Source organism: Puntigrus tetrazona, chromosome 1, assembly GCF_018831695.1.
Source record: "Puntigrus tetrazona isolate hp1 chromosome 1, ASM1883169v1, whole genome shotgun sequence".
Taxonomy (NCBI): Eukaryota; Metazoa; Chordata; class Actinopteri; order Cypriniformes; family Cyprinidae; genus Puntigrus; species Puntigrus tetrazona.
In genome coordinates, this window is record NC_056699.1 from 5,636,026 (window position 1) to 5,708,114 (window position 72,089).

The 72,089-nt window shown below is 38.3% G+C and overlaps 3 protein-coding genes across 4 annotated transcripts; 1 reads left to right on the plus strand and 2 right to left on the minus strand.

The window, feature by feature from the left end:
- Nucleotides 1-10,120: 10,120 nt before the first annotated feature.
- On the minus strand, nt 10,121-19,060 carry efnb2b (ephrin-B2b). Its single transcript, XM_043242075.1, has 5 exons — nt 18,450-19,060; nt 15,389-15,678; nt 12,154-12,246; nt 11,660-11,773; nt 10,121-10,801 (listed from the first exon to the last, which is right to left on the minus strand). The coding sequence occupies exons 1-5, from the start codon at nt 18,560-18,562 to the stop codon at nt 10,401-10,403; spliced, it is 1,011 nt and encodes a 336-aa protein (XP_043098010.1). The 5' UTR covers nt 18,563-19,060; the 3' UTR covers nt 10,121-10,400.
- A 1,551-nt stretch (nt 19,061-20,611) lies between these two features.
- On the minus strand, nt 20,612-25,737 carry arglu1b (arginine and glutamate rich 1b). Its single transcript, XM_043242159.1, has 4 exons — nt 25,123-25,737; nt 23,623-23,848; nt 22,669-22,752; nt 20,612-21,028 (listed from the first exon to the last, which is right to left on the minus strand). The coding sequence occupies exons 1-4, from the start codon at nt 25,455-25,457 to the stop codon at nt 20,864-20,866; spliced, it is 810 nt and encodes a 269-aa protein (XP_043098094.1). The 5' UTR covers nt 25,458-25,737; the 3' UTR covers nt 20,612-20,863.
- Nucleotides 25,738-32,371: 6,634 nt separating this feature from the next.
- en1b (engrailed homeobox 1b) lies at nt 32,372-36,293 on the plus strand. Of its 2 annotated transcripts, none has more exons than XM_043242135.1 (2): nt 32,372-33,182; nt 35,468-36,293. In XM_043242135.1, exons 1-2 carry the CDS (start codon nt 32,669-32,671, stop codon nt 35,797-35,799), a joined length of 846 nt encoding a protein of 281 aa, XP_043098070.1. In that variant the 5' UTR covers nt 32,372-32,668; the 3' UTR covers nt 35,800-36,293. The 2 variants fall into 2 exon arrangements, with proteins under 2 accessions (XP_043098070.1, XP_043098080.1); XM_043242145.1 differs by having other exon boundaries at nt 32,375-33,182; nt 35,480-36,293.
- The last annotated feature ends 35,796 nt before the right edge of the window (nt 36,294-72,089 follow it).

Consider the following 72,089-nt stretch of genomic DNA (forward strand, 5'->3'; position numbering starts at 1 on the left):
TTGCAGTGTTCCACTGAGTTTCATTCTTTGCTCAGCACGAAAGAATGAAGAATTTTGAAGAATGTTGAAAACCAGACAGTTTATGGTAGCCATTGACTTTCATATTTTGAAAACTATACTGTGGAACTCAATGGCTATCATCAACTGTTCAAATATAAACATTCTTCAAAGCATCTTCCTTCGTGTTTGGTGGATGAGTGCATGATGACGGTTTAGATTTTTGGGTAAACTACCTTTAAGAAAGAATATTAAAAAAAAAATCTTAAATGGAGCATGCAACTGAGAATTGAAGACATATTCTGATTACATATTCAATTCACGGATTTGTTAACTAAAATGCAGCAGTGGTAATTAATAATTAGATACAAAACGAATCTGAATCTCAAGAAGCGAAGCAGAATGTGCATGTACGGTGGGCTATATGTGGCATGGCTGTGGTTTTCTGTGATTCATGGCTTCCATAGACACAACAGTAGTGGTCTCTTTTTCAAAACAAACACAGAAGCTGCAGAGTTTAAACAAAGTAAAGATGGTGGTTGTGGCTAAGCTGGAAAAATACTGTGGCTTTAAATGTTTTCTCAAGCTTGGCCAACAAGGTGACGGATCGAAAGTATTGACAGGGCCAATAGCAATTTTTTGCTTATTTCAAAGTGATTAAATAATGACTTTGATTAATAATGATTGTGAGAGACAAAAACTAAAACAGCTTTTAAAAAGCCCTAGCTCGGTTTGATTTACTGTCTGATGTAGGAGCCAACGTACTTGATTTACTTTTCTGCATGAAATCAAAATTGACTCTATTTACTTTTTTAGTACACATTACTGGTATTATTGTGAATGATTCATCAGCGCATGTTATTCCAAAGGAAAAAAATGTTTGTCTTTGTAATCCTTCATCCTCCAACCACCTGTCATGTGGAGTCAACTTTTTGAAATCTAATCAAATCCCTTTGGAAAAAAATCATGTTCTGCTTTTTTTTTTTTCTTGTTCAGTTTCTTAATGACATTTTATGACTAATAATTAGTTTACTGTAATGTAGCGGTTTCTGATCTGAAGTCTTATAATGTTGAAGGTATACTGGTTCAAGTAAATGTAGATAAATTAACCTAATTTAATTTAATTATTAAAGCCTCAATTAAATAATGCCTATTTATTTCTATGTTTGTTTAATTTTAGTTTATGAAAGAAATGAAAAGTAAACAAAATAATCTAAAGTGAAAAATATTGGGGGTGGGGAGTAGTTTGGTATGATATTTAATAAATAAAAAATTATTAAAACTAAAAATGTAATTAAAATTAACATTTTTATTGAGTTTTATTAAAGAAAACTATTTGTCAAGATATGTTTTTGTTACGTTTTATTGATAGATCCAGTTAAAACTTCATTTAGTGGTTCCTTGAATAAATACGTTTGAAGCCATTTGGAATATTATGGCTAAATTGTGTAGTAGTTTTTTTAATATGGTTACATCACCTGACAGTTAAAGTCATTAAATCAACATATGTTTTTAAAAAATGTGTGAAATCGAAATGAATTATCTAGACGTTTAAAATTCTTTCTTTTCATCATCTCAGACTTGTCATTGATCCATAAACAATAGAATGTCAAAAGCCGATGCCCGAGATCCTCACAGCATACAATAGAATTAGTCTTCTTTTGAATGCCAAAGCTGCTTTTATTTATTTATTTTTATCATGGCTGTAAAGCTAAATATTAAAACTGTAATCCAGACCAGCTAAATCCAAATCCGCCATATTCCGCTGAAACCTTGTAATCCCTCCGTGCGCCAAGTCAGGATGGATTTTGTCGTATGTTTAAATTATTCAGCATCTTTTCTTGCCGTGTTGAATCTCTGGAGATGGTAGGAGCTGGAATGATCGCTCTGGTGTCAAGCAAATGTGGAACGGATGCTCTGATGTTTCCTGGAAGCCGCGTGTGTGTACCGTAGCGTTAACACGCTCTCCTCTCTTCTCTAGCCCGCTTCCCAGGGTGCACACAGAGACTTCGTCAGACTGTAGCGTGTGGCAGATTGGGTGGACTAATTCAGGATTAATTGCATGCTTGTTACAACAGGGCGCCCATATGGCCTCAAGCTCACTGGAGTGGCACTTTTGTGTCAAATCGCACATTTGCTTGAGGAAAGGGAGGATGGGGAAGGTTGTTGGTGAACCGAGTTGCGTTTCCCGATTCTGTCGAATCGGCAGAAACATCCAAAATCCTGCTGGCACGTTACACGGATCTTCCTGAATTGCCAGCGGCAGTTCCGCACGACTGAAAAGGACGTGATTGAACATTATTCTCGGGCAAAGAATCGCTCACAATGGAGAGTGATAGGTTGTATTGTGTATTCAATCAGAAATCGAAGACGTTGGAGATGAGGGAATTCATGAGCATGTGAAAGGCACGGTGGAAGCCATTTAAGCCCGTTTAGAGTCAATGTCACACAGATGTTCAGGATGGGATCTGTTTCTCAGCAGTAGAAAGTTATTAGAATCAAAAGCTCCCTGAATGCTTGTTAACTCCGTAGTCATAAATCCTTGATCCGATTCAAATTTTCAGGAAGAACGCTGTCATGATCTATATTTCACTCAAGAGGCCACTTTTGTATCAAAGTGCCTCAATGATGATCGGTTTTGGCTTTTTGCAAGAGAACAACATTAGAAAATTCACCCTTATTATTGCTTCTCCGTTGCAGTTCCTCTTTCCTTTAAGCAGGTTGCATTCAACTTTTTAAAATTGCCTGCAAATTACCCGAGTTTCATTTTACTTATTCTTTTGGCAATTCTGTACTTGTATGGTGACATTTTTGGACAGTGAATATTGGATGTGACATTTAACCTTGTAGGCTAAATGCACACGCAACTTAGGTTCACCAGCAAAGCCGTCCGTTCTATCCTGTTTTAGCTGTCGCAACAAAGAAACATCAACTCCGAATGGAAACTGGTAAAATACTCACTTGGAAAAATGGTGATCATTTGCAACAGATGTTTTCATAGCGGATTCCACATGCTAGCTTTTATCATCAAGATGCATGGGACAACCTTAGCGGGCTCTCTAATTCAATTACAAAGTGGCAAACAAAAGGTTAGCAGAGTTGTATGAGCAAATGTTCAAAGGTGTCATCTTCTTTTGTGGTCCACATACTACCAATTAGAGCTGCTTCTATCTGGGTGTGAAATCTACTAGCAAGAGCGATTTACCGAGCAAGTGACAGCAGACAAACCAGTTGGCTGTGAGGGTAGAAATGAAGGTGGCAGGCGGACTGTTTGTGCTGTGCCGTAAGGCTCTCACAGCGTGTTTGGCTCTCACCTGTTTCCCTGCAAACATTTCACACTTCTCTACAAAGCTAGTCCCTCTACTGAGGTTTGATCTATGGGCTTTGTTCCTTCTGTCTTAGCTGCTTATATTAAATAAAGGTTTTTTGTCTTTTTTTTCTGAAGAGCTTAAGAAGTGCTTTCTTGTGCAAAGCCCATCTACCATGCTGTTGAAGTTGGCCTGACATCTTTCCCAGTGTTTTCTATTCTCTTGCCAAGGTGTTCTACATGGTTTCCAGAACATTCTGGTGGTTGCTATGTTGTTGCTAAGCTCTTCTGAAGACGTCTCCCAAGCTTACAGTCCAAAGTCAAAAGAGCTACTTGGACCCCTCTTTCAGTGCAATTCTAAGAGATTTTTCAACTGAGGCTCATTGGGGAAAAGGATATTACAAGCAAAATTGTACTGTGTTGTTTCCTGACCATATCACAAAACACTTTAAAAGTGAAATGTCAAGTTAATTTTATTGCATAGGTTATTGTATGTATCTCAGATATTTGAAAATGAAGTGTCTGCTGAGTGTCGTTAAAAGGTTAATGCTATATCGCACTTGAAAATAACATTCTAAGCTTGTGTATCGTAAGTTTTATTTCATAGGGCTATCTATGTGTTAACTGTAGTGCTGTATCGGGTGAGCTATTGAGAAAGTTTGTTATATCAGAAAAGCCATACATATTAAGATGGTTATGTGGCACGAACAGCAACATGTATCTTCAAAATGCATTTGTTTACACATCATGCAAGTTTTTTATAACTTAGTGTTGTGCAAGAAAACACAGTATAATAATTTACCTGGGAAAAGAATAAATGCTGTTGGTCTTCTACTTTCACTACTGTTCATTTTAGCCAAGAACTGCAGACAACTATACCCCTAGGCAGGTTTTTTGAGGTTTGTAAGTAGAGGCACATTTTTTTTCCCAGTAAGACTAGGCTGAGATTTATTTTCTCTTATTTCACTTTAACTCTCACATCCTCCAATAAGTTCTACAACTTGAGATGTTATTCATGTCTGTTGCACAAACGATATATCACAATTTACACAGCAAGTTATGTGCAGTAAATTTGGCTTTTGCAAGCCCCACTAAATGTAGAACAAAGCAATCAGATACAACTCATTTTGTTTTAATCATATGAAAGGTAGAAGACTTTCAAATCAGACAAGCCAATATTTTATTCACAATAGAACATAGAGAACACAACAAATGTTTAAACTGAGAAATATTACACTTTTATCCACGAAATGAGATCATTTTAAATTTCGATGCCTGCTACAGGGCTGAAAAAAGCTAAACATTTTTTGAAAAGATTCAATTGGGAGAACATCCAGCAACTAATTAAGTTAAGTAACATCAGGTTTATAGAATGATTAGCTGTGAAAGGGATGTCATAAAGAGGCAGAGTCTCTCAGAAGTAATATGCATAGCAAAAACATTGAGAGAAACTGGACAAAGAACTTTGTTAGATGCCTATTCTAAATGGGCCCAGGAGTACTTTCAGAAAACGCTGTCGTAAACACAATCCTCCGTTCATATCAGCGTACCCATATCAAGCAAAAATGGGACCAAACACCAAAACTACAATCTAATCCAAATACCCAGAGGTCTTCAAGCTGTTATGAACAGAAGAGGAGATGCTATACCGTGGTAAACATGCCCCCGTCCCAACTATTTTAAGACCTATAGCAGCCATGAAATTGGAAATTGTAAAATTTCTCAGTGTAAACATTTGTTGTGATCTGTGTTCTATTGTGAATAAAACATTGGCTTTTTTTATTTTATTCAAATTCGAAAATTTCCCAACATTTCCGGAATTTAGGTTGTAGATAGATAGATTGATAGATATAGAGGAACATATGTTAGATTGTTTCTTTGGCGATCTGATTAGATATTCATGCCCTCCCGCCTCTCATTCTCCATAATGATCTGTAGCAAAATGCAATCAGATGGCGTTTTAATCCTTTTTTTTGTGAAAGGCCCGCATGGGTTACGAGGTCAAGGTTCAGCTACGAGGGGTTGAACTCCACTAATTGTTTCCCTAGAATGATGTCTACATCTCTTTCAAACTGCGTTCATTGAGTCACGTTTTGAATTCAGTGCTTTGACTAACTTTACAAAGACTAAATTACAGACGCTGTGAATGAAGCGGCAGATACTTAAAATGTAAAAAAAAAAGGCCTCCAGACAGGGATGTCACATCACAGCTTTAACAGAAGGGGAACTCCACACCCTTGGGCCAAAGTCTTTCTAGAGCCAAAAAAACGACAGACAGCACATCTGGCTGTCAATGTGCGTTCCTTTCAGCTGAATGTGGGTTTGCTTTTACTGGGTGGTGGAACAAATGTAGAAGCATTCGCAATTTTAACACTGGTTGCGGTGCTGCTGTATAACCTGCATGCACAAAACTCCTTGAAGGAAGACCGATTTTTTTGACCTTGAGTCCATTGGTATGACGTGCTGGAAAGGCGGCCAGATTTAATCGAGCTTTTAACCCTGTGCCCTGTGCATTAAGTGTAGTCGAGCTGGGAATGGACGTGTTTTTTAAATGTTTTCACACCCTTTATTAAACCTTGAAGTCGCTGGATGCACCAAGCCGTGCCAGCGGTGACACTAGGCGCTAGAAAGTGAGAAATGAGATAAAGGCACAATCAAAAAGGTGACACTGGGGCTCGTGGGACTGTTAGTCATCTGCTTGGGTGAGGATGGTGGGGTGGGGGGGCCATAGACAGAGGAGGCGTTACGCCTTTTCCTTCTCCATTACTTTAATTGTTTCCAAACCATTTGGCCTTGAACGTGCGCTAGTCTATACTCAGCACACATGCTTCAACCACACTTAACATTCCTTGGTGCGCAAGCCCTTAATCTTTCCTCCACTTTCCCTGTCACTTGAATGTAAGGAGGGTGATATATGGAGTTGAGAGACACACTGAAATTTCGGGGTAACTTTGAAGGCTTCATCCGCAGGCAGTTTGTCTGCAGGTCTGAGTGATTGCGTTTTGTCTTTCGTGTCCATCATTTACTCGCAACTTATTGCTTCCAATTTAATATGGGGATATTGCATTTGGAACGGCACTTCATATATATAAAAAGTCTGGATTTGTTTCTCCAGGGAGACCAGCACAAGACGTGCAGAAAAAAGAATAGATATTGTGCCGCGAATTAAGAATTAGTTCCCACGACTTCTTGATACATGGCAATATTTTATTAATTCGTTCCCTAAATCGTGGCCACATTTGACTAATTTGTTCTGTCGTTTTTAGGTCAGCTGTGATCACTTTGTACTAATTTGTTCCATGATCCTAATGTGGCCATGATTTAGCTAAATAAAAACCAAGAATTAGTGCAACGAGGGAATGAATTTCTACAATGCGTCCACCATTTACCTAAAACAAGTACATTTGGGGAATTCATTTAAAATTTGCTGCCTCCATATTATGAATTTTCCAAATTGGCCTAGCTTGCGCACTTTGTGCACTAAATCGATATTAGTTATTGACCAATATTTTTACAAAAACTACATTTAATTGTCACCATTACCTAACATTAAAAAGTGAAAGATGGTTTAACAAAATGTATAATATACTGAACGTCCAGTTGTGGGAAAATTGTGGGAAAAAAATATTTGAAAGTGTGTATCTTCTGAACTCGTGTTTTTCCAAACCTGTATGACATTCTTCAACATTCAGTTTTAGAACTTTTTATAGATTCGCGATGTCTTCCTATAATGAAAATACTAAACAGACATGGTTTTGTAGCCCATTGTTAGGTCAGGTCTGCTAGACATCTTGTGGAGTCTAAGAGAGCGCTCCGATTTAGTCTAATACAGGTCGAGCGACCTCATGTCGTTTAAGGAATTCAAAGCTGTTTACAGTAGTGTATTCAAACAGAGCTTTTGTGACGGCTCCAAAATGATCTATGACTCTCCTTTGGAGTAAAAACATACTTGAGGCCTTTTCCTCCCTTTTCTTTTCTCACCCTGCATGACAGATGTGTCTCCCTTCCCCCTCTACCTCCCCTCCAGCACCCCCATTTTTCCTCACTGGCCCTTTATTTCATCCTACCCGCATTGGTGGGGAGGAAATGTGCCTGCCACATGATGATATCTTGATTTTTTCCCAAAAAGTTTCCCATTTCCTGTGAGTTCTGACTCACAGACGTTAACAAAAAGGCACACAATCAACCACGTTTCCAAAAGTTATTCAGCATGGCATAAAGCATTGTGGTCTCTGAGTAATTGTTCCTGATTTTTAACCAGCTGTAAATGTTTGGGGCAACCAGAAAAGGTCTTTTGTCATTTCTAGTCCAGATGTGTGCTTTCTTCCGGATATGCGAGTTCAGCTCTGCTCTCGCTGATTTAATGATGCATTGTGTGTTGCGGATGATGTATTTCACTCATTGTAAGTAGTTTTTAGGTAAAGAGTGTGGAACAAAAACTCTCAAGTTGTCCATACTTTGGCAGAGGAGCAGATGGCAGAATACTGGGGATTTTAATTTCCTCACAGGTTCTACATAATAAACTCAAGAAACGTTTCTACAAATTTGAGTTTGATTGATATGGCTTAATAAAGGCATAGTAACCCAAAAATGATCCTCAACGTTTCATCATTTATTCACCCTCATGTTGTCTTCTTCTAAACTCATATTTGAACTGTGCGCTATATATTTGCAGTGATGTTTAATAAAAGTTCTTCAGAGCCTTTTCAGAAGAATCTAATTAAACCGTATTTTCCCTTTTACAAGGTCTTTGAAGCGCCCGAGTTTTGGATAAGAGACAGAAATCTGTCAGGTTTTGTTAAAAACACCTCGAAAATAAATGTAACTCATAGGTTTTGAACAACGCAAGGGTGAGCAACCGTTAACTAAATTTTCATTTTTAAGCGAACTAACTCTTTAAACGTCAAATAAACAAATCAGAAATGGTGAATTGTATACATTTTGTTACGCAATATTTACTTATATTTAAAATCAGAAAACATCTAAATGACGCTAAGAAGAACCAAACACACAAATGTCGAATTGGACTAATATTAGCTTATTAATCAGGACATTTTGGCTGGTTGGTAAAGGAAACCAGTATCAGACAAACAAACAGAGACCTTCTGACCAACTTCCAGCTTAGGTTAGCATATTTATAATCCTCAGTGCAAAAAAACGACGTTTGCGTTTCAATAATTGAGCAGATGAGAAAAATCCATTTTGCATTCGCAAAAAACATCAGAAATGAGTACATTCCAGGATACAGGATTTTATAAAATGACAGAAGTGTTTCTTTTGGCCGAATGTGACGGGCAGCTGGCTCGACTTGTAGATTTACCACCCCATTGTTCTGTGCCTCCATAACAAAACACGCCGTTTCCTGTTCTGCTCTACCCATGCTTAGCGTTCAGGGTGGAATATTGTTTGTAACGTTAGAGGGGAGAGGAAGGGTCACAGATAATGTGTTGTGGAAGGTTAGAGGTCCTTATCTGAGTCTGTAAGAAAAAGCGCAAACGCGGTGTGAGAACATGTGTGTAGCCGGGTTTGTGTGAGACGGTTAAGTGTGTCTGAGGTCATGAGGTGTGAGTGCTTCTTTTGAAATGCATCATACTACACTCCCCACCGTGGGAGAGGGATGAGTGTCCTGTGACCCAATGCGTCATTTGGAAATGAAACCAAATGGTATGCGCTTCCTAAGTAGTCATCGGGGACATGAAGAACCTAATGAGTGGACGGTCTTGCTTTTGATTTGTTTTTGATTTTTGGTCCAAAGCTAGTTGAAAGTTGACAGGTTTGATACGTTTGAGGCTAAATCTCACCGAACGCCAGAAATCGAAACAATTACATAGCACCCAAAAAACTCAAATTTCCATAAAATGTGACTGATAATGTAATAAATAAAAACAATAAAATATATATCTGCTTCTATAAACAAACCTTGATTTTTGTGTCGACAAATTATGAAACAGACACATTATCTATCTATCTATCTATCTATCTATCTATCTATCTATCTATCTATCTATCTATCTATCTATCTATCTATCCATCCTCTGATTTTTTTTACAGTAATGTTTTCAGATATTGAGTCAGGATTTGTGATTTGACTTTTGAGGCCACTTGTTTTATTTGAACACTAGAAATCAATTTTGTCAACTTTTCATTCATTCATTCAAACAAAACTAAAAAAAACTAATTATAATAAAGAAAATTTAAGAGAGCAGCACAAGCGACTATAGTGAATCATTTCATTCAACCTTGTCAGCCATCTGGAATGGGAAATTCCCTCAGCACACCATCAGCTAAAATCAACAAACAAGTTTAACAAATGCAAGATTTTTTTCCAAAAAAGTCCACTATATCCAACAAGTCGCTTCACGTCTGCTGAAGTAAAAATCAACCCAACATTCAATGACGAAACGCAATGGATGAGCAATGTCAAGATTCACGCAAAAAGCATCATTTAAATGCCTGGCTATTGTATTTACATTACCACGTCAACAAAGGATCTTTCTGTATGTTGATCTTTAGTTTTGTTTGTTTGCTGTTTGAATAAATGTTTGAAAAGTTATAAGCAAATGGGGATAAAAGAACCACATGCGTTTCGGACCACACCGGCTTGTACGTCGACGGCATAAGGGCTACAAATGTCTGAACTGAAATGTAACATGCATCCACCAGGCCAGCTTTGGGATGCAAAGTTAATATCAGCTCAAACAGCATCGGATGGACTCGGGTACATGGGGAAGCACAGGAACAAAAGGCCTCTTCTCGTGCAGATCTGGGAGTTTAGAAACGTAAAAATAAGCAAAAAAAACAATAAATTAAAAAAGGTAATTTTGTAACAAAATCATGTTTATTCAGCATGACCTTGCAGCAAGTTCATCTGTAAGATTGTTCTAGGCTTTGAAAGCCATCCAGTTTTAAGGTATAAACAGAAGAGCAAATTTCCATGTCCACCAGCAACTAATCCAGAAATCTCAAAACCAAGTTCTCCTGAACTAGACGACACCTCAGCCCTTCTATCATCCAGCTGATAGAGCTAAACCATCTGAGAGGCATCAAAACGCTGATGTCTGTGACCGTTCGGCCTTTCCCTGTTGTCCATTCTCCGTCAAACCTTGTAGTAAATGTTTGCAGGATTTTGCGGCGGCATTTCTTGGACGATATAGACAGGGTGGCCGTAGTCGCCGCTGACCTTCTCGTAGTGCGGGCAGTACATGCTTCCTGAGGTCCTGAGCGGGAAGATGATGTCGCTCGGCTCAGAGCCGTTATTGTTGCTGCCGCCGCTGGCTGCGCTTCCGCGTTTGGGCAGCGTGTTTAAGGGCAGCTGGGCGGAGCACTGCGCAGAGTGTTTCTGGTGACGCCGGTGCAGCAGCGCTACCAGAGCGGCGACGATGATGATGATGAAGATGACGGAACCAGACGCGATGCCAGCGAACAGGGCTACTTCAGATCCAGTCGATCCTACAGACTCTCCGGTATTGTCTCTGGATTCACCGTTCTGCAGGGGGTCTAGGAACGAGAAAGAACGGGGAGTTTATGATTAGACTTAGTTTATTATTTATTGGGCTATAACACAATGATTGCAAAAGTAAAATATCCAGCTTTGTACATGCAAATCATTAAAAATATATATTTTTTTATTAATTGTGTATGTAAACCTGTGATACATTTAAAAAAAAAAAAAATTCACACACACACACGTTTGTTTGTGTGAATTGTGGGGACTTTCCATAGATTTCTATTACTTTTATACTGATATCTCCTAACATGACCCAACCCTAAACCTAGAAAACCTGTTTGCATTCATTCATTTACTATTTTTAACATTTAAACGTCAAAAAAATCCAATGTCAAAAATCTCAGGTTTTGTTATCCTTGTAGGTAGCATAAACAATTAGACACACACCTTAAATCCTTAAAAACCTGTCATCTATTCTAACACAAAAAAACACTTTTCAAGGTTTTCAAACCATATTTAAGACACATTTAACATTTAAAGTATAGATCAAAAAAAGGCCAGGAACCCATTTTGGTTTTAGGGTTTAAGAAATGTTCTAGTATATAATAAACATGCTTTGTAAAAATGAGCAAAATTTATATTTGTATATTTAATTGATTTACAGTACTTAAAATGGTACTTAATATTATAACACATTTAATTTTATATCATATTTATTTATTATTCTATTTTCTTTAGTTTTGGGGTGAACATTTATTTTTATAGTTTAATAATTTATTAATTATTGCATTTTATGGTCTAATTGCACTGTATATTATAATCTAAAATATAGTTTACTATATTAAATGTATTTTTAATCAAGTTTAATAATTATTTATCATTTCAGTGAGATTCACAATAATACTTACCAACTCTGTTGACAGCATCGTTTTCTTTGCTGAAGGTGTTTTTTTCCTTACTTTCAGGGTATTTTGGAGGATATCTAGTTGGATAGTTTTTAGCTGGGAACGAATCTGTAGGACCTAAAAAAAAACAAACAGAGAGAATTAAACATTAACAGAAAGCAACAAAAATTACTAGCGGAGCAAAGCAGTACAAAATGTTCAGCGAACTGAAAAACTGATCATAATATCGGACCACCCTTACATCTTTTTGGCTTCTAGGCATTATGCCCCAGGTTTTGAGAGAGAATTTAATGAATTGGCGTAAAGCTGCAAGTATCTCCGCACAAGCCCAAAGAAGGGACAGCTGGCATCGCCACAGGAAACAAGCTCACATGACATTTCAATTACACGCTGAGGCACACTAGCATGGACACCCACTACAAGACCACTGACGTGAAAGACTGTTATGGAAGCAGTGATCTTCATCGATTCAGGTGTGGGTATGGGGAGGTACTCACTCTGTCCAACTCGCAGGACCAGCTTCATAGATTTGGTCTTACAGACACCGCCGTCGTGGTTGTCCAAACCCTCAAAAGTGCTGTTTGATGTGGCTGAAAGAGGGAAGAAGAAATGACATGAGTTACCAAATGTACATCATTTTGTAAAAAAAAATAAATACAAATAAAAATAACGAAGCAAAAAAATTGCATTAATATAATGCGTTTAGTCATTTTTATTTTGCATCAGCATTATGCTGATTGTTATAAAATAATATGAATCAACTTTCTCTCTCTCTCTCTCTATATATATATATATATAACATTTCAGAATTTTTAAAGCAGTGTAATTCTGTAATTTTTAATTTTTTATGAGATTCATCCATCCAGCATTTGGTAGTCCACATTTCTGTTGCTGAACATTTCAAGCCCATCATCCATCTTAAAAACTTTACCATGCCACCGAATGATTCTTTCCTCTCGAGGCCCATTCCTCTTCCAGTCCTGTGTATGTATTTGGCCGTATAAGGTTTAGCAGCACTAAGTGAGCTAGTTTATGACTGGGTCAGCTTTCTGGTTGCGTCCTCACAGGTGCTTTAAAACCTTTCAAGTGTCCCTTGCGGACATTTGAGTCATGTGTTCATCAGTCACCCTGCGTTTGGACGCGGGGGCTAAAGGTTCAGCTCGCGCGCGCAAAGAAAAAAATCTCAGTTTTGCGGCGCGCCAAAGCTTCTTAAAAGCTTGTTTGTTTGCCAGTAAATCCTTACGAGGGGGGCGCGCACGCTCACGTGCACGCTAATTTAGAAACCCCTCACACTGTGCGCATTAACCGCACTGTAATCACACAGGTTCGAACTTTACAGAAACTAAGCATAATACACCAAAGCCTTTTCACGTCATTATCACAAAATATCAAGGATTTGCTTTGGCCGTCAATCCACAGCTAGTGGAGTGGCTTGGTCGAACGATTTAAATGCCATTGTGCCCGCGCACCCATGCTGTGTCCTCTGATAGCAGAGCTAAAGAATTCCATTGGGCCGTAATCTCTCTTTCAGTGCGAGGATTAAGACCAATCCCGCATGAACAAATGGACTTCCCCTTCAAACTGCTTAGGGCACAGAAAGAACCGAGTGACCAGAGAGTGAAAGGGCAAAAGAATGGGGGGTGGGCAGAGAAAGCCAACCAAAGAGCTAAGGAGAGAAAAACAGAGGGGGAGAAGAGAGCGAGAGAGAGAGAGAGAGAGAGAGAGTGCTTTTACCCAACATGTCCCAGTTCCCTACAACCGTTCCCACATTCATCTGCAGCGGCCGCTCTAGATGTGACCCGACTCTTCGCCTTGAATGAAGCCCGCTCATTTCCTAACCACAACAAGCACATTCAGCGCCTCGGGCCAGCGCAGCTCAGCCAGTCACGAAGCCAGCGACCGAGCAACAAAGTGGAGGTGGAAAACTGAAGTTGCACGCATACAATAAAGCAAGTGTATCCAAGCAGATGTTATGGTTTCTGCAGGTTATTTTTAGATTTTTGCAGACGTTAAGAGACCTAACTATCCTAGCGATCGTATTTTAACCACATAGAAACGTATCCTGTCTTTATGTCTAGAGGAAATGCTAAGTATTTGCAGTTGAGCAAGACATGATGATGCCTCGTACTGATTGCGCGGGTACTGAATGGTCGCTCATAATTGTGTCCTTTTTATTGGCTGAAACACTCAGTGTGTTTATGTGTCACACACACCCTGCTTAAAGTATAAGTGCAATTAGCCAATTTATTATATTTCCAATTTCCTCTAGTTAAATCTTTACAGTGCATGTTAGATGTTATTTTAAATATTATTACCTTTTTGTCATTAGTTTTATTAACTTATTGTGTCAAAATCAATGTTGTAAAACTTCAATGTCTCTCTATGAACTGAAAATGTAGTACTTTAAGGAGCAAAAAAATAAGAATATCTTACAGTAAAAACTACAGTAAAAATACAGTAAAAACTGTGATATTTTAAAAAATTGTTACAATTTAAAATAACCGTTTTTATTTTTAGTGTATTTCTAAATGTCATATATTCCTGTGATGCGAATCTGAATTTTTAGCATCATTATTCTAGTTGTCAGTGTCACAGAAATCATTCAATATGCTGATTTATTGCTGAAGAAACATTAATTATTATTATTATTATCAGTGTTGATAACTTGCTGCGGTTGGGTAAATTGTGATAATTTTTTATGATTCTGTAAATATAGAAGTTAGAATACAATGGAAAGTTCATAAGAATTTATTTGAAATAGAAATCTTGTGTAACATGGTAAACGTCTTCTAATCAACGTCTACTGTCTTCAATCTGTAAAACGCAGCCTTAAATAAAAAGCATTTGTAAAAAAAAAAAATCTAACTGAGCCCAAACTTTTGAACGGTATTGTACATCGAGTCTTTCTAACATGCCTAAAAAAAGATCTCTTCCTCTCGTTTTGTCAACTCTCACACACTTCACAGTTACACGCACACGTTGTGACATTTGCATGCACACAAGGAGCACACACACGCGCGCAGACACAGAGGTAAGTCTCTTTAGAATCATTTAGGTCAGATATCCATGTCCCTCGGGCTGCGGGCCAAGCTGCCCTGAAAAATCACATCAAACCGATCCGTCTCATACTGGCAAAGGATTGAGGGATTTGGAGCGTGTAAATCTTAAAATCACATAAACAGCCATTAAGGAATGTGCCAACTGAATAGGGGCTGAGATCAACACACGCTAAACTGAACGATAACCCCTTTTTCGAAGTGGTCGAATGATACTAATGACATCCGTGTAAAGGGCCATCAACAAGTCTTCCTTCCCTGAGAACACTGAACACTCGAGACGTTTCCATGCCCCGGAGGGGAATGGGACAAAAATAGGCTTGGGAAAAAAGGACATTTTTAAAAAATGAAACGCAAGCTAAACAATATCTCTAACAATGTCTATAACAAAGACATCTTGTGTGGTAAACACACTCGCTAATGGGTTTAACACATTAACTATAAACTTGATTTGTACACTATTTTTGGAGGGCTAGACTAAGTCAGTCGCCTTCCCAGACGAAAACACGGAAAAGATATCTTGGGAGACAATGCCGGAGGCTGAAATTCCCACGGGTGGGATCAGTTCTGCATTTGGCTTCTTCTACGCAGTGTTAGAGCTGCCAACGGAGGTGAAAAATGATCATGAATCAGCACCTTGAGGTAAATTCTTGAGTAAGCATGGCAATAAACTTACAGATGATGTGATAGTCCTTTCCTTTGTAGAACTCCAGGCCCCACAGGTTGGGGCTGAACTCTTGAAACTTGAAGGTGAACTTCACGTCCTGGTCCGGCTTGTCACAGTTGAGCAGTAACATGTCGCTCTTAATGACTCGGCAGGTCTCAAGTTGTTCTTTGGGAACAAGATAGACCCGGAAGTATTCAATGTTCGTCTGCTCAGTGGAGCCTGGCTTGATTCTTGGACACACAATGTCCATTTTGTCTCCGATCTGAGGGTATAGTACTACACCCCTTCCTGGGATAAACCTGTAGGGAACACGGCGATGTTAAACATCTTATAGAGTTACAGAAATGGGAGAAACACAGCATAATAATGAATCCGTTTTCTATCGTTTATTCACTAGGCATTAGAACCTTAAACGTTGATGTAAAATGCATTATGTTCGGATATCTGATCAGTTTATTCTCACAGCAAAACACAGCTCGCCGTTTGTTCTGGTAAATTAATTAATCAATTCATCACTGGCTTCATTGGGCTTTTAAGAGTCGATTTTAGATCCAAGGAAAACAAAAGATGACATTTTGAATGTTTTTTTTTTGGCCCCACTGACTTTCATTATAAAAAAAAAGAGACATTCTTTAAAATAGATTCGACCCATGGTTGCCACCCTCCATTTATTCTAAAACAAGCAACTCAACGCAATGGATTGAGACAAGCAATTTCCTTTGGATAATTTTCAGAGTTCTGTCATGAAGCAGAATGCAAATGCATCTAAAGCATTTGGGACCTTGGCTTACTTAGACATTTTTTGACTAATGTATGCAACTTTGCAGTCTTATGTTTTTCCCCATTACATACTTCTCAACTCTGTAATGCATTTGCACAATTAACAATCGCTCACTCCTGACCGCTTGCTGGCAGTCCTTTCCTGCCCTTGATGTTTATCGCGACCTCACTATATCACCTATTACAACGTTCACTTGCTGTAAAAGCGTTGCGATATTGACCTTTCAATTATTCGCCGATTCTCAGATTAGGCCGATTTCTCATTAAACGCACAAATTCCATTGCAAACAGGCCATTGTGCGCACTGGATCCGTCCTTTATTTTCTAAATCTGCCGTGACAAAGTTAGACATGGTCTTATTCTCTCACATGCTTCCCTAAACACCGTAAGGCAGAATAAAAGAGTCACTTTCTAAGGCTAGCTTCCATCCTCATAAAGTCATTAAGAGCTGGAAAGAAAGGGACCCTCGAGCTTCTGCCGGGGGTCCTAAGAAGACAGGAAGCTTTAGTGCCCCTCCTCCGCCCCCTGCAGTACCAACCTCTGTGTGGCTCAAACCGGGATGGGGGTTGAACTGTGCCTTCATCCCTGCGCACCTTTTGTCTCCAAAGCTCTGGGACAAAGATGACCCACTGAGCTACTGGAACTCATGAAAACCGATTACAACCTGCGGCAAAGCCCCACTACACCACAGCTTAGCATCTTAAAAGAATGTTATCCTGCATCTAAACAAAACAGATCTATTCGAATTCGGGTTCACCGCTGTGAAGAAACAGCCGCCAAATTGTGGAATAAAACACAAAATGGGAAATTTAAATGCATTTCGAAACTGCTTGGTAAATATTACTTACGTTCACCAAATGGCAAGACCACAGTATGGCAGGAAGAGAGTGTGCATTACTTTGACACAGCTGAGAAAACAACAGACTAGGTGTTTCGATCTCAAAAGGTAGCACTTACTCTAGTTTAGCAACTATTTGTCCCGACACAGAAAGGTGTGGTGAGGAACAGATGTATAGACCTTGGAGACACACTTCACAGTGGAAAAAAGGAGCTCAGGCAACAGATATGGCAATCAGCGAGAGGCTGTAATCCACTCTTCAATTTAACATTTCTCAGCTTATAATCAGTCCTAAATTTAGGCTGTGGCTCGGGACTCTTACACGATATTAACTATGATGTAAGGTCTCCGCAAGTTTGATTGCTCTAATTGCAGATTCATTCTGCAGCTTTTCCTCAGCAAATACCAGGGTACGTGGATTTTGCAAGACACGTCAACATCACCGTGTACTTTTTTACAAAACATTGCATTTACCTGCCGTTTTTAACAGGGCACACGCAGGGTAATCGCTTTACAAATAGTGGGAAAAGCTATGAGGTGGAAGTTCGTTTTGTAAAAGGTTTATGCAGTGGTCGCCGTTCAGCTTCATTCTGCAAATTAATGTACTTGCATCTCAATGTTGCTGCCAATAAAGCATCATTGTAACTAATACCCCGCAGTCCGGGAAGGTGGGTGGTCCTCCAACAAAGTGCCATGGATTACGAATATGTTTAGTGGGCTGTCTTGTGTTTAAATGACTATGACAGGGTAATAAAATCAATAGAAAAATCTGCTAATTAAAACTGTAAAAGTGAAATTACACATATGAATGGTTTTTGGGGCTGGACCTTCAACGTTCAAGTAGCCTATTGTTTTTGGTCCTGCTACTTTAAAAATTATAAAAATCATTGCATTATAGGGTTATTTCTACCAATCACCATAATGGTTTAATAGTCCTTGTACATATTTTTTGCCTTTGATTTCTATATTTGGATCTGTGGTTCAGATATGAACCTATGACTATGTTGTTAAGTACGATAACTTATTCCCAAATTGCATTATAGTTATAATGTGTATTCTGTACCAGTAACATTTTACTTTTACTAGTACGAATGATTATTAAAGCCATTCCAACTAGCCATTACATATGACAAGAAAAAAAAACAGCTGGAAACCAGTGGACAGACTGGAATAGAGACCAGTGTCGGGGGAAAAAAGATATTAGTAAAGTACAACTGGAACACATGCAGTTCAATGGCAACACATTTTCAGTTTGTTATCAGTTACATATCACTACAGTAAAGGCTATAAAAGTAGGCTATTGAATGAAGATTTATAGATCAGTCACTTTACGTATTCACTGTATAGAAAATAATAATAATTAAAATTAACAAGTAGTAAAGAATAAATGTTAAAGCTGCTTGCCATACAACGCTTATTCGTCAAGCTATCTTTAATTTTAAGTGTACTTACTTGGTGTTCGAAGTATTCCAATATATTGACTCTAAAACTGTTGATCGAGCCAGTTTTACTCGACAAGCAACCATGAAAAGACCTAAAATATAGCTCCACATAGTTGTATCCATCGCGATGCAAAACAGCTCACCGGTCCGAATTAGATTATAACGGCGACGGGTCCTCGGGCACTAATACGAGAACAATCCGACTCGCTATCATCTGCTGGAAAAGCGTCTGATTTCGAAACGAAAAAAAAAAACAAACAAAAAAAAAATCTATTCGCCAAGACCTCCTAAAATAACAGCTCCTTCGCAACCGGCACTCTAAGGGGCAAATTTAACAAAAAGATGTGCGATAATCCATCAGGTTCTTTAAAATGTTTTAATGCGCATCCTTTGGGAAACAGCGCCTGTGGACATTCTTACGACCGCAGAGAGACGAGTCAGACAGCGCGGAATGGCAGCATAGCTCTGAAAGTCAGATGTTGCTGGGGTCTAATCTAAAGGCGGTATCAGTGCTTCTCCTGTTCTTCGTCTTTGCATTCAACTCTGCCAGTCTTGGAGTGCCCTCAAGACGTGCTCAGAGACTTCTCAGGACAACCCAGTGTTGCCGTTAGGCCCCGCCCACATAACTCTCGATTGGATGACGCTGAATGAGTGACAGCTAGTCGAATTGAAGAAGACTAAACAGGAGTCTGGAAACGGTGCTGCTTTATTAAACAATAGGCTACCGCCGGAGTTTACCTGAGGCGAAAACGGAGTCTAAATTATTTTAATACAGTCGTTTTAACCCGGGAGGCGGTGAACCACTAGGGGGCATCAGTGAACGGTATTTAAAACAAGGTGTATTAAATTATCCTACCGTCAACAGACATGGAAAATTAATACGGTAAAAAAAAATATATATATATATATATATATATATATATATATATATATATATATATATATATATATATATATATATATATATCAGTACATACAGGCTAGATAATCTTTACGTGTGTTTGAAATCAAATGACTAATCTTTCATTTTAATCTAAAACCGCATGGAAGCATGTTATAAACGCGTTTCCCACGAGATTAATCCGCTTACTCAAGTAAAGCTCAAGAAGTATTAACAATCTGTATTAATCACACGGGCGCGGGCTATTTTTGTCGGCCGTTTAAAAAGCTTTTTCGAAATTATAGCCATTACCTCACAGGACGCACGCAGGCGAGTCCATTTGTTCGACGGCCCGGGCAACTTTTGTTTATTGTCCGTCGCGTGTTTGGACAACAACCAAAAGGAAAAACTAACAGGTAAGAGATAATTGAATGTCGATCCGTGGTGAGGTGTGATGTGTTTGCGCTTCCATCGTCTGGTCTGCCTTGAATCCTTTGTGTATTTGCGCTCTGGGCTTGTGCCAGCCTTAACAGAGGTGTCAAACAAACCATTAATTAGGCCCAGGGTTTAAAGCATTAGGCGAGGATGACATCCTGACCTCAACACTTCAACCCACTTTGAATCGTTTCTCCCACGTTTTCTAGATTCTCACAGCTGGCTTTTGCGACACACAGAGCGCGTCGGATGTGTATTATTCCCATTTGATTCCAAATACCTGTTTTCGTGCGTAGCTTCGTCCTAAAACTACACAAGTTCACACACACACACACGTGGAAGCAAAAGTCAGAAACAAGACACATTCATGGATTTATTGGAGATTCTTGACATGTTCTTGATAAGCGGGTCAAATATTCAACCACAAACACAAATTCTGGCCGATCAGCAACCTTTCACTCGATCACCTCTAAAAGCATCTCATCACTAACATATACGCAGCTCACTGACATGCAACGGCCAGGTACCCTTTATTACAGCATCACTTTACCTCTCGGATGTTCAATAATTAACGTGTAAGTAAAAATGATAAAAAGGAGGTTATTCTCGTTTTACGATGCTTCTCGTTTGGACCGGTTACCATTCAGATCATAGAGGTCTGTGCTACTTAAAACGGAGGGATGGAATTCCAGTTCGAGCAATTTCCCTGTCAATCTTTCCTTCTAATTGTTTTATACTATGAATAAACTATTAAAAAAATAAAAATAATTCAATCAAATCAGCCAGGAAAGTCTGTTGAGGCCTTGAAATTAGTGAAACCGGAAACCGTGTGGATGAAGGTCCTTTTTTTTTTTTACCCTACTCGTACAACGCATCGTTTGCAGAGATTACATGGAGGACAGGTGGAGGTTATCTATACAAGAGTCAGTAATACAAAACAGACAGGTAAAACGGGAAAACTGAAGGGTATCTGACAAATCTGATTGCTCCCGTTGTTCGGAGAATTTGAAACACACCTATGAAGAAGACCTTGCACTGCAGCACAACGTCTCACGCGGAGAGAGGCGGTCTGAAGAAAGTCTGGACAAATCCTGGCCACGTTGTTTTCATCACTCAGTGGCCTTTAAAGAGAAAGAAAGTTTGGGCCTCGACTTCCCTTTCCCCAAAATGATCTTCTGTTCTTCTTTCTGCTGTTTCTGTCGCTCTTGCTCCAACTTCATACGCTCCTCGTGTATTTTCCTCTGCTCTTCAACTATTCGTAGCTGTTCCTCTGCCTGTAGGACAGAAAAAGTGGAGTTAATTAGGAGCTGGACGTTAACATGTGAACAGAAGCATCGCTATCTTGGAACGGTTTGGAATCTTTTGGGTTATGTTACATGAATTAAATTTAACTTAAAACAAGTAATATAAAGCACAAATAATTTAAGACTTATTATTAGTATAGTGGTGTCAGTTGATTTGAGAATTGTTGTAATTACTGACATTAGCTGGTAAGTTTTACTAACTTTTGGCTGATGTTTCTGTTGACTTTTATTTTGACAGTAAGTGAGACTTTTATTGTGATAACTCTCAGAATACCAGTTCCTGAGCACACATCCCGAGTCCTCATTCTACATCCCATTCACATGCTCACAAGATCACTGTTGTTTACAGAGCTCTCTAACACCATTTTTGTTTGCTTTAAAAGGAACACTGCCATTTTTGAATATATGCTCGTTTTCCAACTCTCCTAAAGTTAAAGGGTTTTTCCGTTTTCAAATCCATTCAGCCGATCTCTGGATCTAGAAGCACTTTTAGCATAGCTTAGCATAGACCATTAAAACTGATTAGACCAGTAGCATCTCGCTCAAAAATGATCAGAGTTTCGATATTTCTCCTATTTAAAACTTTAGCTCTCCTGCACGTAGTGTACCAAAACCTGGCGGAAAAAGAAAAGTTGCGGCTTTCTAAGCTGATACGAGTAGGAACTATACTTTCATTCCTGAGTAACAATCAAGGAATCCGGTGCAATGATATTACGTACCACCTCTAAAGTTAGCGGTCCCACTGTAATTGTTCTTTTGATTTCTCCTAATGTCAGATGTTTCGTCATTTTTTTGTGATGGGCATAATGTGAATAAAGGCTTAATTAATTCAAGTTTTTTTAGACTAGAAGCACCATATGGGATTTCTTCATGAGGTCATTCCAGCAAGTAGAGCTTTAAGATGGTCTTCTACAATCTTATTTTTTTTCCCCACATTTATTAATTTTCTAATTATTATTACATGAATATGGAAAACAAACAGGCATTATGCATTTGCATAAATAGTGTGGTATTTTATGAGTAAATACATATTGGTCAGCCACTATGTATGCATTTAAGTAAAGTGCTTTTAATAGTTAGTCCCACACTTTAACTAAATCCTGTAAGCTGTCGTCCTGTGCTGATGTTTAATATCGCACAACAGTCCGTTTAATTCTGCATCCGCAACATGTAGTACAGTCTGATGTTTACAAGAACCAAATTTTTGAATCTTGACCTTTAATAGCTTGGAGTTGAGAGGATCCCTTATATAAAAGTCGTTTTGTAACCGGATTCATCAGGACCAGAACTAAACTGCGGTCTCTTTTTCTTCTAAATGCTTCTCTACCGAGAAAAGAAATATCCATAATACAAAACATGTCAAGTAGCACTTATGCAACATTAATGTTCCACATGGCCACAGACAGTGCAAGGGGACGTTCATTCTGTATGAGAAGACAGCAAGGCCATTGCTTGTTGGAAAACAAGAGCAAAACAGAAATGTTTGCCGTTAAGCATTTTCTTGGCTCCTTCACATTTCCTACTGTTCAAAAGTTTCCGTGGGAAAAATGTTTTGAATGTTTACGTATGTATGCACATATACTCACACACACACACATATATAAACATACCAGTTTAGCTTGAGCATCAGCTATCTTACGATTGTTCTCCACCAGAATCTTCTCCAGTTCTTCACGCTTTGATTTCTCCTCCTCCTGTAAAGGCAAAGCGCTTCAGTGGAACAGTAGTGACAAATGCATCATTATTCCCAAAAATAAGCGACTCAGCTTTAACAAATAACATGTATGAGTAGATAATGAAGATGCATTCAGCTCACCAGACATGGATAAACCTACAGTAAACTTGTCCTTCAAACAGTTCCTAAAGGAGTCAGGGTCAAATTGGGCATGTGTGGTGTTTCGGTTTTTTGTTTTTTGCACCGACCAGCAAGGGAGGCTCTTTCAAACCACTGACCTGTGTTCTCGGTACTCCTCTACTTACATCTCACTCTCAGAAAAAAGCCACACAGTGAAGTGCCGTCTGAGGAGCAGTCAGCTCAATTGGTGTATAGGAGGAACAGAAGCGTGAACAACTTTCATCGCTTCTAACCGTAAGCAACTCAGAGATAGTGAAGTTCAGGCGAAGCGCAAAACAAAGGCTCATGGAATTCACGGCATGAGCTGTTTTGTTAAGAAAACTGTCAAAGGTGAAATGTGAAATTTAAGGATAGCAGAACGGTAGCACTGAGTCATACACAAAAGATACTATGATTGAGTGAAGGCTACAGTTAAAATTTGGGGGGGAAAAAACTATTTCACTTTTAATTTTGAGAGAATAAAGGCTATTTAACACCACATACCACCAAGTCTTTTCACATCTGTAACTCTCCAGCAAATATGCAGCACCTCCAAACTCAGAATAATTACATTTTCTGGGTTGCTATACTGAATATTTCATTCGCTTCTATTAAACTTGGACTGTAAGATGCGTGTATGTGGTGTGAAACAGGCCCACTTCCAACAAAACTACAGGAAATCCTAAAAAAAAGATCTTTATTCCGTTTCGCTCGTTCACGTGCAAGTTACCTCCCGAGCTTTCTGAGCGGCCAGCTCCGCTTGTCTCTGTTTTTCCAGCTCCTCTAGCAACTGTTTCTCCATGATGCGTTTGGCCTCCTCCACCCGCCGCAACACTTCTCTTTCAATCTCGTCCTTTCGTTTTTCCAGTTCCTCCTCCACACGTTTGGCAACAAGTTCTTCTACGCGCCGAGCAGTCTCTTCCTCAATCAGACGCTCTTCTATCTCCTGCTGTCGACTAAGAAAAGATCAAAAAGTCAGCGGTTTCATTGAGTACGACACGTTTAAAACATACTTGATGCCAGTTATGAAATGATACGAGCGAACAACGCAGATGCTGTGTGTCTTTGGGCAAAGAAAAGGAATCGACTACAAAGCATCACCTTATCAGCAGTGCTTCACTTGTACATTCTTTTAAAAGGGATATTCACATCAATCTTGAACAGTAATGTAATTATTGGAAATAATTTTTTCCTTTTTACTTCAGGCATCATTTTTGTTTCTCTCTTTGTCACTCTAGTTAGTACTTATTGTTTTTAGGAAGGTGGTTGTTTTTAGAAATGTATTATTTGTTAATGCTTACTTCCCTAAAAGACAAAACTAAATGTAGGCATAATCTGTTTATTTGCCAAATTTAGAAAAAATTATATATATATATATATATATATATATATATATATATATATATATATATATATATATATATATATATATATATATATATATATATATACACACACACACACACACACAACACCTAACACTTTTTGTCTCAATTTAATTTCATAATGTTTATGAATAATGCAGATGGTTGGCCTAAGAACAACTAACCACAAATGAAGTGAGTTTTTTTCCTATTATCCACTTTTAACTTTAATATTTTGTATGTCCAACTTTTGCAACTTATGCAACTCAAAAATATGGTGCAAGGATAACATCATTGTTTACAATGCCATTTATATTTGTACTAAACAAAAGTGTGTGTGTATGTATATATATATATATATATATATATATATATATATATATATATATATATATATATATAGCAAAACCCTAAGCACAAAACCAGTCATATGTAACAGGTATATTTGCAGGTATAATAAAATCATTAGGATATATTTAGATATTTTGTACTTTTCCAGCCATAAACCTTACATTTACTTAGTAAATGCAAAGCATTTGATTTAGGCAACATTAAAAGGACACATACTCAATTTTTTTTTTTTTTTGGCAAACACAGATTCCAGATTTTTAAATATTTGTATGTCGGACAAATATCGTCCTATCCTAGCTTATTTATTCAGCTTTCGGATGATGCATTTCCAAACATGTACCCTTTATTCTAGCTTCGCGGCGCAGGGTCACATGTATTTATAAGCACTGCTGCAGTGAATCTCATGTGTTTGCACGGCATCTCGACAGTCCCCCGGTACTTTCTCAAGGGTCCTCGTTGTGCCTCACTTGCGCGGGCGAGGATGTTTACACCTGTGACACACGTTTGGTACTCACATTCTCCTCTGCCTTTCCATCTCGGCTTTCTTCTCTTCCTCCTCCTTCTTCTGCTTTTCATCCACGGCGCTCCTTTTACTCAACGCCCTGCCGAAAATGTCGATTCTCTCCGGCGGAGAGGCGGCTCTGTCCCGTTCCCGGCGAGACGTGGCCGTGTTAGACCTGGACCGAGAGCGAGACTCTCTCCTTCGATTCCGCTTGGACTCCCGGGACTTCGAGCGCCTCTTCCTGTCTTTGTCCCGGGACCGTGACCGAGAGCGGCTCCGCTTTTTACTGTGCTTGCTGCTTTTGGAGTGCTTGGAGCGAGAAGAGCTGCGGCTCCGCGAACGACCCATTATAAACGCCGGTAGAGTTCAGTAGCAGTAACCAGGAGACCGAACGCCTCTAAAGCATCGGACAGACGAGTGCGAGCACCTGAACGTCTTTCCAAACAAGCCCCGAAACGCACACTTAAGGAACCTGCCCAGACTGCATGACAGTAACCCTGAGATCGAAACCCTTGCTTTTAAACGAGTTCTTTAATAACAACGTGACCATTGAACTGCACGGTTCCACTTATCTTGTACGGTTAAAAAAGCAAGATGGAGGACGATGATCTCAGATCCCAGAATGCAATTTCTTATGTTTTGTCTTACGCTGTGAGGATCGTTACTTAGTTGCAGCGATTACCGCCATCGACTGGCGTGGAGCGGAAACGTTTCGGTGAATCGTTTGGACGGTTCGATCACTGAACCGATTCTTAACTCTTGGCATTTTATGATTTTTTTATGATTTTTTTTGCAATTACGTTGTTCATTGTCATTATGTTATAACAAACAAATAATTATACAAACATTAGCCTAAATGTTATCATCCACATATCTAATTATTATTATTATTATTATTATTATTATTATTAAATCATATTTATATAGTAACCTGGACATAAAGAAAACATTTAAAAATATGATCAGTAAGAACAAAAAAAAAATGCTTTTAATTGATCCTTTATGATAAAAAAGACAGTAAATGTATGTGATAACTGCTAATTAGAAGGAATGTGTCCTATATCAACACACTGCAATGATTTACGATGAATCACGTGACACTGAAGACGGTATAATGATGGTGTAACATAGCATTTTGAAATGCATTACATTAGAAAACAAATACTCGCTACTGTATTTTTCAAAAACGTTCTGTCGGCATATTTTGAATCTTCTTTTAAAATATAAACTAAACTAAACTGAAATATGCGTTGTTCTTATTAATAAGAAGCCTAGCTGATTGATGGAAGTGCATTAGAGATCTTGATGTAACCTGATGCGTGTCTTGTCTGCATTAGACATGTCCATCAATTATGAATGCTCAGTCTACTCAAGTGCCAATATAAAAAGGCTAAAGCAGCATCTTGCAGAAGAAAGGTGATATTATGGGGATATGAAAGGAGGAAGGTATAATGATATTCTTCTTTAATACAAATATATATATATATATATATATATATATATATATATATATATACACACACACACACATATATATATATATATATATATATATATATATATTGTATTCATATTATTTTAGTTTTTTTAATTAATACTAGGAAGTATTATGATCATTATTTATCATGATTATTGTTTTAGTTATATTTACTTGAGTTTTGCTTGCTTTTTTTATCACAGCTACAACTTTTTTAACAATTCGTGTAAAAACTGAAGGCTGTGACGATAATTAAATTTGACAATCAAGAAATTATGTTCCCCATTCATGAGCTAATATTAGGCTAATTTCTCACTCTTAACTAAATACATGTCAAAATGTATTTTTAAAGCTCAAATTATTATTATAAGTACCTTAACGTGTTACAAATTAAATCATTATTTCCATTCTTACACGTTTCCTTATAAATACAGGGAAATCTAAAAAAAATTAATATTGTGAAAAACTTTTACTTTTATAATAAAAATAAAATACCAGTATCTTTAATGACCATCCCTGCAACAGAAATTCATCTTGTACTACAACAGAAATGTCTCTTGATCTTTGATGCCACAATAGTGGGTATGATGGCAGAAGATAGATCATTGATAGATCAGAAGATAATCACTGACACCCTCCACAAGAAGGGCATTGCTGAAAGGACTGGCTGTACGCAGAGCGCTGTATCAAAGCATTTTTAAATGCAAAGTTTACTGGAAGGAAGATACTGAATGGGAAACAGGGATGACCACAAGCTTCAGAATACTACCAAGCAAAGTCGATTCAAACACGCCAGAAGAAGCAACGCCAGAAGCATCTCAAGTGGGCTAAGGAGAAAAATATTTGAACCGTTACTCCAAGGTCCTCTTTTCAAATAAAAGTACATTTTGCATTTCATTTGGAAATCAAGATCTTGAGTCCGGCGGAAGACTGAAGAGGCCCAGATCCCAAGCCGCTTGAAGTCCAGTCGGAGGTTTCTGAAGGTCTGGGGTGCTGTGACGTATGCTAGTGTTTGACCGTTGTGCTTCATCAAGTCGAAGCTCAATGCAGCCTTCTGTAAGGTGGTTTCGGAGCGCTTTACGCTTTATGAAGATGCTGCTCTCCTCTTCCAGCAGGACGAGGCCACTTCCAAGCGCTTTCCTGACCGTGACGTTACTTTTTCCCCTTTTGATCAGCCAGCATGCCTGAAGCTCGCGCGAAACCTATGGTATATTTTCAAGAGAAAGGTGAGAAACGGTGAATCCAACAACACAGACGAGCTGGAGCTGAAGCCTCAATGGCGCGGATCTCTTCCATGCGCCCCTCGCCGATGCTGGAGTTTGTGCTAAAGGAGCCACGACCTACGCGTTGATTGCAGAAATGAACATACTCAGAAGAACTTGAACTTTTCTGCTTTTGCGAATACGTTTTAGATTAAAACAAACGATTAAAACAAAACAGACTTTTTAAATATTTTACTTTATATGTGATGACATACGTATGAAAATTTCACTTGTTGAAATAAGTTACAAAAGGTTTGGTCCGTCGAAACCCTACAGCACTAGGCTGACACCTGCTGGTCAAACACAGCTACTGCAAGACGAGAGTCAATTCGATCAGTTCTACATCATTTTTTTTTTTAAATAAACTCCTCCCAAAAGTCAATACGTCAGCAGGGTACCCACGAGAAGCAACTGCTAATTTAATTTTCTTGAATTTTGTTGGGTTTTATCTCATCACACCGACGCCCTTTTTATGTTTGTTTGTTCTGTCAGTTTATCTGTAACTATTATTAATTAGTTTCGTACGCTCGTTTCTTCTGTTAATTAGGCCATGTTTCATTTATCCGTCGTGCATAAATGTTTTACGTATTTGCTCGCAATCCTTCGATAATGTTATTTCTGTAATAATTGTTCAAGCACAAAACGTTGCATGCCTAGGCTAACTAAGTAGGCAATAAAGAAATAAAATAAACAATTGCTCCCAGATATTCGGTGCTCGTTTAAAAGATTTAACTAGGAGAACTTTTACGTTTAAAATACGCATTCGTTAATTACACAAGCTATGGTGTTTTAAATACACGTTTGCAATGATTGAACAATTAAAGTTTAACACGCTTACTTTAGCAACGAAACAAATGTTGCGTTTGTCTGAAGTGACTTTTGCTGATTATTATGGTTGTGTTGCATCGTTGAGCAAATGCAAGTGTTTAAATGCGAGGATGCTTGTGTTATTTAACGCTTAATTAATGCAGGCTTGGTGGAAGTTACTCCCTTGACCACGAGATGGCAGCCAAGGTTCGCCAAAATGCCATTATCTTTTCGATATCGCGGATATATAAATATTTATATAATATAAAATACTTTTGTTTTTGTGTATGGCACTAGCTACATCTCAGCCCGCTAAAAAAAAAAAGAAGAAAAAGAAAAGAGAAAGTGTTTTTCTAAAGTTGTACCGTACTCAGATAAATTAGCAAACCTACCGACTTTTGCTGTTCTTTGGTAGTTGTGTTGTACTTATTTATATATGCACATATTTGCATATTTATATAAGCACATATATATCTTTACAAGACTTTAGAAACCCCTGAAACGGTCTTTTTCCCCTCAGCTCTCTCCCGTTGTGCGCAGGACGTCCATTGGGAGGCGTTCACGTAATTGCAGAAAACCTTTAGATGAAAAACACGACACCTCTTGACACGCAGCAGGCCTTCGTTCAACGGGCTTCCTCTGTTTCGCGTATTCACAGTGTGGACTGCCATGAATTCATTAGCGTGCGAAAAACATTTCAGAAACATTAAAAAAAAGTGGCAAAACGCATTTAGATACGGCTAAGGACGTCGCTTCACAAACAGCCCAACTTTATAAAGACGGCAGGTTTACGTCACTTTGCGGCAGGTCGCTTTTGATGCAAAACTTATGTTTAAAATCGGTCTAGACGTTTCAGATAAAAGGGCACGTTCACCTGTAATCACGTTTAACATTAACAAGAGACATGTTTGCCGGTGTGAGCCGAAGAATAAATGAATAAACTAAAATAATTAGGTAAATAAATTTAACGTGCTTACATTTTTTTTCGTTTTGCATCGTTACTGTGAACCACTGCAAACTTTGCCTTTTATTTTTACGCGATACCTGTATTACAAAAAAGCACGACTAAACGTAAGATCAAGCTGCGCGTGATAAGCAAATATCTAACAACGCAACCCGAGGCACCTGACAACTTTCTTCAAGGAACTCCCATATATCTCGTATGTGAAAATGATATCAAACAGAATCATTGAGAACTAATTAGGCCTAACTCTGATAAGACGACACTGGACAATTATCTGCGGCAGCCTCCAATTGGTGGACGTGATCCGAACCGCCGTAGAGCCCTGCTGTTATCCCTTAGATTTGACGACAGGTGTAAAAGTTGCTGGTTAAACCACGACAGGCAAAAAAATAAATAAATAAATAAATAAAACCGAAATCATCATCTGACTTTTATCTGTTTGAGCTACATGTCTCATTAAGTCTCCAAAACATCCACCTTGGCAGTTCCCGCGCGCGCTAATTGAAACAGTTAATGCAGTTGGCGGGATTGATTTATTTTGCACGACAAGGCGTAGTTATTCTTTTAGGCAGAGGCGGATTTTTCATACTTTGAATGAAGGCAATTGTGCTATTGGCTAATTGGCTGAAACAATTGCGAAAAGCACACCTGGGATGAAAATGCGTTAAAACTGACCGACGACTTAACGCGAACGGCTGAGCAGATTTGTATTTTTTTTTTTTTTTTTTTTGGCGCTTTCAGGTGAGTTTTGATAATCATCGGTGCCGCGCGCGCTCCCAGTTTTTATACACCGGACGTGATTGTTCGTCCACGAACATCCCATTGTGTTGTCAGGTCCTCGCCGCGAGCGCCTGCTTTGCGCGGAGTAATTAAATATCCCGCGAGCTATCGTTGCAACAGAGCTATCCGCGACCGGACGATATTTCAAGCTGTCCATAATGAAATTAAAATAGTTGCAACTTCGATTTTTACATGATTTTCGAGACATTTAGAGAAGGGCGTGTGCGTTGCATTCAATAACGCGAGGTGCGGCCCGCTGGCGCATTCATCATCCCATTACTGTACCCAATCCAGGTCCGATACGTGAAGGGTAAAATGAATTACCGACGTTAAGTCGTCAATAAAGTCATTTCAGTAAATGGTGTCTCGGATGACTCCGGCATTATTCAACGGGCTTTATCAGCACTGGGGAAATTACGTCGCCTCTACACCTCGTGTAATACGGCCCTGCTTACCTTGATAAAGCGCCCTGCCAGCGGGTAGTGACAGTGCTTTTGACCGGCTTTTATTCACTCGCTAGTGATGAACGCCAAGCTGATCAGGCGGAATGGGCGCTAATTAAAACCTATAAATTATCTTTTGCAGCCCCTCTCAAGACGTCGCATGCAGCCGAGATAAGAGCCGGAGTGCTAATTTACCGCCTGAAAAGGAGCGTGCCTCACAATGGCTACTTGGCTCAAATAGCATATTGATAGTGTCCTAATTAGAAATTTATTAAGTACCCACTCGAGCTCTTCGAATAAAGATTTCAACCCGGCCCGTTTTATATGAATAAATGCCGCGCGCAGGCTGCTAAAATTCCGCGTTTGCGCTAATTGTTATTCTGAATGTTTCGCGCCTTCTTCGTTTCTTCGGCTCGCGTTTTAAAGCCGCGCGCTTATTAACGCGTCCGCGTCGAGATGCTGTGATTTGCAGCCGCCGTTTGCCGCCACATTTTCTTGTTTTGCGCTGACGTGGTCGTCCGTGTTGTGTGGATCTGTTTTTAAGGACAAAGCTGGAAGCCGTCCGACGTTTTGTACGCTGCGAAAATGCGACCTGAACGTGATTCCCTTGCTTTTATTCAAAACAAAATATGAATGTGGCTTTAATTACGTGACCAGCAACAGTGGGTTTAATTAAGACTTGGATCAGATAGAAATAATAGCTTGCACTTAAGGTGACAATTACATACTTTTACAATTAGCCTACCACTTTTGACACACACACACATTACATATATTTTATATATATATATATATATATATATATATATATATATATATATATATATATATACACACACACACACACTGCGGTTAAAACATCTGGATTGCTGAGAATAATCAAAATGCGGTCTAGTCTGTATTTTATTGCAATTATTAGGTATATTATAGTTACACCATACATGCTATTATACAATATCCCGAGACATTTAATAATGCATGTACTAAATTAATTGAAACATAAGGCTATTATTATTATTATTATTATTACGTATCGTCTCATTGTGGTAGATTCAGTCCCTCGGCTTTAATTTCATCGTTTGCTAACCTTGTCCCCTAGAATAATAATTCAATATAGTTACGATGAAGGCTCGTCCTATAGCTCCGTCGCCTATTACCTACCTAAAGGTCTCAGAAAAAGAGCTATTGGCATTGTTATTAGTGTCTAGTTTTGGCACAAATTAAATAAATAAATAAATATAATCAGAATAATACGAGCAACCGAAATAATGAATTATCCGCCTGCGCTATCGGATCATTTTTTTCTGTCAAAAGCCAATGCTGATCCAGAAACATCCAGTCCTCATTAGACTGGATTTGACGCTCGCCAGCTTATTTGGTCTTGGAAATCCATCGGTTCTTTATTTGCATAAGATCGTAAAATTCTATTGGACATTCTCCGCTTGTGACACCAAGGATGTTGGCGCCTCATTGGTCCATTGCACGTGTGTCTCGCTCACGTGCTTCCGGTTAAGGGAAAAAAGTATGCGAGGGGCACCGTGGTTTTAGAAAGAGTTTGTTAAGCGCGAGCTGTCACACGGGGCAGCGAGTCAGGGACTGCGGAGCATCGCGCGATGCATTGTCTGACACGAATAACGGGTGCGTTTTGACACTTGAGACGCCTTGATCGCGGAAAGCGTTCCGATGCTATGACAGTCGCTTCTCTTAAGGTATTTCGTATACCTTTATTTTAACGCTAAAGACCGCGCGTCCTCGTCTGCCGTTACCCGGATACTGCTCTTTGCAACAAGTGGGGATTTTGGTGCGCAGACCGCGATCCAGCTGTCATGGAGGAGCAAAAGGATCAAAACAGCCGTGATTCGACCGAGTCCGAGAGCGTCTCGCTCTCCCCCAACATACCGTCTCCTCCGATTTTACCTCACCAGGCTGCGCAGCAAGCCCACAGAACCACGAACTTTTTCATCGACAACATCCTAAGGCCAGATTTCGGCTGCAAGAAAGACCTCGGGAGCAGGGACCGGGCGCAGACCTCGGGCAGGGAGAACGTTAACCCCATGGTGATAAGGCCGTCGCACAACAGCAGCCTCTGCCAGGATTCGAACTGCAGCAGCGACAGCACTTCTTCGTCCTCGTCTTCTTCTTCTTCCTCGCCGTCCTCGAAGCAGAGCTCCGCGAAGCTCGTCGAGGGAAACGGAACTACCGCGGCAAGGTACGGGGAGAATACGACGTCGATAATGGTGGTGAACACTAACGGGGGAACTCAGCAAGCGAAAGAATCACAGCCTTTACTATGGCCTGCGTGGGTGTACTGCACCAGGTACTCGGACAGACCTTCATCTGGTAAGGCGCTAGTTTCTTAATTGCACGGTACGCCGCGCGCGTCAAACTTTTTTTTTTGAGGACGCGTCGTTGGTTGTTTTTTTTGTTTTTGTTTGTTTGTTTGTTTTTAAACCCCGTTTACGCCGGCTTGTATTTAATCGCACTCGTTTTACGCAGCGTCTGAAGCGGTCGTTAATATCCATCGGTCCTGGGGCTGTTTTTGAGCCGCGAGCGAAAGATTGTCACTTAGGCCGCGATCCAAAGGAGACACGTATTTTGTTCTCTTAACCCGTTTCTGGAGAAAAATAGAAATGCAAAGTACGTTCATTTTGGCTTCAAAATTACATTTTTTTTTCCTCTAAACCTCTAGACTAAATAATTAATGCAGCCTGCTATAACATCAACAGAAAACTGTGCAGGCTGCGTTACAGATAATATTATATTTACATAATGGTAATGTTTAAAACGTATTGTTATTGGTGTTATTTTGAATCGTTTTATGCGTTTCATTTATAATCATAATAGTCTTTGACCATGGGTTGCATGTGTTCATCTAAAAGTATTTGCGCTCGTGATGTCAATGCAAATATCTTAATAAAGGAAAGAAAAGAAGTGCCTTAATATAATCAACCTTGTTTTGAACCATTCTTCTTTAGATTTACTATATGATCCACTGCTGCTAGCTTCAGGCTATTTGTAGTGAAATGATTTTAGGATATTCGATAGATATGTTTTGAGACAAACCAGTTAAGGGTCAGCGGAAACGGTTTATTGGATGTTATTAATCTCCTTTTAATATTTTAATCGCATCGTGGGCAGCTCCTACCTCCAGGGATTATTTCTACCTGCTCAGACCCGCAAACGCAATACAATCGTTTTGATTTCAATGATTTAAAATAATTTGCTCGTCTTAAATAAAGCTGGTTCGTTTGGATAAAGTAGCCTACGTTTTTAGTATTTTACAGTGCGTACCTCACACAAAGTCAGCTGGGCTGTTGGAAAAGATGCTTTGATTGACCTCACTGATTGACTTACTGATTGAGCTATCAGACACTGGACTTTCACGGACGGCAAGCAGAATTTCGATCATCCGAGTGCAGTTTCCTGAAGGAAACACTTAGGGTTCTGTTCAGTTGTTGGTTGGTAATGCAGAAAATAGTTTTCTTGACGTGCGTGCGACACCACACGCTTGGCGATGAGCTCGCTTTGCATAATATGCTGTTAGCAGGTCTTTTTAATTATTATTTTTTTTTGTAAATTGCACCTACTTTGCATGAATGGGTTTGCATATATGAGCTGCATTATTTACGGACATGTTAAAGGTAAATAAATAATACAGTTATTCGCAGAACAACAACAGACCGGATGTTCAAAACGAAGGCCCGCGCGTGAGATTATTAAAATCGACGTGTAAAAATGCAACAAAATAATCTGGGCTCGTTTTCAGCAAACGCACTTTTGCAGTGAACTGTTCACGTGCAGAGGTCGATACGTTGCAGAATCGTTTATGCGCTGTCTTTCAGTGATGTGACACGCCGGTTTGCATTTTTAAAACCTAAATCAAAACTATTGCATATCGCCTGCATGTTTTATAAAGCGCGAGGCCACGGAACGACGAAATCTGATTAACCCCTCGGTTTTCCTTTTTGTGTGATTTGACGATAAAGCGAACTTAAAAACTCCATATGGCATTGTTGTGGATTTTGTCTATGCTTGCGATACATGCCAACCCCCAAAAAAACTAACGCGCGGAGGCCATCGTTGCAGATAATGTCGGATTAAATGCTTCCCGCTTTCGGTGCGAAATTATTAATGGCGTTAGTGAGAACGAGCAGACTCGCGCGAAGCTTCGTTCGGCTTTCCCGCTGTTTTCGCCGGATGGCAATCGAGGACCGAGGCCTACTCCCAAGCTTGCGTTGCAGGTCTGCCTATGATTTCCTCGTGATCGCATGTCTCACGCGTTTTCAAGCTCGCAGCTATTTGCCGTTTAGGCCTAATATTTTAGCAGCATTCCGTCCCTCGGCCTCCTCGCCCGTTACGCACGCGCACGTCTGCCGAGGTCGTTCGTTTTGCACGGATCGCTGTGCATTAAACACCTACTGATTAATGCAACACGAAAGAGGCAGCGCTGTCGGGTAACGAACTGCGGTTAAAACGGCTTTCCCCGACGCGGAAGTGCCAGGTAGGCCCCCCGGTTTTTCCCGCCGCGTCGATCGCTTCGCTCACCTGCCGAGGCATTCTCCGTCGGATGCGGGTATGCGGTGCTCCTGCTGCTTTGTGATATTTATGTCTTCGTTTTATTGTTGTTTCTACACTAGGCCCAAGGACACGAAAATTGAAAAAGAAGAAAAGCGAGAAGGAAGACAAGCGACCGAGAACCGCTTTCACGGCTGAACAGCTGCAGAGACTTAAAGCCGAGTTTCAGGCGAATCGGTACATCACGGAGCAGCGGAGACAGTCGCTGGCCCAGGAACTCAACCTCAATGAGTCGCAAATAAAAATCTGGTTCCAGAATAAGAGGGCCAAAATCAAAAAGGCCTCCGGCTATAAGAACGGCCTCGCTCTTCAGCTCATGGCTCAAGGACTCTACAACCATTCCACAACAACAGTTCAAGAAGAAAAAGAAGATAGCGAATAAAAGTGGCCCGGCTTTCTCTCCTAACAACAACAAGAACAAAAAAAAAGGCCATGGACGCTGTCGCCGGCGAAAGTGATTTTTCATATTTTTTATGAATCAAAGGAAACGTCTTCGACTTCTGCGAAACGAAGATGCGATATTTAAGCAAATTTCTGTTTTATCATACAGTATATGGACATGCATCTAAATACGAACACTATGAAAATTTATATATAGCCAAAACTGTAAGATGTGTATATTTAATTCCAGGTAAGGGGACGTCTATATTGCTCCTTACTTGCTGAATATTTCTAACGTTTCTCCTCCTTTCCCGATGTGGTTGCTCTCCGTTCCAGTAGGCCTAAGTGTCAGGCTTGTTAGAGTTTTTTGTGATAGCCCTGTCTCTTAAATCCCTTATCTCCCAGTTCTTCAAATGCGTGACTGAACCAACGCTTCAAGCCAAAGATTTTAATATGTTCAGATTATGTTGTCTGAAATAAAAAAGGTAGAATGTGCCATTGTTTTTTATTTTTATTTTATTTTTTAATTTTCTTTATTTTTTTTTCTAGCCTACAAAATCTCAACAACAATCCCCCCGATCTGTGGCTATTTAAACGCTCACGATGGCCTGTCGATCTCCCAAGCCCCTGAGAGATTTTTTGTTTTAATAAATATATCCCAAAACGACGCTTTTCTACGCTACTGTAATTTTCTAACCGAAACAGTGGGGTTGTGGTACATTGTAATAATGAGATGTTATATAACGCAGTTGTTATGATGGAAGAAATTATAATATTGACAGAATTCGAGATCAGCCTGTTTTAAGGTTTAGGCCTACGTTATGTAATTTTACTATATATATATATATATATATATATAATATATATTTTTTATAAGGGCATTTTAATTTAGCTAATAATATACGGCTTGCAGTGTTGTATGAAAACGTTATTATTCCCAATAGAAAATATCGTGGATTTTTTTTCTTGCTTTTCTAATTTTATGATTGCATTGCTGATGTCAGATATTGACCTACAGTTCTTCTCTCGACAATACCAGAATAGTGCACATCAAATTAATGGTGCTCTGCAGATCCGCCAGACTTTATTAAATGTAGACGATAACTGATTAATCCTCCCTAAGCATCTACATTTTAAGACGCATTCAGGTATTTTTTTTTCCATGCAAAGCCTAACGATTCCACGCCTTAAAGTCGGCATCCGCAGGTCTCGCTGATCAACACCGGCCCCGATGCGTCGCACGTGTTTGACCACGGGTTGTTTTAACGAACTGTTTGAATGTCGTTTACCAGCCATAAAAATAGTTTTCTCGTGTTTCCGTCACACGTCTGACTCCGTGCGCAGGAAAGCTCTCGGGAGTCTGTCTGGGGATCAAAGAACAGATTCGAGAAACTTCTCCCTCCGGGGTTAAAAGGTCAAGCTAAGCAGTCAAAACAAAGCCGTGGATATTTCCAAACACGGCATTCTCTCTGAACGAAGAGAACGGCATGCGTTGCGTTCAAAGTATTAGAGGATATCTTAACTGAGAGCATTATTAGAAAACGATTGGGGTGGATGGTGACCGCAGGTTTGTTTTTACACGAAGCGATGATCCTCAAACCATAAAGCAATAGCCTATGTTTGCAATTTTATGCAACCATTTTAACCGAGGGGTTTAACCGTGCAAATAACATTTTTTGTGTGTATACAGCCAATGCATTGCGTTTAATTCATCTGTGCGTTTTTGCACAAGTCAGTCGTGACTAAAACAGTGGCGAAAAGACGGGACTGCTGTCCAGAACGTTACAAATGTAAAATGCGCGTTAAACGCCGGTGTGAGGTTTTGTTGGGTTGAGACTTCAGCAATAAGTTACGGTTAATTATCACAGTTGCTTCCGAATGCTTATGCCATGGTAAAGTAGCCTACATTACAAAGACTTAACATCATCAACAATAATAATAATAATAAAGAAAGTTCACAGGCAGGACACTGAGAGACCCGGCCTTTCTAAAATGTGATGTTTTTGATTTCGAGATGTTAATATCGGAGGTGTATCATCACTTATTGGTCAGAATCAGTAGTTTTTGGATTATCCAGTGCGGTCAGTGAAAAAGAGTAAGCTCACGTGCTGGTGAATATTTTCACGATTAGTCATCAGAGTATGTCGCAGAAGTACTGCCACAAATCTTTTCACGTTGAATCGCCGATTTCCTGCATAATATTGCTCGACAATTATTACACAACTATATGGAATGATTGCTTGGTTGTCATAAATATGCCATGCATATGTTAATATGGAAACAGCATTTTTTTTTGATCAAACATACTTTTCACCATGAATTGAGTTTTCATTCGGTGTTTCACTATTTTATGTTTTGGAGTTTTCCATATTTCTAAACTTCTAAGCAGGCTAACAATCTAATCAGGCAATATACAACGACTAACTGGAAAAACAGCCTTTTTTCACTCTAGTAATATAGAAAGGACTATAGAATAATTCCTGGCGTTCTTTAAAGTAAAGAATTCGTTAAATGAATAAATATTTTCCCGATCCCTGTGGAATGCGAGGGTTTTTCCACCGCAGGAGCTTTAGGCGGCTTTTATTTTTAATTATTCGGCTGCTAATAGAACTGCTGCGCATTATATCGAGTGGATTTAATTAACACGCATATAGCACAGAGCGCCGTTTCTAAAACACCTGTACATGAAATATTAAATGCCATAAACCAATTGACATTACTTATTTAAACAGGTTAGAACGATGGGGTTATTTCATTACAATTATTGCAGCATTCATTAGCCTTCTTGAAATTAATTTGCTTTCGTACGAGCCAATCCCTCGTGTTTTTCTGCACGTTTAATAAAGTGTTATGTGAATGGGGCTTATATAATTATGCATTTTAAATTGTACAAAAATAGAAAATAAAGCCCGTGTCTTTTTTTAACTTACAGTGCCATTGCGATCAAATGATAACGGCAGATATTCAATGTGGAAATTATTTACCGACCAACAAAAGAAAAATATATAAAAATAAAAAAATATCTATCTATCTATCTATCTATCTATCTATATATATATATATATATATATATATATATATATATATATATATATATATATAGATAGATAGATATATAGATATATACATACTGCAAGGCCCGGCTTTGAGTCTACAATATAGATTCTCCCGTTTTTACTCATGTAAGTTATTTTTATTTAACGTCCTTAGCATCTGGTGTTTTTAATACATTTTATTTTATGCACAATCGTTTTCGAAAAGCTTTCATGTCATAATGCGAACAATCTAGTTTACGCATCATTCAAATATCAAAATATTATTCTGTTGTTTAGATAGATTCTATAGCCCGTAGCCTATTTAGACTATGAAAGAAAGTGCGTTCAACCTGATCTATTTTTCATTGTCAGGTCGTTTACTAACGTCCAGGGATTTTCAAGTTTTTGTGTTTATATTTTTAAAGATGCTATTTTTATTGTTCGTTTTTATTTTTTATTTTTACCCAGGCTACTATCCATATGCTGAAGTGGGCCGAATAAAAATGTTCAGTCCACGCTATATAACGAATCTACTGTGAGGACCGTAATTAGGCTGCTTAACATTACCTTGCGAAAATAATAGCAAGCGGCTCAAAACCGCCTTGCTTCTTTCAGCAGGTGCTTCGCTAAAACAAAAGGCGGCTGAGATCGGCGCGTGCTCGGTACACTCTGCCCTACAGCTACTACACAACGCGCGTTTAATATATATGCAAATTACAGCAATAAAAGACGAAACTGTGGACATTATTTAGCAGGGAAGCTGCAATACTAGAAACTTAGAACTTTAAGGTAAGAGAGCGCCAGCCAATTTCGAATGGAAATTGAAAAGGGAGAGGATGCCGCGAAATGGCAAGAGAAAGCAGGAGAAAGGGCGAAGGCCGTGGCAATGGGGTTGAGCGAAAGCTTCACAAATTTCACAGCCTCTCTTTGGTTGTCTCGGTTTGTGCCCTCGTTGACCAGAGGCGAACGTGCATCATTGATCAAAGGAGAGCGGAAGAGGCCAGTGACCCTGAATAGGACCAAAGGATGCAAATATAGGAGCTAAATGATTGGTAATCCTATTAGAACACGCCGTGGGTGGGGGGGCCCGACGGTTCAGGGGCTATTCCCGTTTCACTGCCGGCTCTCGACGCTCATCCTACAAACGGCGGTGTGCTTGTACACACACAGCTGACATGTGTTTCTGTTGTGCGCACGCGCGCACGCACACACGCACGCACGCGCACGCATCGTCGCTCAGATCACAAACCAGCACCGCTTACCTCGGATGTAATCCGCCGTGGAATTACTGAGCAGTATGTGTGGCAATCGGTTTGGTTTTCTGTAAAAGGAAAGAGGTTGCGTTGGAAAGAGGTTGCCTTTCTGCCACATACTTCTAAAATAAAGCGCTATTAGGGATTAAGCTAATTCCCACACGCTCTAGCAAACCTAAACATATATTGCACGAAAAAAAAATAAGTATCATTTATTATTATTATTATGCTGCTATTGTTATATCACACAGCTATTTCCGGTTCGGCATAAACGGTGCATAAGGTGAAACCTGTCATTTGCAGAATATGCTTACCCTTTCACATATACGTACTGTCCTTTTCTACACTGGCCCCCTCCTCTTCCTTCAAGGTCCACATCACTTCAGTTTTTGCTGTTGAAATGTGTGACAAATGTATACAGAGGCAACACTGGTGGGGCGATTCAACAAAGGACGGCATTGAATGTTAACCTCCCAATGCGCCAGTGTATAGGCATTAGGACCACTGGGAGAGCGGCCACAAATGTGGGAGCAGATAAATGAACATTACATGGTGGATACAACCAAGTACCTTCATTCCCCTCCACCCACCCCCAACCAGTCAGCTGCACGGATCCACACACAAACACACTGCTGCACCAGGATTTGCAAAAGAAGAGCATGGTGACATATGCATATATCAATTTTAAAAAAAAGTTCTGCACAGCCCTGCATGTTTCTGGCTCACTTTAAACAATAACAGAATTGTATTTAGATAGCTAAGTTATTAATGCAATTTTTGTTTCACACATAGGAGGGTGAAAGACAAAAAAATATATATTTGTAGCAAACGCATTCGCTTAGATAATCCATTAATGTAAGAATATTATATACAAGTAGGACACTATGAGAAATTATGCAATATTTGCATGCAGCTAGTTCGGCTGGATGCATGATGTTGATAAAATATCTACAGGCCTACAGTTTTCACATAGTCCAGCGGAGAAGTTCTTGTGCTCAAAACGAGAATAAGCTGGTTTTATGAGATAAGCAACATCTCAGGATTTAGGTTTTGCTTATAAACCGCTCTGGGCTTTCAGTGATCCACGACAACCTATTTAAAAAAAACCCGTCTCAAGTCATTTCCGAAAGGCCCCGCAGTGGTATGATGCAGCCAAAACACTCTTGACTAAACAAATTTGTCATTTTGATGCACCTCCATGGAATGCGGTTCGATTACAATTAAGAAAATTTCATCTTCATAAAAAAGTGAAAATCTGTTTTGTTTTGTTTTGTTTTTTAACAGAATGACCTTGACACAGTCATGGCTTCCTATATGGTTTTTAAAAAAGAATATTTCAATTAATAATGCGTTAAAGCGTTAAAAAAATATTCGCATAGTTTAAAGACCAGTGACCAAATAGGCTAATAAGCCACAGCAATTTTCATACATCGCATAGTCTATTATTCTAGATTTGCATGAGCAGTAAAGCAGATTCTTGAATTGCCTATAATTTCAAAAACCGTCCAATTTGTACAAAGTCTAAATCTCTCTTGTAGCCTACACTGCCTAACTTTAATGAACAATAACAGTAACGCATATAATGAATAATATCTAATAATATTTTACATAGGCCAGTATTTACTATCATTATAACGTAATAATTTCCTAGATATTATTTCGCGGTTTCAATTCCACGGTATTATAACCACGAAATAATAGCAAAATATTATGCCATTTCCCCACGTTATTGTAATCAGTCTACGAACAGTTAGCCTAGACGTTTCCAACACAAAAAAAAAAATCTATTACCGATATTCGTTTTAATTAGGAAATGCGTTTCATTTTTTTCCTCGTGAACTGCGTTTATTTTTAAACCTAGGCTAATAGATTCGGACAAAAATGAATGTCGCGTCACTGACCCATATATGAAAGGAAGAAGAGTTGACAAGAATTCTAATTACAAACAGAAGGGGTCCTATCGTGGGACAGCGGCGGGTGTTCACCCCGTTCACAGTGGCATCTGCTGTGCAGATTTTTCAGAGCCCATCCCTGTCAGGGCGCTTTTTTTATATATAATGAAGGTACACGCACAAAGAGAACAAAGCGCGAGACACCTGGTATCATCATATGCGATGGGTGGTCAAGAGGCTCTTCGCTCGGCGTTCCTCTCACATGTGGTATTACTTTACCGTCTCCGGCAGGCGCAGACAGGCAGACAGACAGGGCCTTCCGCGATGCGCGCTAGCATTAGCGGCTATGTTTCCACCCGTCGGCCTCGCACTTCAAAAGGCGGCTAAATCGCGAAATCTCCTTCTCGGTCTCTCATCGCCGGCTGCGCGGTCCCGAGGTGGCGAGAGGTGAACCGGAGAACAGTTCGTCATATTCAATTAGCACACGGCTGTCACGGCCGCTCTTAACGGGCCGTGATGTCATTTCCCGCGAGAGAATATGAACGATTGTCCCACCTTTGAGAGGACGTGATCTAAGAAACAAGAGCTAGCACAGAGTGTCGGCAAAAAAAGGGAATAGGAGAACCACTAGGATAGTTTTAAAGATCAACACTGAACCAGACTTATTATTTCTTCTGTTTAAAAGGTATTTAAACTGTGATACATCCACGTTTAAACACATCACATGTAATAAGATCTAATTATGGGCTTGTGGATGATTGCAATGCTCTTTTTGGATTTTTTGGACTTTTTTTTTCACGAAATGTAGAGAGAGGGTTGGGGACAAGCTTAAAATGAGGGAAAGCGAAACTTTTTCGGCACAGCCTATTACAATATAATCGGTTCACCAACATGGCTTTCGGAAATTGTAATTAAACTGCACATTTAACACTGATAGTTTTTAAAGCTGCTTCCATGAATCTCACGGATACAGCACATCTACGTTTTTAAATGAGAAAATATAATTAAGTATACATCTTTGACGGGACTTTAATTCCCATTCGGATTATGAGGTTTTATGACAACACAACAAGTGTCATCTATCCATATTCTAATGGTTTGTATCTTTAAAATGTCTTTTTGTGTTCATTACCGCACGATTGTGATAGGTCTGTTAATATATGTTGTACAGGTGTCAGCGGTGAAACATGCCTGTCAACGCATCTGCATGTGCCTGTATCATTACCCAATAAGGTCCTGTTCACGGACTACTTTAACCTCACCTAAAATCCATATGATAATCTGTTATGGCACCAGCTCGCTTCATAGCTCCGTGATTTACGGTTTTGTGTCAGCCCCGGCCCTCCCGAACAGGGAAGTTAAATGACCCGAAAATAACATTAATATGTACCAGGGCCTGATGGAGTACCCTACAGGAGGGGTGGTCTGCGGCGTCGGCTTTCACCCACAGGAATATAAACTCGAGAGTCAGTACGGGTCAAGGGGCGGCATCGACTCTACAGCTGAAGTGCAAAGCCGACAAGAGAAGTGGAAACCATCCCCAGGCCAAAGATGATTTCATTTGAAGTGACCAGAAGATTAATGTTAAATGAAATATCGGATGATAATAAAATAAGCGTTTGACAAACACGCCAGAATGCAATTTCTGTTCGTAACTGCCTTTTAGGCAATTTCACTTTATTAAGAGAGAGAGGCTTAATTTCTTGGCAAGAACATGAAAACACGTAGGCATATGATTGTTCTGAAAGAAGAGATTTCAGTATCAATTCCATTCATTTGCTCTGGAATAAGCCACGGATACGAGTAGAAGCTAACAGTTGTTTACCATCCACAGAATTAATTGAAAGAGAGAAAAATATCAAAACGCAGAAATGCAACAACTATGTTTTGCTCTCTGGTTTTTCAAGTATTTAAATTTAGTGATGTGTAATAAATATGTTATAAGTAAAGATAAAACGCTTTACAAATAGGTTGAAAACATTTATCGTGTTGCAATATATTTCAATCATCAAATAAATGCTGTTCATCAAAGAATCCTGGGGGGAAAAAAAAAAAAGTTTTCAACGTTGATTATAAGAAGTATTTTTTTCTTGAGCACAAAATCATATTAGAATGATTTCTGTGACACAGAAGACTGAATCTTCATAGAATAAGATTATTATAAATAACATAGCTTGAGTAATATTTCTCTATGCTGTTTCTACTGTATTTTTGAATAAATAAACACAGCCTTGGTTACCATAAGAGATGTTTTCTTTCAAAAAACATCTACATAAGTAGCAGTCCAACATTATTATCCACCCCATCCGTGTCCATTCCGTTTGTTCTTCTGGAGTAGCCTGGGATCTTGCTAAACGGCAAATATCGATTGAGTTATGAATTTCCAGTTACGAGCCCTTAGCCTTAACCAACACACCACACTTGACTCATTTACTCGCTCACTCACTGACTCACTCGCTCCTCCTTTCTTTCAGATGACAGAACCAGCTCAAGACACTGAGTGATTTCTGTGGCAGCCGCACAGCATTGAGCGTGAAGAAGTCCTTTTACACACAGCTTGCGAGATGTGTGGTCCGAAGGGCGCTATCCCATTCCTCTCTCTTTGTCTTGTGTGTATGTGTGTGTGTGTGTGTGTGTGTGTGTCTGGCCAGAACAGACACACACACGTACGCACATTATAGCAACAACTGTTCCATGTGAGTAAATCATTTTATGGATGTTCAGGAAGTTTGTGTTGGGATCAGGGTGGGATGGCTGGACTAGCGTAAAGACTGTAATACGCTGGAATGCATCAGGGCTTTATCAGAATTGCAGGCTGATCTGTCCCATGACAACAGGTGCCGGCGTCTGAGACACCTGTAGTCCTGATGCAAGTGGAAAAATTGTGCTTCTTTACGATTTCGCCCTTTCAAAAAAGGCCGGCGTTTAACACTTACAACCAGTTTTCGGTCATAAAGCAATCAGAATCATTAACGCTCTTGTATTGTCTTTTCCACTTTTGCGTTCGTTGATTTGTGTCAGAAGTTTGGTGACGCATTTGTGGTGAAGAAGCAAGCGAAATCTCCCGCGGCGTGTTTAAGAAGCCGAGACGACCGGTTAAAAACACGTTTCCATCGAGCAGTCGCAGATGTCTGTGGAAAAAAAAGAGATCCTGACACACACAGCTGCTGCCCAAATCTGCCTTGAATCAACGGACGAACTGTGTCACACACTTCGCACATTCCTTTCAAAGTCACTTTTATGCATGTAAACACTGTTTGATCAGAACAAAAATCCCTATTAGGTATCATTTTTGACCGAAAAAAAAAAGAAATAAACACATTTTATTTGATGTTCCACACAGCGCTGGAGGACATGAGCATGGAAATATTTGTGGAAGAGGCCCGGATGTCAGTTCCCCCTCTTGCCCTCGACAGAATGGACCTCCAAGCAGCGTGACATTGCTCCATCAATCTGTGTTTAAAGAGCAGTGTGTGTCTGCAGTGCAGCATGTTAACAGGCATCTCTCTCTCTTTCTCTTCACATTCATGTTCAGGCGCACACAAAAACCCACATATGCTTGCATGCTCATCTATTTGTGTTTCCATCAGTCTTGTTCGTGCGCGCGCACACGCATACATCCCCCTCGCTGTCTTATCTTTTACCAGAAGCCTCGTGAACACAAGAGCACTTGTCAGCCATCACTATATCAAACCAAACATTCGGCTGCTGTCACTCAAAGAGCGGTATCTATCTGTCCGTTGCAATGAGATCTACTTGTAGCTTTCACATCAGATCTCTATTCTACATCTGTTTTAAAGGTCACTGGGGTTAGGGCCATGACACAGAGAACGTTCTCTGGGATGCAACGTCAAATTTGGCCCAAATTCATACCCTGAACCCTTTCCCCCCTCTCTCTTCCTCTACTTTTACATATAAAATTAACTTAATACTCCATGTTGATGTATACTGTATGTAGGACATTTAGTAGATGATAAAAGATTAGATTGGTGTTTACTTTGAAGAAAAATATTAAGCATTTCATAAAAAAAACCCCACTATATTTCTACATTTTTCAGCACAATCTGGTTCTCAGACGTTCAGAGATGTATACTTAATTATTATAAAATACACTTGAGGACACCAATGTTAACCTAAACTTGGTGAGAATTTGAGACCAAGCTGGTTAACATTTCAAGCACAGCTTATAAAATGTACACCATTCCACCACTCCATCCAAAAGGACATTTCAAAAATGGCAATAAAGAAATTCCTGTCTAAATAAAATACTGCTCTTTTTTTCTATTTTCTATTCATTACAGAATCCAGGAATATTAAGCTGTTTTCAACATAACAATACATATTTCTTTACCACCAAATCAGCATATTGCAATGATTCATAAACGATGTAAAGGAAGTATTGATACCGAAAACAGCTATTTTTATATATGTATATATAAACTGCCTGATAAGCCCAAACACCGGTGTAGTTCACTTGCAAATACAGCTATCTTATTCTCAGAAATCATGTTTATTCTTCGTGCATTCCAATGAATCTCAATCAAACTGCAGTTGGATTATTCCACATATAAAAACAGCCAACTAACACAATGACAGCATGATAACATGATTTTAAGAAACACAGTTATCTGTTTTTGCAAATACACTCTTTATGTTTTTTAACACACACTCCTTCGTTCATAAGACCGTTCAACAGTGTATTCCCTATATTCCTCAGGCTGATCATATTAGGCTGCTCTTATTTATAAGCCCTAAATGCTTTAATGGGGTTGGCTGACCAACTGGTTTTCCATTAGTGTAAACATTAGGCAACAGGTCGATCCTCCACTCATTAGCCATTACCCTCAAGTCATTAACTCCAGCAGTCGATCACAATGGTGCAGAGTTCAAGTAAACACAGACCATCTCGTACTGAAGAATCTTAATTAGTGAACACTTACAGCACGCTAACAAGACAGTTGCAGGATCGCTGGATATTGTTTTGACTGTATATATATGCACATATACACACATATTGACAAAGTCGGCTGGTGCACACAGCATCAGATCAGAGGCAGGGAAATAATGACGAAATGCCTGTCTAGCGTATTTTTCATGTAACACTTATTTTTGTCATTTACACTAGCGTACTGTGCTAACACGCGAAATGCCTGAACGCTTCAGCACATATTACAATACAAAAAACAAACAAACGCACAAGTAAATAGATTAAACAGGATCTGCCATACTTCAGGCATCGTCCTGAGAGATGCTGGAAAGCTGCAAACCTGCTCGAGAATATTTGCAAAGGTAAACCCAGAGGAATAAGAGAGGCAACACGGGAGACGCTAGAAAAAAAGCGACGTGAAGCAAAAAACAATGTGGGGTCTGGAAACACAGATGTTCAGAGACACTTATACAGACTCGGGGGGTGTACAGAAACTCCCTGCCAGATGTGGATGCACACCACGTAATTTCACAAAAACTAACTCTACCCAGTCAACGTGAACCGACGAGTAGCCGCTCACTCGTGTGCTTCAAACTACATAATATCCCCAAACAGTGAAAACAAATTTAGGGGTAATGTCAGCACTTACGGTATTGTCAGAAGTCGATGACAGCACTGAAGAAAAACGGCATCATCAGAGAGCTCTCGTAGTTCTTGTCAAAACTGCTTTCATGCTTTCCCCATATTGTTTTGAAAACTTCCAGGAAAGATTATTGTACTTGCAAAGGGTCTTTTACAAGTGTGTAACGATATATTGCTTCAAATTCAATGCCCATCAGCCGTTAAAGAGACGGTTTACTCAAAATCTGTCAACATTAACTCAACCTCGCGTCAGTCTAAACGACTTTCTCTCATCTGTGAAACGTAAGAAGACATTTTAAGGAATTTTTTCATCCATACAAATTGCGCTATATAAAAAAAATGGTTCCTTATTGGCATCTATGGTTCTACGAAGAATATTATCCTTTTCCAAATGTCCTTTAGATATTGGCATGCTGTTCACGTTGAGAAAAACATGGTTCTTTTATAGAAATAATTCAAATCAAATGAAAACGTCTTGTTCAACAATAATTTAATTGATGGGTTGTCTTGTGGGTTATTTAGATGTTTTTATCAACTGTTTGGACATTCTGACGGCACCCATTCACCACAGAGGATCCAATGCTAAATTTCTCCAAACTCATCTACGTCTTTGGTGGTCTCAAGGAGAGTTAATTTGCATTTCGGGGTGAACTGTCCCTTTAAGAACTATTAAATAATAGCTTCTTTTGATTCTGCCGCGGGAAAAAAATCTAAACAATACTGCACAGCCTACAGGTACTTTTTTATAAAAAAAAAAAAAAAAAAAGGTCTGGAATAAGATGAGGATTGGTAAATAATAACATATGTTAATTTTTGGGTGAACTACCCCTTTAAGTTACAGACTAATTATCAATGACATATTATTAAATTGAAAAATGGCTGTTCATATAGCACTAGGTCTTCTATTGATGACAATGTAAAATAAATATTTTCTTTGATCCTGATGAGATTATTGAGCGCCCAAAAACAAAGAGCGTAATTATTTATTTGATGTGTACACACATTCATCTGATGCAAAGCAATTGAGCGCTGTTTTCACGTTTAAGCCTGACTAAGTAAATAGATCACTTGATTGGATCGCAAAGGATTTGTAAAGGACGCCAAATCAGTATTGATTTTTTTTTTCTAAAACAATCAGTGAAGTGGTTAGATGAAAAAAGTCTAATTAAAAAGTAATAAATAAAACATTTCGTCACTTCGAGAGGAAGTTTGTTGAATCTGACTGAAGTAGAACGACGGGTCTGTTTTGTGGAGCTTCACATGTGATGTCTGGGACATGTCCGAAGTCTGAGAGTGTGCGAATATCAGTTTGCCGCACAATGAGTGTGTGTCTGTGTGGCATTAAGATACATCTGCATCAGTTTAACCCATTGGGAGCGTTTCTCAGCAAGTAGCTGTGCTTTCAGCTCTGGGTCGGCACAAATCATCTGGACAGCCAGGAGCGTGAAATCTCTCCAGGCCTCTTTTCCAACACTCTCTGCCCTCTGCAGGCCTAGATAAACGGCTCTGCTTTAGTGTCTGCTGCCTGATCCGCCCAGTATCCAGTCTTAGATGGCCGCTCTTTATTGATGTTGTGATGGTGTGTCTCTTGCAAGCATCTGATCAGAAAGCTGTTCCTATCATCTGCTCTTTAAACTGCTGACTGGTACTGATATTCATTCATGCTTGAACAACATTTAGGTTTAAGTATTGAAACTCTTCAGTTCCTCCTAAATTTAAATATTGGCTCTATAACGTGCTTTAAAAATAAATCTAAATGTGTGCTAAAAAGTACGTACAATATGATGAGTTTGTCTTCAATCATATTTTAAAATCTTTCAAAATGTTTTTTTTGTGCTGCAGTCTGTTAGTTGGCTGTATTTTTTATTAGATTTTTTAACCTAACCAGAATAACCCACTGCAGTTTGACTGAGTTTGAGATGAACTGGAATGCACAGTGAAAAAACATGATATTTGCAATAACAATTTTCAAATAATAAAACATACAATTTGAATGAATAAATTAATGAATACATAAAAAGATAAACCACTAACCTAGAAGATAATAAATACATTTAATTTAATTAATTTGTATAAAATGTATTTAAATATGATGATTTATGATATGATTTAAATAAACTACCAAAACATCAAAGATAAACATATGATTTATGTTTTTTTTTTTAATGAATGAATGAATAAATAAATATAATAATGATAAGTAATATATATATATATATATATATATATATATATATATATATATATATATATATATATATATATATATATATATAAAATCCTCTAGAGATATTTTATTCTATTCTAATATTTTATTAATAAATATTTTATTTTGTTTAATGATTTAAACAAACAATAAACAATAAATAATATACACTAGTACTCTAGAATAATAAATACATAATATAATAATAAAGAATAATTATCTAGATAATAAATGTATTATTTCATTAAATATTTATAAAATATTTTCATGACAGAAAAGAAAGAATTAACACTTTTAAATAAAAAATGCATTATATTCTAAAATTTTCAAATAAACATTTTTCATGACTTAAACCAAAAGAAAATACATATTTAATAAATGAAGAAAGAAGGAAAGAAAGAAAGAAAAAAAAAGGAATGATCCAGATGATAATCTACACTTGTGCCCTACTCCTAAAAGACAGGATTCCATAGTCCTATCATAGTCTGACACCTTGAGTTACAACGTGCAGTGAGCAAAAGCAATCAATTACATCCAAGCATTTAATCCTCTCATAATCCATGGTGTTAGTGTGGTATTAGTTCCCACAGGGGTGACTAGACATCCCTGCTCCCCAGAGTCCCTTTCCATTGACAGCATCTACTTCAACTTCCCTGAAAACCTCACTGGAGACCAATGTGAGACCCGTTTTTGGGTCAGTGGGTCAGAGGTTAAGCAGGAGGACATACGATGACAAACTGAATTTGACAGACAGTGTTTAAAAAAAAACACATTGTCTCCGTACTGTGAAAGCACTGAAGAGGGCTCTTATAGGAATAGTTCACCAAAACAAAAAATTAAATGCGCTAAACATTTACCCACTCTCAGGCCATTCAGGATATAGAGGAGTTTCTTCGCTGGAAAAGATTCGGAGAAATGTAGCATTACATCGCCAATGGTTTCTCTGTAGTGAATGGGTGCCGTCAGAATGAGAGTCCAAACGGTCGATAAAAACATTGCAATGATACACAAGTAATCTCCAGTCCATCAAATAACCTCATGTGAATTAAAAAGCTGTGTGTTTGTAAGAAATAACTCCATCATTTAGACATTTGGGCATTTTCTGGCCAATTATGAAAAATGTTGTCCTCACACATCAAATTCCACTGACATATTAGGTTAGAATTTTTACTTGTAAACAGTGCTTATATCTGTGCATATTTCTCTCCTGATTCTGATATATTACATTTTCATTGGAGAAAGCAATTTTACAGATGGACAACTCATGTTATATTTTTGAGCCCAAAGCAATGGTTTGAAGTTAAAAATGCCTTTAAAGATTAAATTTCATGGACTGTCATGTTGTAGATTATTTTAATCGTTTTATCAGACATTAGGGCTCTCATTCTGACGGCACCCATTCACTGCAAAGGATTCATTGGCGAGCAAGAGAAACTTTATCCAAATCTGTTCTGATGAGAAAAGCACCTTGATGGGCTTTGAGAGTGAGTAACATTTTCAGTGGTTTTTTTTTTTTACATTTTGGGTTAACTATTCTTTTAATGATTTTCATTAGACCCAAATGTTATTCCTAAATACAGACTATGTACTATATTAGTACAGACTACGCACCAAACTAAAGCCTCTGAGAAGAATCAGATCACTTCAGCTGTGAGTCAGGAGGCTGAAGGCTAAAATATGGTGACAATATGGTGCTGCTCCTGAAAGGAAGAAGTACGCCTTATGGTATTTTTCTTCATGAATTGTCTGCAACATGACTCCCCCCTACAACCAGAGCTTCGTATGTTTACTCACAGGGAAGCTCTGCAGCTACCAGTGTTCCCACTGATTGAGATAGTGCTATCTTTGGCTATTGGGATGGATGGCTTGATGTCCTAATAGAACGCAGGTGTGTGTTTGTGTTAGCTTTCGGGCCCCACTGAGAAGAGAAGGGTGAAAAGTTGAACCACATGGACCGAGCTGATAATGAGGAGACTGTATGAGTTTGGCTCTCAGATGAACAGAAACGTACAATCTACAACTACTTTGTCATTTTGTCATTATAATTTGTGTAGAGACAGTAAAAAAAGAAGAGCATGCCATTTTTGTGTCATTTTAAATTTGTAATGAGCTCAGGAACAGTGATGAGCGTGCATGCTAAACCGATGTCACATATACTCATTATCATTCAACAGTTAGCACATAAAATCAGCTCGGCCTACGGGGTATATCATCTATTCCTTGTTTTGCTATTTTCCAGATTACATGCACAACGTTAGACAATTATGCTTAAAAATCTGATGAAATGTAAGGTCGTGAAAACACTATAAACAGTGTTCCTTTGTGAAGGAAAGGTCATACGGTTTAAACAAATCGTATAAAAGTTTTTTTGTTGCTGTTGTTTTCTTGTCTTACACATGTCGCGCATGTAAGCACGCTAGCGGTTTAAAAAGTGAATTCACTTTAAATTTAAAGGAACAGTGTGATTTAAAGAAAGGACAAATTAATACATGCATGTCAAAGTCTTGGGTTTGATTCCTAGGGAAAGTATGAACTGATAAAATGCATGTCTTGCAGGTAAAAAAACAAACAAAAAAACACAAAACAAACAAACAAATATATTTATGTTTCTGTAGAAATGCCAGTGTAATGCAGGGAATGCACAAACTAATAAAACGTGTGCCTTGAAAGCCTACATGTAAATAGCTCAGTAAACAAGCTAGCAAATAAATAAATACACTGAAATATGAAAATATTAACTACAGTAACAATGTGCCACACATATCCGCGACAAAAGTTTTGAATTAAGTTTTGGATCTGGGATCTTGGTTAACGTTTTAGCGCTATTTCACATTTGTCAGTACATAATCTGTTAACAGGCCCGAGCATCTCTTGATGTGGAACGAAGCTCCCGGCCAAATTCAAAATCAACCCAGTGACATTCCTGGCTTGTTAACCAATCTGTCTCAAATCGGTTAAAATAGCAGAACAGTCATGACCATTTTACAGAGGCTTTTAAAAATCAAATCTGGACAGGATGATGATGCTGATGTCATAACCAGTTGCAAATACAATTGCACATGCCTAAATAAACGTCTCGTACAATAAATGCACATTTCTACCAGTGATCAATGATCGGAAAAATCAGTAATAGCAGTTGGCTGATCCGTTTGCGGTCACCGAAAATTCGTCTGCTGTGCTTTTCGTACAGTGATTTTCTTTCACTATTTTTAAACACAAATTTTATCAGATAAATTAATAAATGTATTCTCCAGGATTGGAAAGAGAGCCCATTGTTTGTTGTTCTCTCAGCTGTTTGTCTCTCTAAGCATCTTTCCCAGGCAGGAAGCCCTAAGACTGGGACTGAAGGGCATTACCACACTGCATTCATCAGGCCAACTTACCAGTCCGCACACACACACTGCTAATGAACTGGTGAGCGATGTTTATGAGGAATCACTTACCAGCCAGGCAGATCACTAACAGATGCCTGCTGGCATACGAGCAAGTGGTGGAGCCACACTGGCCACTGCTCCGATTCCAGCATAAGACTGGAACGTCAAAGCGCTCCGTGATCTCTTAGCCAGACTGTCCACCTCTCTGTGCCACACCTTATAAAATGTATCTTAAAGGGATAGTTCAGGTAAGATAAACACTTCTGAAAGCTGGTTCACTTTTTTGATTGCCAAACTAAACTGTAACTGTAACGTTTATTTACTTTATGTTAGTTTAAATAAAAGTTGATCTCACATGGTTTTAGATTTACTGAGGGGAAAAAAAATACACATGCATACATGTCAAAAAATTATTTAACCACAAAAACAATAAGTGTGTTACTGCTTTAAATTGTTTCATTGATTTAAATTGATTGCAGTTTTGTTTTTGCTTTCATTTTCCCTGATTTAATAAATTTACAGGTATATTTAAGACAAAAATGAATTCATGAAACATTAAAAGATGAATTACTTTCACACTATTAAGTTAAATTAGTCACTATCATAAGTCATTTTTTTTAATGATTAAAACACAGTACAATTTTACATGCTTAGAAATTTTAATATGTCAAATGTAACATTATTTCAACCAGACTTTATTCTCCAAAAACATATCTGAAACCTTTAAAGTAGAGACTTTACTTAAATTAAATAGGCTTTATATGGACATAAAATCACTTTTGTGAATTTCTTTTGATGCAAACATTCTTTTGATGCATCTTTGACCCACAGACATACATACACTATTCATTTTTATTTTTTTTTGTTTTACAGAGAAAAATTGGGGGAAATTCTAATCGATTGGCTTAGCCAATGGAAGCCGCTGAAAGTGTTCTAGAAACCTGTTTGCAGGCACTGATCATTTTTGAAGTTTTGTTGAGTGATGCAGAAATTGCATACACCCCTTTCAATGAAGAAAATACTGTTGACAAGACGGACCAAAAATGTTTTAGGCTATTGCTTTAAAGTCAGGGATCCGTATAGAAATGTAATGATCATGTTTGTTTGCATGTGGCCTCCTTATGCCTTTGTTTATAGTAACTTCAGGGATCGAAGATGAGCATGAAAGGAAATTATGATGAGCTCAATACTCCAAATGTCGGAATCTGCTTTAAATTAGACTGGGAGCAATATCAGTCCATGCTGCTTCTCCCTGCGCTGGGTTCACGACTTCCTTCCAAAACACGGCCAAGTGAGGAGAAGAGAGCGGGCAGAAATCATTAAAGTTCTCTTTTGACGTATGGGACATGGCAGTTATGCTAATTCACAGTCTTTTGGCAGCCTCTTTTGCCTCTCTGTCCTCTTTGAGGAATGTTTGGTTAAGGGATGGATGGAAGTCTAATGGGTGTTTGAGGGACAAATGAAGTTTGGATATTGGGTTAAATGGAAGTTGTTTGTGTTTGACTGCGTTAGTGGCATTTGGGGTTTGACTTTTGGACAGTACGCTACTGCTAGCGCAGTGAGAAAAGCCCTGCTTTCGGCAGCCTTCGGTGTCACATGGCTACCCGATCTCATAAATGTGCATATAAATAGTATGCCAAATAAAAAAAGAAAACTTGTGGTATTAATACACGTAAAAACGGTGAACAGAAGTACATATTTTTATGACACCACGTTGGTATCATATGTATGTCATAACTGTATTATATGCACGCCAAACATGTGCATGTCAAACACATCAAGTTTCCTTTTTTTTTTCTTTTTTTTGATGTGTGCATTTTCATGAGACCAGGCTGCCCTTGATCCTTCAAAATTCATATTTCTTATTAATATTAATGCTGGAAAAAGTTGTGCTGATACTTTTTTTTGTAATCATACTTCCATAAACAGAAAGTTCAAAAGAATGGAGCGTTGATTGGAAATTTAATATGTTTTATAATATCTTAAATGTCTTTATTGTCATTTTTGATCAATATAATGCATCTTTGTGGAATAAGAGTATAAATAATTATTATTTTACTGCCTCCATCCTTTGAACGATAGTGTACAGTAAATTTAAAGTTGAAGGTAATGTAATGAAAGATGCTCAAACCAATAGTCAATGATTTAAAATCACCAGAGAATCACAATGCTTATGCTTTTTGCCAAAGTTCTATGACTTTTTTCTGCATGTAATCAAGAGTAAATTATCACAAAAAATGCACATATCACTTTTACAGAGGTCTCCAAATTATTAGTTGCATTGACAGATGCTTCACCCTTTAAAAATGTATGTAGCCTCATTAAAAAAAGCCAGGGTGCATCTTTGCAGCACATGCAGAAAACATGTGAATAGACTGGTTCAGATCACTGTCTTATCCTAATTCATTTGTCAGAACTCATCTGATGTAAATATTGTTATTGTACCACTCCATCCCATCTGTCTGTCTCTAGTTTACTCGTTCTCAATTTCTACATCCCATATTCATATACTATCCACATGCCCTATATTTAAGATTGGCAGACTCAATTGCATGCACATGCTTAAGAGTCAACTTTGCTTAATTTGAGGACTCCTGAGTGTCAAGCCTTGCTATAGGATCATGATCCCAAATCAGACTTAGTAAATGTCTTCATTCTATTTCCCCAAGACAAACAAATTGTCTATGTGAAAACCAAAAAGCACTTCACAGGCACATCTGCTTATAGAGAGCCACTCGTTTCTGTAGTGCAACTTTTACCAAAAAAAAAGGCATAAGAGAATAATAAGTGTGGTGGAATTTGTGTCAGGCCGGCTCAGGAAAATAAGATATCATGTCTTTCTGTCAGCCTTATGTCAGCCCCGCAGATTCAAACCCAAATGCCTCATCTCCATGCAACCTCCTAAAGCAGTCTGCCAGAGTCAGGGGTTCAGCCAAAGTTCACATGTCTACAACCACTAAACAGCTCTCGCTTTCTCACTTTCCTTCCATCCATCCATCCATCTATCTATCTATCTATCTATCTATCTATCTATCTATCTATCTATCTATCTATCTATCTATCTATCTATCTATCTATCTATCTATCTATTTCATCCATCTGTTCATCATCCATATATCTGACTGTCTATCCTACTGCATATTCTCCTATCTATCTATCTATCTATCTATCTATCTATCTATCTATCTATCTATCTATCTATCTATCTATCTATCTATCTATCTATTCATTTATCCTTTCATCCATCCATCTGTGTAGAATTTAAGAACTGGATTGACTGAATTGAAATTCTAAGTAAATACAACAGCCACAAAACAGATTAATCTGTCCAACGCAATCTCTGTGATAAAATATAAATAAACGCATGTTTAAAAGGGATAACCAATGCCTAATTTACTGCACAAATAGTTTGAACATAAATGTGTTACAGAAGTATATGTACACATCCATCCTATAATGACAAAAATCCCAGTGTGTCGAATCAGGCTGTTCTAAGATCTCTGTCAGATTGATGAAGTTCTCTACTGATTGATTCCCACCTGATTGACAAGACCGTCTTACCTTAGACCCGCCCTGAGTGAGCTGTCATCAGTCTGTGTTTGTGTTGACTCCGGTGCATAATGAACAGTCGTCATTTATTCCTGACATCTGAGCCACTGTAGACGCAGAGGATTAACGCCATTTCATTCTGAAGGGAAAGTGCTGATCCCCGTATCTGCCTATATGTGTCTATATTCACACAAATCATTCATGATCCAGCTTCATCTGAAAAAGTTAGTATAATGTTTTTTTTTAATTTTTGCAAATTGCCTTTCCTAATAATGTGCTAGTTAGCCAAGTTTTGCAGCTGGAGTGGAGAACAGCTTGAGTGAAAAAACAAAGCTCATTTTGACAAGGTAAAGGATGTGTTTGAATGTGTTTGAGTAAACACAATACACACAAACACACCATGTGCATTACTTGCATATACACCTAAAAAAAATGCATACTTCAAACCCAGTAAACTGTGCCTGGGGTTAGCATTTTCATTTAAATCGAAAACACAAAGAGCTGAATCATCTTAAAATAAATAGGAGAGTAAAAAGTATGGGATCCCTGAAGCTTTGACCAAACTCTTTACTATAGTAGCAGGAAGGGTCTGCTCATATAGTGAGGTTTCGGTACGATTCGGTACGAGTGCCCATCTCAAGTCATTGTTTTACTACACAAACCCACTACTGAGAAAGCTGCATGTCTGGATTTCTGTTGCCCAATCTCTGGAACATGCTTTCAATTTTCTCACATCAAATACGTCATTAAAAGTGACATATCAATGTCCATATTGATACTATTAAAGGGCAAAGACAAGAGTGACTGTAATATATGCTGAGGTCCGTCTAAGGATAGATTGGGTCGCTTTCTCCTCTCTGCTATACATTACCAAGATAGATACGCTATGTTCGATGTCAGATCAAATAGACCATGGTAATACCTTACAACGCAGTATCCCAACATCTGCACAGTTGCATAAGCAGAAATGTTTGTTCAAAGCTAGTTTGTTCAAAGTTGAAGCTGAATTCCACAGCAGAGCTGGTTTTTATAGAAAGCTTGTTCATTTGTTTCAGGGCAAGTGGCAGTGTGTATTTTAGGGGTTAAAACAGTCAAATACAATCAAAGTGACTTCCTGTCATTCAATTCATATGCATTCTGACTGTGCAGAGTTATGAAACATGGGGGATTTAAGGGCATTTTTGGTCACACTTTAATTTAGGGACCAGTTTTGACTGTTAACTAACTATTAACTAAGAAGCAGTGCTTTAGCTAAGTTAGTTAGCTTTTAGTACTCAGTAAGGTAATTTTTAAACTGTATGAGATCATCCAAACAAAAAAAAAATGCAACCAATTTTCCACAACCTAGTATTTAATCAAATTGTGATTGTGTTGGACTGACTGTATAGTTATGGCTTCAAGTATGTTAAAGAAAAGAATAATAAATAAATATTTTACCTCTATTTTATACTTTACTAGTTTTATTTTAATAAATAAAGCAACACATAGACACATACATACATACATACATACATAAATAATGGAAAGTCCCATTCATCATGTCGTCTTGAATATTTTCCGTAGCTCAAAAGCATTGTACACGCCAAGGTCATGGGTTCAATTCCCACAGACAGCAAGAACTGATAAGATTAAAATTGTATACCTTGAAAGCAATGGTAGTCGCTTTTCATAAAAGCGGCTGCCAAATCCAAAAAATAAAAAAAAATGCATGCATGAAGGTTTTTCCCCATATGTCCCTCTTGTATTTTTATCTGTCTGCGTGGCTTTGTTTTCTTAAGGACTGCAAGTCAGGAAAAAGAAGTATATTCTTTCAATCCCAAAGCTTATATCTTCTGACTCATGCAGCACAATGAGGAAGATCTGGCTTCTATAAAGACATTGTATAAGATTACGGCTAAATCAGTCTTGAGGCTTTTCCTGGGAAAAACTTATGAAGTCCTAAAACTCTCTCAGTTATGAGTGGGCACAGCAGGTTCGGGGGCAGAGCAACACAGAGTGAAACATAATACAAGTATCAACCATGCTCCAAATAATAATGTACTGTCAGCAAAGAATGATAACATGATAACTCAAGGAGGCTTCACTATAGCTTCCTGAGGAGCATGACCCGAGTGTTGCCTAGAAATCATTCGGACAAATATGCAAGACTTTAATTCGTCAGCTGCACGTCATTTAATAGGGAAAAAATGAAACTTTGGGTACACTGTTACACATCTGGTTTAGAATCCGTCAGACTCTGCCGTACGGAGCATTCTTTTGTATTACACGGAAGATGGAAAGAATTATTGAACGTTTCATGTAATGAAGAACTTTGCTGCCACTGTTGGTTTAAGTGAAATCAATTTTGCAGCTAGTGGGGTTCCAATTGGATGTAAGTTCTATCAATCACACGCTGCCACCAGATTTTCATTAAATCGAGTTTCACAACAAAGAACTGGTGCGAATTCGGCGCATGAACTTAAATGAAGGAGGTGCATATATTTAGTCTAGCACTCGAGGCCTTTCAAAACCGGGATCAAAAGCCAGACAAAGGAGCCAAAATCAACAATTAAGAATCTTCTTGATCAATATGTCATATCTGTTTATCGAGTTTAGGAGTCAGCCTTGGGTCAAAACGAATCTGGCACGGCTCTGAACGTGGAGATTTGCTGGACGGCCGTTGAAAGGATCGCGGGTGGCCTGCGAGCAATATGTGGCCGTCTTCTGAAGTGTGGAAAGTTGTGGACGAAAAGATACATAAGCAATCGCTGCTCCCATGATGTGTTTGGCTTGAAAAGTATTCCCTGGATTGAGCAGACCAATTGACCAGTAGCAGTGTTTTCTCTTTGGTTTGACTTCCCTAAACCTGTTCAAGTGCGCCAGCTGTTGTTTTACAATAATGAGCAATTCAGTAAATGCAATGAATGCTACGGCTGCGTCCTTCTTGTTTCCCCTTTTTCTTCTTCTAAATACTGTTCTGAAATTGATTTGGTGCAGTTGCGACAACAATTAGTTTTTACTCTATTAACTTATTTAAAAAAATAAAAAAAATACAGAAAAGAATAAATAATAAAGAAAATAAAATGTCTGTTTTTATAGCACTAACTAAATAAAAAACGGCTGAACAAACAAACAAGTAAACAGATTAATATAAATAAAAAAATGTCATGGCTGAATAAACAAACAAATGTTAATAGACACAAAAAATACAAAACAAAAATGTTATAGCAGAACAAATATTTGTTATGTCTGCCTGGACAAAACAAACTAAATCTAACTAATTAAATAAGGAGGAAGTAAAAAACACATTGATGTGACATATAGCAACAACAAAAATGTTATGACTTAACAAACAAACAATATATAAAGAAACTAAATATTTGAAAAGTAGTCATTTTCAACAATTTTTCTTACTGATTGTTTATTTTTAGGAAAATTCTTAGTGCTTTAAATTCTTTGCAATTTAATAGAAACCTTCGGTTCAACAAAAATAGTGTGAATGTGTTGTTTCTCTTATGCCATAAACAATACGAGTGTCCTGACTACGGTAATGTAAAATTTGAACACTATGCTTTTGAGGCCTGAAAAGCACTGGTATGTCCTTCAGGAAATGCAAATCTAGATACGCATTCCTCATTGCTTCGTCTTCACAGACGAGACTGCAGCAACCGTGAGATGTACAGATCATATAGAGGCTCTTCTCCGAAGCCATAAGTCAAAGTGATCTCAGTGCGGAGGCAAGCGAGGCTTAGTTTTACCTGCTCCCAGAGACGTTCATTAGACGTGGACGTGGGGGTTCCCTCTGCTTTGAGTGTCATTAATCAAAGCTCCCACAGACACACTGGAGATCCGATCCTCACTGTGGACACTGTGCTACAGCTGGGAATAATCATCTTCCTGGATCCTGGATCCTTTTTAGCTATCGCACGGACGTAGAGTACCGCGATTCTGAGAGATTGGGCGACACTAGATATCTTCTCTCTTCCTTGCGCAAAAAGAGGGCTGCGTTTAGATTTACGCTGTCTGTCTGTAGAGGTGTCCTCAGAGTGTGATGATGATTTATATATTACATTTATATATTAAAGCATTTGGAGCCTTAAACTACACTTAAAAGTGTATCAGTGTTATTGATTTGAACATGATCGGGGTTATGGTCAGAGTTCGAAATGACTACGAACTGAGATAAAATAAATAAATATTTGTAATTACAATTTTAAAAAAATAATTAACAATTAAAAGGAATAAAAACACTTTTTTACTAGGAAAAATGTCAATCAATCAAAGAAACAAATAACTAAATATTTGGAATTGAAATTCAAGTGCACATATTTAACCAAACGATTGAACGAATGAATGAAATGCAGAAGAACTGATTAACAGACAAATTTTGCTCTCACAAAGTCCTTGCTTTCAGCTTCATTGTGTGTATCTTCTGTCTTTGTTGTGCATTTCAGCAGAGCTGGCAAAAGTACACACATCCTTCGCCTGAGTAAAAATGCTCCGGTGAAAGTAGAAGTACCGACTAAACTTTTTTTTGCACAAGTTAAAGTAAAGAAGCATGGGCTCTGACATGTACTTAAGTGAATCCTTTACTTAGACCTGTTTAGTACTGGTAGCTGGACTGACACAATAATGCAAAAAAAAAAACTAACTAATTTAATATTTTGTTAGTTAATGATTGTATATGACTGACATAAATAAATAATAATAATGAAAGAAACTGCATCTTCACTTCCATTTACCCTTTCAGTCTCTTCACTTTCCATTATATCTCTCAACTTTTGTGTTTTTCAGTAATTTTTTTTCCCATCAGCCATCTACTGTCCATCTTGCTGCAAAACAACCATCCTTGAATTGCGTTTGCAATAAAACAACTTTATTTTAGTTCAATCTGAATGATCACATTATGACCACGTGTTGTTGTTTTATCCTATAATGATTTACATACCACAGATTTAATAAAACTATTCTTTGTACGTTTACAGTAGATAGTATTTAGAGTGGTGATAGTCATTTAATTAAGTTTACGGTAGACTGTAAATAAACAGTAAGTAAAGTACAGACACCAGAAAAATCTATGTAAGTACAGTAACAAAGTATTTGTACTTTCTTCCCAGCTCTGCGTGTCAAATATTTCCCAATCAGCACCAGCAAATCAGTCACATCTTGCTGGGAAAAAAAATGAAGCCTATGCGCCTCTTTCACGTCTACCACATTTTCTGTTTCGGTTTAGCAACATTGTTTTAGAGCGTGTGAGAACGGCTTTGGTTCAGGCACCTCAGTGTTGAGCCGGAGAACTGTTTTGGAGTACGCTCGGTATCCCTGTCCCCTGAGTCGAAAGGTTTTCCAGGCTCTAGGAGTCATAAGGAGTTTACTTTCACATCTGCAAAACTTAAAGGCCGAGCGGCTGGCCAAAAATAAAGTTATGGAGCTGGGCCCCCAGCGTTTAAGAGAATCAGCTGCAACACAAATGTGAGACTTCTCTTTCTTGGTGCAGTGAAAAATTTACATATTCATTATTTTGATTGCCACTGCACTGAAATTGCGCTTTGCTTATTAAAATAAGCGTTCGTATGTCAGCAATGTTGGCATATGTCAAGTGGCTCGTTCTTTATGTAACGTGAATGTGCTACACAGAACAAAGCCTAAAAAAGCCAAAAGACCTAATGATTTTCACATGAGTGCTAGCCTTGGCTCACCCTGTTGCCTTCATAATGTTAATTTTGTTACAAAAAGAAATATAAAATTACTCCTACTTCATTTTTTGCATTCATTCATTATGCGATCCGTATTCAGGGTCCGGTGACAGTAAAGGTCATCTGTAATTCAAACTGTTATGGATATGTTTAGTGTAAAATTATGTAGAGCGTTTCATTTTTTTGTTTTGTTTGTATGTTAACATCAGATGTCATCATATACGGTGAAAGATATCTGCACGGACAGAACCCACAGGAACAGACAGAAATGATCAAATAAAATAAAATATACTATTTAATGATAATGTCGCAATGTTAATTAAATATAATTGCATAAAAGTGAGTCTGTAAAAACATTATTTCCAATTAATCCAATTAATTAAAAATAAAAAACACTGATCAAATAATACGAAGAAATGAATTCAAATTATTACGAAGGATCATGTGACACCAAAGACTGGAATAATGTTGCTGAACATTCAGCTTTAAATAAATAAATGTGAAATATGGAAATATGCAATGTGACGAAAGACTTATTTGTGTGCATTATTAAATAGGCTATTTGTTAATTTAATATTAATTACTAGCTACAAGTCTTTATGCTGGTTTAACTGTGGGTCTTTTAACTTGGAAATCATGATAAGGCATGCTTCATATTTAAAAATTTGATAACAGATGGACGAACGGATGCATAAATCGCTCTCGTGTTGGTGTGATTCCATACATGTTCTCATCCTCCACCGAGGGAGGAATAATCCTTTACCGCTCTCATTTCAGGATCCTTGCAACCTTTGCATAAAGTCAATAATAAAATATAATGTAATTATGCTATTGTAATGCTCCTCCTGTCTCTCTCCTGCACATCGCACCCCACCTCTCTATTTGAATAATGAATTATACTCACATTAAAGTGGCAGGTCTGTGCTGTGGAAAAGTAAAAAGCTATTATCCAGTTGTCAGCTCTTCCCTGTACGACTCAGGAGAGATGAGGGAACACTGCTGACACAACACAACACACACACACACACACACAGCAGGATACATAAAGTGGCCTATGCAAGTGTGAGTTTTATGCAGAATGGAATTAACTTTATGCAATGCTAATGTGTGTAATTAAGGATTTTGCTTTTATATAGATACTATAAGCCACAGCATTTAAGATTTAAAGGATAAATGGAGGTTTATCCGTCTAAAGAATGTTTATTATTATTATTAATTTGTATTTATTGGTGTGTTTGATGTTTATTGTACATATATGTGTTAATGTTAATAAGATATATATTTAAAATATATATATTTAAATTATATGTTTTTTTAATTGATCAAGTGTTACAAAAAGTTACAAAATTCCAAATAAAATGCTGTCTGATTGCATTAGTATTCCAAAATTTATCACTAAAATCTACATTGTCAAGTAGCTCAATTTTAATATTGACAATAATAAGAAATTAAGCAGCAAATCAGCATATTATAATGATTTCTGAAGGATCATGTGACACTGAAGACTGGAACATTCAGTCACAGGAATACATTTCATTTTAAAGTTGTTTTCAAACTTTCTTTCAAAACCATTAAACAAGCATAAATAACTAATAAATACTCAATCCCACCCCAAACCTTTGAGTGATATGTATGTCAGAATTTGCATGACGTGTGACAGCATGATTATTATCAGACATTGATTATTGCTCCATGATGCATTTTGTATGTTTCATCTAGAAGCCCTCTAACTGCGTATTACAATGAAAATCATTGCTTGTAAAAAGAGAAAGCAATTCTTTCAATAGGTCCACATAGTATATCATCAACAATGTCTTTAAATAGGAGAAAGAAACATCTCTGACACTGACACTTTCTGTTTGAGAACTCCATTAGGACTCCTGCGCTATTAAAGCCCAGCCTCTGAGCAATAATATTTTCTTCTGGATTGCTGGTAATGCTAGTAAAGTTTATTCTAAGACTGCAGACAGCAACATAATCTGCCTGCGTGTTTATTAGTGATGTAAAACATCTCAGATTGTGTTTGACTCTATCTAGCTATCAACAGGATGCAATAACTCCATGTTTGGATGTTATCCAAGCATGTTATGTCAAGTTAGAACCACAAAACATTGATCCGTTTCAAATAACATCTTCCATTCTTCATGATTAACAAACAGCCAAACAGTGGGGGAACATCACATGTATAGATTGGTACAATCAATATGACACTGGAAATCTGCTAGAAGATATTTTATCTTAAAAAAAAAACAACAAAAAGGAATTCAAAGGTAAATTAGTTTCCAGCGGTAGCGTGAATGTACTTCCAATGAAATATCGTAGCATTGTGTACTTTAGAGACACGTGCCTTCAAAAAGATGTCAAAAGGTCAGTGTCCTCTCAGAAATGCAGTCTGTTTGGCAATATGTTCAAAAACATGCTGAAAATCTGTTTCCTCCTGAGTATTGCTCACTCTTGGAGATATCCTGGCGCGAGGCCAGTGTTCTGCTTAGCATTCTACTCTGCTGGTGGGTGGAAAATCGTCCCAATCTGCTTGTCCCCTCTGTTACCAATACAACAGATCAATAACTTCTCTTCAGTGACAGCGTGCAGGCTGTGCATTGGGTGGGGGGGTTTGCGGTAATCTCTGCTGGTAACTAAAGCAAAAACAGTGCGCCACAGGAAGATGTATAGTTTTGAAAAGCATTCCCTATAGCTATAATGCAATTCAAATGTTTTGTTCTGACAGAAGTTACCATTTAGTGCTGTTTGCTTGGGCATGTATCAACATTGTACAGTGGCCCAGTAGTGCACAACACAACACAACACAACACAACACAACACAACACAACACAACACAACACAATCTCTCCAGTCTAAACACAAACAACAAAATTAGCACAAGACAATGGAAACAAGTTTAGAAACACAATTAGAGCAACACAACACAAAAAAAGCCACAACACAACAAAATTAGTTCTGTGTTGTACAATACTGGACCGCTGTACTATTGCACATTGCTACTACTCTTCGTACTTGAGGATAAGAACGTCTGGTGCATAATGCTGCAACCACATAACACCACCCTAGCAACTGCCAGAACACCAAAATAACCACCTAGCAGAATGTAACAACCCCAAAACACATTTGTAACTACTTAGAACATTGTAGCAAGTACACAACTCCCATGTAACCACATAGAAGACTGTAGAAACCACAAAACAACACCTTAGCAACTGCCAAAACACCATAGCAACCAACTATAATAGTGTTGCAAACATAAAACACATTTGTAACCACTATAGAACATTGTAGCAAGTACACAACTGCCTTGTAAGCACATATATGACTGTAGAAACCAAAAACTGCCAGAACACCCTGTCAACACACTAGCAACCAACTAGAACCCTGTAGCAACCATATAACTACCATGGCAACTGTAAGAACACCATAGCAACCACCTAGGACAATGTAGCAAACATGTAATATGTTTCCCAATCACAAAAAAGACTTCAACCACATAACTTTATACCAATCACCAGAAAACCCTAGCAATGTCCTGATGAACATCTGTAACACCCTAGCAACCCCTTAACACCACCCTAGCAACCACCTAGAACACTGTAGCAAAAACCTAACAACTCTTGCAACCACATAGAAGACTGTAGCAACTGCATAATGCCACCCCAGCAACCACCAGAACACCCTAGCAACACCATAGCAACCACCTAGAACAATTAGCAATGCGAAGGTCATGTGTTCGTTTCCGAGAGGAGAGAATGCATGAAGTGATAAAATGTATACTCTGCTTTGAATGCATTCATGCATTGCAGGGATAAAAGCTTCCACTAAATGCTTAAATGCGCAGGCAAACAGCTCTCTCATTTTCTTTCTAGAGTGAGAAGTTTCTCATTTTTATGCTAATTTCTCCCTGACTTCTGTAAATTTGAACGAACAAATAATGCATAGAATTGACTAAGTAACTCAAGGTCTACAACTTACTACACAGCAGCCTACCGCAATCTATGAAATAGCTAGACACAGCCTGCAAAATATGGCTTGATAATAAGGAGCCTCTTTCCAGCGAATAAAAGACCTAAACAAAAACGTGCCTCATTACAATACACTGCAAAGCTGGCACTCCACACAATCCAATTACAACATGCAAATGATGCTGGACTGTTTGAAAGGGGCCGCAGATAGGCCTACCTTTATCGTAAGACACACACACACAAACTGCCTCTCGGAATAACACACACACACACATTCTCCTTCACAGTCTCTCTCAGTTTTTTCTCCACACACACTCATACGCTCTCCCCACCGCCGTTATTGACACACTCCCATGGCCTAGGTTGTGTTAGCCAGGTGGTGAGAACAGGTGTTGAGTGAGTGTTGCCATTTGAACGCCACTGCGCACTTGGCTCGCCACCAGTCAGCTGGAATGGTAAAGCTGTTCTTCCCGTGTTCACATCTCTCCGCCTTATTGGCTGATTACGAGGGAGAACGTTTGGCTCCGTGTTTGTGTCATCTGCAACAGCGACTCCTCCTCAACCTCCCATGCGATACTTTTGTTTCGTTTAAGGGTTCGCTTCTCTGCCATGCATGGTGAGGCAAGCTACTGACACGGGATAGCAGACCACTTATGCTTTAGTGATGCTGCAATGAATGGTAATTTATACAAACAACGGCGGATCCAAGGAGAAGACGGAGTATAAACAAAGTAGGTGACAGAAGAGGAAAATGACTTCTAAATGAGGAAGAATGAGAATTTATAAGCTAGAGAGAGAGAAATGGGGGAAGTTAGCAACATATGGGAGAGAAAAATGTTATGAATAAAAATGGTTTCGCTTGCTTTTTGTGCATTATTTTTTCTTTTATTTCAGACAGCTCAGCCAACCACGTCGTGCTATTTTTCATTTCGCCAAACAATGTGAGAAATAAATTTGAATTACAGGAAAGATAAAACCAGCATTTTTGCATCTTTTTCATCTATTTGTTGAGGTACATCTCTAAAAAAGCAAAACCGTGTCTAAACATTTATATATATAGCATTTTCATAATACAAGCACAAAATGCTATTACTTAATGCTTTTGAGGATACTAATACATTTTTGAGTCTTAAGAGATGAATGAATATTGTAATGAATGCATCATTTTAAGGGGAAAATATATAATTTTGGTGACCTCTGGGTAATAAATGATTTGGATAAGTACGGATCTCCTTCATCTTTATATCTTTTTTTTTTTTTTTTTAGATCTACGCACCTTATATTTTTGGCCTACTGAACTTTTGTTGAAGGGAAAAAATATAGTATTTCTTCTGTGCATTGCATCCCATTTGGGAACTGATTTTTGGGAACTTTGGGAAGTCAAAACAATTTAATGTTTCTGATTGTATTCCTCAAATACAACTAGTGCTTTTAAATCTTTTAATGTTATCTCACATAGGCTTTTAACATCCCAAAATCTAATTCAATTCCACCCTAATTCCACCCTAACCTGGATTTAAAAGGAATAAGCTCCATTGACTATTTGAAATGACCCATTCATGTTTTACTGATGCCAGTGTGAACGACACAAAAAGGAAATCAAATTTGACTGACAGCTCCTTCCTCGCATTGAATAGTGTTCAGCTATATTATCCAGTTAGATTCCCCCAGTGCCCCACCCCCTACATTATCATGGGCTGTCCCGTCTTTATCTGCATATTCCTTCCCATCTATGCAAATGGATCCTCTCATTCGCTTAATAGGGGTATTAATCTGATATCAGCCTCTTAAATACTGCGCAAACGGGGTATGGCTGAGATGAATGAGTGTAAGGCAAGTACACCACGCCATCAGCATATAAATGTCACGGAGGCCTTGGATGATTTAGTGTTTTTTATTTGGCCAATTATTTAGCTACTTTATTTATTACCTTTCGTGGTTATAATGCTATCTAGACAATTTATTTTTTAGGTATTAGATTTATTTAGATTATGAAATGTCATCATGCATGCTTATTGATTATCCCCAAAATAGAGTGTGTGGGAACAAGCTTAAATTTCTTAAAAAGCGTAATGGCAGCCGTGCTCACATATTTTCCTCAAATGTCCAAAAATCTTTCACTATCTGCCAAATCATTCCCACTGCTAATGTCCACAAGCTCATCTGGAGTTTAATTGAAATACATGAGGGGACGAGTGGACACATTCAAAGCAACTGGGGCCAGTGACACTAGATGAATTGGCAAAATGGCATTTGATTAATACGATACTTGACCCCCAGTAATTATGTCCTTTACAATAGACTGGTGACACCTATTAACCACAGTAATCACTTTTGCTGGTGCGGTGTGTCGGAGGAGCTCGACATATGGCCACCTTATTGAAATAGATGCTCCGAATGGAAGAGAAGGGAGGCAAGGGTCCTCACATTAATGTCTCCTCATTCATGCAGTCCCAAAGGAGAAATATCTGACAATATGTACAATTATTTAGCCTTCTGTGAGCTTCATGGGAAACTGGAGAGCTTTTTTTCCGCTGCATACTATTTGTAGTGCTGATGACATTCCCTTTGCACCGATTTTAAAAGACAGGAAATGACATCGCTAACCTTGGGACTCACTTAAAAGGATTTAGCGTCTTTGAGACTGTGAGGCAAAAAGTTGAGGGATAGTTTGAGGACAAGAAAAATGGAACAAACAACAAACCATAGCCGAAACATCTTTGCTTGGAATGTTAAGACAGTGTTGAATTTTAATCATCCATAGTTTGATGTTTTATTAACTCAGTATGGTCTGGATTTATTTGGCATGGCTTTACAAATGCGTTCGAATCCATCTCTCTTGCACACTCTTTATATTTGAGATTGTGAGAGAGAGGACAAAGGTTCTTAGCGTCTATGGTTCCAAGAAGAACCATTAACGTCCATGGAAGCAAAAGATTCTTTGTAGTGGCAAAAGATCTTTAAAATGATTCAGAGCTGGATTGCTGCAGAGAAAAAAAAGCCTTTTGAAACCTTTATTTTAAAGAGTACACTGCGTAATATTGCACAATGCCATACCATTCCAGTGACAGTTTTTGTACCTCTGTTCTGAAAGCGTGTAATATCCCAAATAAAGTCAGCAAGTCCCGTCCATACCTGCTGAATCCTTCAGCACCCAAGTTCAACTCCAGGTGTCCGTTCGGTCCTGCCGCACACTTTGAGAGACTTGGGAGTGGCCGTCATGGCCAATCTCTGGTCATTCATTTGCAGGTAATGATTTTGGAACAGGGCTGCTAATAGGGCATTATGGGAGTCCCTGGTTCCCCTGACAGCTGATTAATGTCCACTGTGATGACATCAGCTCTGAGAGAAACTAGATAAAAGAACAGTTGTATTGGACCGAGCAGGATGATGAACGAGCGACCATGCTAGCGACTCATCTCATTACGAACTACAGACTGCTGGCCATTTAGCTAATGTAGCGAGTCATTGTGTGCCCAGGGACCCCGGGCCGCAGGTTTGGAAATTAATGACACGGCAAACGTGCGATATGGAGTTTGACCCTGCATAATACGCAAGCATATAGGATTAACCTTGCCTTGTCAGACGCCACTATTGTTATCCCGAATGCGGCGGCAGAGTACACAAGCAGGGAAAAGAGATATTTATACCAATACCTATACCTGGATTTAAGATTCATTTCATGGGTCGCGGCTAAGCTGCAGGGAAGGATTAAACAGATAGTCTTTTCTTTGAGAGGTAGTGAAAATAAACCTCTCATTGAATAGGGGAGAAAGCATAGTGAAAGACATCAGGCGGCGTAGACTCTTTATTTTCACCTTATAGAGCTTGCAAAAGCTAATCTGAAAGCACATAGACATTTGATGAGGAAAAAATTGGTCAGCATTATTAGTAATATGGAATGAGACAAACATATGAAAAAATGTGTATACATATATTTGTATAGTTAGTGGAAATATATCCACAATAAATGGCAATCTGTACTTTTTAGCTTTTATAATATGTTTTATGCCAGTTTTAACCATGTTGAATTATAAGCTGTTTTTTTTCTTGACATTTGGTGGATTTTCCTCATTTACAGTAATGAAGGTGCATTCAAATTTAGACAGCCTGATATGTTGTGGAATGTGTACCAAATTACTGTTGTGATTATGATGTCCATGGGTTAGTTGGATCAAATAAATTCATGGTTAAAGGCAGCTGCATAACATAGCAATAACAAGTACCCTCTAAGGGCATTTATATTTATATATTATATTTATATTCATTTGGCAGATGCTTTTGTCTAAAGAAAATAGTTTGCTGTTTTACCTGGTTTTATAGTAAAATTTAAAGGGATTAAAATCACATGACTTTAATGCAAATTAAATCATTTTATATATATATATATATATATATATATATATATATATATATATATATATATATATATATATATATATTAATATTTATTCCAAGCAAATAATGATTCTCAAGTTTTTAAACTAGTTTTGAAGTTTATTAAACTCGCAATGGCAAGGTCACTGGCTCAAATCCCAGAGATTACGATCTTATCTACCCAATGAATAAATGTAATTAAGAGAAATCTACCACAGATGCGAATCTAATTTCAGTTTATTAACGTGGGTGAAGTCTGTCGATGTGCTTTAAATGAACTTCAAAATCTTTTACATTTACCATATACATGAGTCTGACCTTTTAGTGATAACTAAGCCAGCTTAATACCGACATCCTCTGGAATATGACCCATCGCTCTTATTAGCCTTTAAGACTTCCTCTCCTTTCACCTTCAATCAGGGATAAGCTGAACTCTTGCTGTCAAGACTAGTGGGCTAATGAGCTTATCAATCAAAGAATAAATTAAGACTGCTAACTATTTTAGCAGGATCAGACATTGTCAGTTTAGGTTTTGACCATAATTTAATTGTCTAACATTTAGGACAAAGCGTAGAAGGAATTGGGACGTTAAAGGTATAGTTAAAATAAATATTGTGTCATTATACTCTTACGTTGCTACAAACCTGCATCTTTCTTCTGTCAAACACAAAAGAGGACATTGTGGAAAAAAGTCTCAATGTTTTTATGGAAAGTCAATTGGCTTGAATGTCAGGTTTGGAATGACATAAGGGAAGTAAATGACTTGTAGCGCATCATTTCAGTTCCAATAGCATGTCCAATCTAAACTGACACTGGTTTTCCATTGGTCAGCTGAACAAATCATCCCGCCCCAAACTGATGCTATTGGTTAAGCTTATGTTACAGACGCACAAACTAACAAATGACTTATTTATAGTTATCTCTGCATTTTGAGTTGTAATATCACCTTTATGGGTATGACTCGTCAAAACAGTCCCTCGGACATATCATTCCCAATCATTAGCATTGCCAATCCCGTTTCTCCTGTAAAGTACCAATAACTGCCTATACGGTCTGTCTAGAATGACACGATCAGTAAGTTAGCATTTCACAGTGAGCGGGGGCTATGTATTTAGTCACCGGTCACTCTTAATGGCTTCAAACCATGCAGAAAATTATTCACTGACCCTTCACACACCTCTGCGTCGGGAGCAGCTGTAAAACAACCCAGCCTTTGTCAAGGATTATAACGGGCGGAAATCTGGCCTTATTATTAAAAAGCCTGGCGATTTTCGACCCCCCCTTTTCTTTCTTTTCAGCCATCCAATATTCATTAAAGTGGGATTTCGGCACATTAGCAAAGGAGGAGAAAGTAGCCCCTGGAGACTGTGTTTGCGTTTTCAGCTCTGGC

Bases quoted from the DNA above. Each gene is read 5' to 3' on its own strand.
- efnb2b (XM_043242075.1), bottom strand. From the start codon at position 18,562: ATGGATACAACTATGTGGAGCTATATTTTAGGTCTTTTCATGGTTGCT. The intron at 15,679-18,449 runs GTAAGTACACTT...TGTTCCCTACAG, and splicing joins TGGAATACTTCGAACACCAA to GTTTATCCCAGGAAGGGGTG. The intron at 10,802-11,659 runs GTAAGTATTATT...TCTCGTTCCTAG, and splicing joins CGATGCTGTCAACAGAGTTG to ACCCCCTGCAGAACGGTGAA.
- en1b (XM_043242135.1), top strand. From the start codon at position 32,669: ATGGAGGAGCAAAAGGATCAAAACAGCCGTGATTCGACCGAGTCCGAG. The intron at 33,183-35,467 runs GTAAGGCGCTAG...GTTTTATTGTTG, and splicing joins CTCGGACAGACCTTCATCTG to TTTCTACACTAGGCCCAAGG.
- arglu1b (XM_043242159.1), bottom strand. From the start codon at position 25,457: ATGGGTCGTTCGCGGAGCCGCAGCTCTTCTCGCTCCAAGCACTCCAAA. The intron at 23,849-25,122 runs GTGAGTACCAAA...ATCTTTTCTTAG, and splicing joins ATGGAAAGGCAGAGGAGAAT to TCGACAGCAGGAGATAGAAG. The intron at 21,029-22,668 runs GTATGTTTATAT...TCTGTCCTACAG, and splicing joins CTGATGCTCAAGCTAAACTG to GCAGAGGAACAGCTACGAAT.